General features: G+C 38.4%; 3 protein-coding genes across 4 annotated transcripts; all 3 read right to left on the minus strand.

Moving 5' to 3' along the window:
• Positions 1-35100: 35100 nt before the first annotated feature.
• On the minus strand, positions 35101-38765 carry LOC113286436 (thymocyte nuclear protein 1-like). 2 transcript variants are annotated; one of them, XR_003329302.1, is made up of 2 exons: positions 38359-38635; positions 35101-35381 (listed from the first exon to the last, which is right to left on the minus strand). XR_003329302.1 is itself a non-coding variant. In XM_026535060.1 (2 exons), the coding sequence occupies exon 2, from the start codon at positions 37164-37166 to the stop codon at positions 36504-36506; it is 663 nt and encodes a 220-aa protein (XP_026390845.1). In that variant the 5' UTR covers positions 37167-37450; positions 38359-38765; the 3' UTR covers positions 36247-36503. The 2 variants fall into 2 exon arrangements, 1 of the variants encoding a protein (XP_026390845.1); XM_026535060.1 differs by lacking the exon at positions 35101-35381 and adding an exon at positions 36247-37450 and having other exon boundaries at positions 38359-38765.
• Positions 38766-38931: 166 nt separating this feature from the next.
• On the minus strand, positions 38932-39726 carry LOC113328865 (thymocyte nuclear protein 1-like). Its single transcript, XM_026575863.1, has one exon. It carries the CDS (start codon positions 39674-39676, stop codon positions 39191-39193), a length of 486 nt encoding a protein of 161 aa, XP_026431648.1. The 5' UTR covers positions 39677-39726; the 3' UTR covers positions 38932-39190.
• Positions 39727-40206: 480 nt separating this feature from the next.
• On the minus strand, positions 40207-46618 carry LOC113328876 (DExH-box ATP-dependent RNA helicase DExH9-like). The gene is made up of 12 exons (XM_026575872.1): positions 45586-46618; positions 44924-45484; positions 44631-44735; positions 43955-44065; positions 43098-43348; positions 42769-42892; positions 42412-42673; positions 42169-42323; positions 41847-41984; positions 41535-41767; positions 40816-41080; positions 40207-40520 (listed from the first exon to the last, which is right to left on the minus strand). Exons 1-12 carry the CDS (start codon positions 46048-46050, stop codon positions 40242-40244), a joined length of 2949 nt encoding a protein of 982 aa, XP_026431657.1. The 5' UTR covers positions 46051-46618; the 3' UTR covers positions 40207-40241.
• Positions 46619-72089: the final 25471 nt, after the last annotated feature.

A 72089-nucleotide genomic window follows, 5' to 3' on the forward strand; every position in this document is an offset into this window, starting at 1 on the left:
TACATCAACGTTCTCTTTGGGAGCTGCTTCAACATCTTTTTCAGAAATTTCTTCAGCAGCCTTTTAAGGATATTACTCATGATAGGGCTCATCCTCATCAGAGTCGAAGATTACGACCTCGTCATGAATAGTTTGAGAATCCAACCAACCATACGCCTAATCTACATGGGGACAACCGACATCATGCTAAGGGAACGTTCACCTGGACGCCTCTTGAACGTGACATGCTCCAAGGACAGGACGACCCATCTCTCCTGGTAACATCTAACTTTGTCTCATAAGTTTTATCTTTATTTGTCACCATCTAATGCCTACCCCACAATAATGCAACCATTATGTGCTAGGTAGGGGACTTAAGTTGATGGTGGATTTTAGTTCAGGGCTAAAATTGTAAAACCAATTTTAATGTGTTGACATCCTGCAAAGGGTAAAGTCGTTTGATGAGTGATGAATACTTGTTCGCTTTATTTATTCGAAGCAATTCGATAAATACACAAAATTCACCCAGAATGGTGCATGTAGCAACAATCCCAAATATTTTGTGTATTTATAGCATTATTAATTAATGCATGAGTAGCCTAGTATTTTGTATGTTGTTCCTCGCCGAACTCTCATTATTAGCATGACATGATGACTAAGTGTTCACTCTCAGCAGAGTAGCATGAATCTCCGAGTGCCAAATTCGAGACATGCATGAATTACCCGTACAGGCTACATCACTCTCTAACAAAGAGAATCTCACATCGGCGTGCTTATATTAGCCCGATCGAGCATATTCAATTCCCTAAAGGAAATCTGGACTGTCTGTATCAGTATCAGAAACGATCACGGCAACGTAAGTGACCGCATGATTTAACCAGCCTAGACGAACCCTAACAGGAGAAGGCTATCACCGTGATGACCACCAGCGGGCCTACTTATGCCCTAGCTGGTCGAACATTAAACTTTACTTCCCAGCGTGCCAAAACGCCAGCCCTAAAATAGGGTGGCCGCGCTACTTTGGGAGAAGCTCGAACGAGCAAGACTGTTTAAGACAGTCTCAAAACGATCGTGACCGTCCAACTTCACTATCCTGATTGGACGGCTTAGATCGCACCATGAAATATGGAGGAGGAGCCAACACGCTCATTAGCGGGTCCACTCCTCACCCACCTGATCGGTTTTCTCACGGCCTAGCCGTAGAGCAGAAAACGCTAGCTAGCAATGAGGATGGTGTGATGCTTAAGGGGTCGTGGAAATTCCACTAGCGTCTTAAATCGATCACAACCATCCAACTTCGCCTGCATATTTGGATGGCTTAGATCGCGCCTAGGACCATTGGGCAGGTACACATATGTTCACCGTCGACCCAACATGGGCCCCACGTGGTCGGTTTCTCCAAAGGGGAAGCATGACTTTCCAAACCGATTGGCCAAAGTCATGTATGCATGACTGCTTCAAAACCCTAATTAGGGTTTGCGGCATTGCATAACTGCCGTAGTTCGATCACGACCATCCATCTTCGCAAGTTTGGATGGAGGGTGTGGATATAGACTAAAGAGGTCTAGAGAGCGTCAACATGATCACTGTGGGACCACCTGTACGTGCGACTGTCCGTCCAAGGTTGATGATGGCCAGGCGCCTCGAAACGCGCGCTCAAAGGTGGCATGTCGTGGCCCTCTAAAATCCTTCGCGACAACGGATTTCGGCCCCAAATCGATCACAACCACTCATCTTTGCCTGTCAAATTGAGTGGCTTAGATCGCACTTTCGTGGGACAAAGTGGTATGGACATGTACACCGGCAAGCCGTCTACCCACATGCCCGGTCGGTCCCGCCAAAAATGGTGCCATGCTTGAATTCGGTAAAGCAAAAGAGTGATGCTTGCACACCTCTTAGAAACCCTAAAGTTCCATCAACGGTCGCAAATAAGCGTCATGAACCATCTCGGCCGTCCAACTTTGCTAGCTTGGTCGGAAAGCCTAGGTTAAAAGCTAGACGAAAAATGAAGTATCCCGATGATCACCGTCCGCCACTCTTCCATGGGGAGTAATCGACCAAAGCATGGCTCGCCAATGCATCCTCCAAACGATCACTCGAAGATGGTTGGACGTGATGTTATTTTAAGACGCTTGATCCGCGACTTATTCGGTCAATCTTTAAAACATCGATGCTTCATACATGTTGATTGTTTTCGATGCATAACATGCATCAAACATACACGATATTGCATGAATATCAATTCTTTAAGTAACTTAGCATCGTATGCTATTTCCTGTAGTGGGTCCCACGATCCACTCATTCGAGACATCAAGCATGTCACAAACTGGGGGATACTTACTGGGGTATTGGTCTGGCGGTTTACAACGTGCAGGGTGCAACGCGCCATTACAAGAACGTGTCAGGAGGCATGAACAGTTAGCCGTGATGGAAGAAATGGGTAAAGACGTGATCGTGTAACAATCACCACTTCTACATGACCCCACTACTCCATCACTCCACTTCCTCCACTTCCTACGAGATGAGGGTTGCGATCAATGATTTGTATAAATAGGTCCTTCGCCTATTTTCCAAACAACACGAAAAAGACACAGAAAAACCAAGTGTTGTCACAGTATCCAGAAAACATCCGAACTGATTGCTTTCATTGTGCAATCCAGTTCATCATTCTGATAGAAGTCATAAATAGCCAACACCTTCACAATCTCAAAACCTTCTTCGCTTCCCTCCCTAAGATCAACCCCATCTCCTTCACTTTGTGACCGAAGCAAGTATGGAACGGCCATTTCTTGGTTTAGGCCATAATTGTATAGATTGATCTCTTGAATCAAAAGCACTCCTGTGCAGTGCATTTGTTTAGGGTTTAGATTCATTTCTCATCCACACACACCCAAAATTAGCAGAAATAGTTTTCACCCATAAACAATGTGCAGGGAAGGAGATATGAATGAGCTTAGACTTAGACAACAGTAGAATATTTCAGTCAAAAGCGAAATGAAAACAAGTTTTCTTTAAATGTTCTGAGTGAGGTTCTTAAACCAAATTTCACTTAAAGTTTTTAGGATGTTGTTACAGCATTGCTCGGTTGAACCCACAAGTTTTGTTATCTCAAGATTATTGTCATTGTTAAGTGATCAAAACTATATTTTTATTTCTAGTTTACTAAGTTAAGTTTCAGATAGGTAATAATTGTATTTGAGTATTAGGGTTCACCCTTGAAGACTAAAGATCGACGAAGACATTTGGAGAACTTTTGTATCAGGCATGTGAAGACTAAACTATATCTATTGAGACTATGTCTTATGACTTATAATAGATTTACAAAAAAAAAGGTTTCGACTGGTTGTCTTGTGAAAAATATCAAAATATGATTCAGCGATTAGATGTTCAAAGATCCTTTACAACATTAGTTCTATGAATTAATTTGTGGATCATTTGAAAATTGTTAATGCAAATGATTATATTACTTGGGAATGTTTCGAACATTATAAGAGAGAAATATGGACTTACTGAAGTATAAAGAAATACAAGGTTCGCAAACCGCAAGTTCAGTCGGTTATAATTCACGAACCCGTTTCGCACACCACAGTGAAGTGATTTTATAAGTTGGATAAATTAGCTAGCAGTTGGGGGACCTAGTTCACGAACTCTGATCAACTGAGTTTCGGAGTCTAGTATGGTTGGCGAACCTGATTCACGAACCGTAGCACCCTGCCTCGTGAACAAGCCCTGCGGTTAACGAACCGTTGTACCAACTGTCGTAACATGTTTAACAGATGCTCAAAAACTTACTATTTTAGTATGTTTAGGATTGCTCACTTCTAAGACTTCATTGATCACTTAAACACTTATGTGTGTGAAAAATGATTAATTTCTTAGGTGCTTAAATGAACATCAAATAAGTTTTAGTTATTTAGCTAAGTTTCCAAACCGAACATTCATTATACACGGTTCAGTGACCAAACCTATGTGTATAGTCTTCTATTGTAATTTGAAGATCTATTTTGTTTTCTTGATATTCAAGTTATCTTATCTTGAATTACAAGCTATACTTGGTCTTTAAAATATCTAAATAGAGTATCTCTGTCAACTAGAAAATCCAATCCCTGGCACTGTGTCCTAGTTGATTCTAGAGTCACCTATATTGACCTTTTTGGTCTGCAACTAAAAAATGGGGATTCGTGTTGCCAGGTCCGAATATCTTTATCTTGATAGTTTGTGTATCCTGATCTTGATTTCCTGTTATCGAGGTTCTCGTAATCTCTTTCAGGCAAGATAGATATTAATCACAATGTTTTCCTCGTCTCAGACTTTGTGGTCCTCAAGATAGATATCTAAAGACTGATCTTAGTTGTTATTTCGTCGATTTTTCTTGAGAGGTGGTAAGAATCTAGACTGCTTGCCTGGAGTCGTAAGTTCCGTATTTGTGAGGCTTGCTAGCTTGTCTATTGCAAACAGAGTTATTGTCAATAATAGGTGTGTGGTTAGTGAAGTTATTCCTAGCCATAAGTATAATACATTAGTTTACCTCCAGGTTGATGTTATAACTGTTAGAGCAATGTTCGGTTGAACCCACAAGTTTTGTTATCTCAAGCGTGTTGTAATTGTTAGGTGATCAAAACTATATCTCGAAATGTAGTCTACTAAAGTCAAGTCTCTGACTAGGTTAGAATTTAGTTGTTGAGTATCAGACATCACCTTCGAAGATTAAGGACTGAAGATCAAACAAAGAAAATGAGAACATCATCAACAAGAGGTATGTGGCTAGTGATTTCATTTGGACTCTTTTTCAATTTTACCTTTCTAATCCATCGAAAAAAGTGCTCACGTTATGGAACAATTCCTATGACGGTAAAAATGCATTTATGTATGAACTCGAGGATATTTGATCCATGACTTTAGTGATAATGACCTTTGTCCCTGGAAAGGTCCTAATGTAGTAGTGAATGAGCTTACGAATTCAACGAGCCAAGAATCACTCAATTCCTTATAACGAAGAAGTTATGAGTGGTTTATTAAAGAAAGCACTTATTAAGTGTTGCAGTTCGTTAATAGGAAACACTCCATGAACTGTTTGTAACGGTTCACGGACTTGAGCGATGTTTTAAACTCCTTTTTTGGTAAAGTTTGATGTTTCCTTATATATGTAAGATGTGTATTCTTTTACATACAATTGATTACCATATTAAAGTGTGTGTGATGTTTTAAACTCCTTCCTAAGTTAAATTGTAATTTATTTTACAAAAATACAATTTATCGTAAAGTAATTATTTATACTAGAGTTGTAAGACTCTCAAAATAAGGAGAGTCTTTGTAAAAGAAAATATCTCACGAACTTGCTTAGATTTCAAGGAACCGTTCACTATAAATAAAAGGTTCATGTAAGCTACACAATTCATCGATTGGAAAATTGGTGTAAGCTTTATAAGGTTGTTTTCTACTACTTCTGATCTTCGTGGACAAGAGTGAGACAAAAGGGTCTTTGCCTTGGAGATCGCAAAGCCGAGTTGGTAATATATCTTTGATAGTTACACAACTCGTAATCTAGGTTATCAATCATTCTTGTTTATTCTAAGGTCCTTCCCTTCTGATAGAAGGCATTCAAGGATTGTTGATCAAAACCTAGGTTTAATAGATTTCAGTTCACGATCGTATACCAACTCTTGTTGGTCGGAATCTGAACTAGAAAGAAAACTTCAATTAAGGTGTCTCATAAATTTCTTAAGAAGTTTTAACAAGGTATCTCTAGATTTATTCTAGTTGTTCTTGTTGTAGAATAGTTAGGTTTCTCTACCAGTTTTGAAGAGTATAATTACCCTTAATCTACAAGTCTGAACTAGAAAGAAAACTTCAATTAAGGTGTCTCATAAATTTCTTAAGAAGTTTTAACAAGGTATCTCTAGATTTATTCTAGTTGTTCTTGTTGTTGAATAATTAGGTTTCTCTACCAATTTTGATGAGTATAATAATCCCTAATCTACAAGTTATTTTTATATTACTTTTCTCGTAATTGTTCAAAACAAACACAAGATTCTAAAACCTTGATTCACATCTATAAGGAAATCAAAAAGTATTACGGTGTTTTTGCATCTTCTAAAGAGAACTAACGTTTTGTTAAAGAATTTTTCAAGAGTATCTTCGGAAGAGAATTAGTATTCTACCAGAAGATTTTCAGGAGTATCTTCTAAAGAGAATTCGCGTTCTGCTACATGATTTAAGAGAAGAATTCCTAAAGAAAATTGGTGTTCTGCTAGGAGTTTCACAGGTGCGCGGATACAACTGAAGCAGATACAACATCTAGTCCATATATGTAGTAGGTAATTGGTGTAAGAGCTTATAATCAATGCGTTCAATCTGGACTAGGTCCCGGGGTTTTTAAACTGAGAGGACAAGAAAATCCTGGCCAGCATTACAAGCAGTACCGGTTTTTTGATCAAACAAAAACTTTCATAGATAACAAAAGAGTAAAAACAAAACAAAGAAGTGATTACCAAGGATCAACCTCAAACAAGATCATGGCCATGGCAACATCCAAGATTACATATTAGAGCTGCCAAATAAAAGAAGCAAGAGTTTTCAATTAATTAGCACACACTTAGAGCAAGTCTGATGGTGGAAGAGTTCCATCTTCCATCTTCCACGCCACCTCAGCATTTAGAATTGTGGATGGAAGTGCAAGTGTAGTGGTGGAATAGTGAAAACACTATTCTTAATAGCACAAAAAAAAACGCTATTAAGAAAAACACAAAAAAACGCTATTAAGAATAGCACTCAGTGCTATTCTTAATAGCGTTTTTTTCTCAACCGTTAGATTTCAACAACTCATTTTAAATCTACGGATTAAAAAAAAACGCTATTCTTAATAGCACTGAGTGCTATTAAGAATAGCGCTTTTTTTGTGTTGTTCTTAATAGCATTTCTTATCTTCTACTGCGCTATTCTGATTAGCGTTTCCATGGATTCCACGGACCCTTCCATCAATTCATGGAACCCTGCTTGGATTTTCTATGGAAGACCCCAACTTGGAAACCGTTAGACTTGACATTCCATGGTTTTTACACACTTGGAATAGGTTGGATTCCACCATAAGACTTGCTCTTGTAAACAAAAAATGAAGAGAAAAATAAACTGAACATGTTCCAGATTTATTTAATTTTTTCATGAAAGGTTGATCTTTCTTGGACTATCGGCAACTTTCATATTATTTTCAATCAATTTGTTTTCCCTTATGCTTCTAATCTGGACTTTGACACTAGCACTCTTATCCATTTTTATATACAGTTTCCTTGATTTCTTAATTCCACTTACCTTTGTTATGATCGATCGTACAAAATTCTCCAAGCGACTAACCATCCCTCTTCTCTGGAAATAGAGAACAATTGAATTAAGAGAAACAAGTGGTTTGTTTTGAGGATTTTTCTTCCAAACAAACCACAAGTTAACACTGCTTCATAAATTTTGCAGCTAGAAAGACAGAAATGAAAACTGAACCTAAACAAAAGGAATTCACTGTTTAGGGGAAACAATGGGAACCTGATGAAGTTTTCAGAAAATAGTTGGAGAAATAAAAGAATTTTACAGCTCAGAATGTATATGCTCTTCCGGAAGGTTTCAATATTGAAAGAATGATCCTTATAATATCAATTTGGGAGACTTAAAATAAAATACATAACAAAGTCTTGACTTTCATCGACAAACCATAACAAATGATTTTTCTAATGCTAATATTCTCTTTGGGTATCTTTTAAAATTTCTCGTATCTGCGGGTGAAAAAAATGATATTTTCGACGACTCTAAGAGAACAACCACCGGTGTTGCTAACTTGTGCCAGGGCCGGTCCTGCGAAATTGATGCCCCGAAGTTAATCTTCGGGATGTTTCCTCTATGTAAGGCTATATATACATAATAATAAGAGAAAATAGATATTTTTTAGGCCATCTTCTTAACACAACTAAGCAACTATTGATTTTATTAGATCTTGATTAAAAATATAATAGAATAGAAAGATAAAGTCAAAAATATAGCGAAACATATCGACGTAAAACTTTATAAAATAATAAGACTTTCTGGATCACTTTATATTACCACAATATATTTACTATATGCACTAATACTAACTTAATTATAAAAATGCGTTTTTTGTGATAAACACACAGTAAATAAGGGCGATTTTTCTTGAAAAACATGGAAAATTGTGTTATAAGTTGAGTTCCTTCATTTTAAACTCATTATATATTTTGCTACATCAGTTGTGTCCATTTATTTTAAACCCGTTACTTAGCACTTTGTTGTATAATTTGTGTATCTTCATTTTAAACCCATTGTTTACTTTACCACATGGCACTTTAAAGTCTTAAAAAAAATGTAAAACTGAATGTAGTGTTACCAAGTCAAAAAAAATGATCATCCTTTATACGATAAAAACTACTGATTGATTGATTCACTTTATGCCCTAATTTATAATTATAACAAAAAAATTTTAAAAAGTCGACATAAATCAAGATATGATGATAAGTGAATTAATAATTTGTTATAAAAATTAATGAGTTACCTAGTCACCTTGTATTATTTTAAAGGAATATTAATCCCTAATTCTTTATCTCTCCCTTTTTATTCTCTGATCTAAAAGAAAAAAAGAAGACAAAAAGTTAAGAAAAAAAACGCATGGGTTGCAAAGAGTAAATAGGATTTCTTTACCTAGGCAGATTTTATGAAACAATTTTTTTTGCTACCCCTTTCAATAGTTTAATATTACCAGGAATACCAACAAACTATTTAATAGAGGTGTATTCGATCAAGAGTTTTAAGGATAAGTGTGGATTCTTGTTTTACATGAAATATATGGACTTATAAGATTTAATTATATATCCATGAACTTATGTTAAACTATCATGGATTAAAGTGGAATCTTTTAGAGATTTGTATGGAATAATAAAGTTCAAAATCAGGTTGTCTATATGAAACGTGTTTAGCGTTCAATAAAATGTAAGATTGAAATTTATTGTCATGGTCTTCTAATAAATTGTGTTTCTATCTTGCACATAGTTGAAAGAGGTAAAATAAGTTATCGAGTTCAGGGGTTTGCTATCAAAGTGAGTTTCTATTAAGATGAATACTTGTGTACTTTTTTGATTGAAATTTATTATTTAAACCGGAAAATTGAAAAAGTAAAAATTGTTTTGATGATTTACTAAGGAAAACTGATATGACTTGAACTACTATAATAGTATAAAATTATGGGGTACTGACGAAGTGGTAAAACTGAAGTTTATTTGCAGTTGTCTCATTGAATGAGGGAATATGATATCATTCTCGATAGATAGGTTATCTCGAGTGTTATGTTCGTGATAGAAATTTTCTCTCAAGAACCCATAAAATTTTCGTAGCTAGAGATTTGGAGAGGGAAAAAATATATTTTGTTCCATAATTTGATCAGAAAAATTCACAAAAGTCTTGGATCATGAAAACACATAATAAATTGAATACTAAAGACTTTTTAGGAACATTGAAATATCTAATTTGAATACCTCAGATTTTTGTGGAATTAAATATCCATGGTTTTGAATGCCTCGGATTTGTGTAAAACTATATAATTCTAGTTTGTTTGTTTTTTTGATGGGAAAATATCATATATTAACTAGAAAATGTAATACACCAGGGTTACAAGTTCATTTTTATCAAAAGCATTAGTATCTACCCTAGCTTTTTGAACTTTTTGATGCAGTTTGGTCGACATATGCTGAAGATTTTTAATCCTTGATTCCTTGGCAATGTAGTCTGTTGCTGAATTATGCTTCCTTGCAATATATTTCACTTTAGCTTGGGTAGTTCACTGAAAATCATCCTTGCTTCCTGCATAGTGTTTTCCTTTTTCCACGAAAAGTCAGAGCTAGCTTACCTTGTTTATGTTGTCTGCCAGGACTTTACAGTCTGTGACTATTGAAACACTAGACAAAACATTTTCTTTTAGCCAAGTAACTTCCTTTAATAAATTTTTGCATCTGCGTGAAATGCTGACGTTGCCCACTCCAAACCCGCTAATAAGCGCATGAAAGTCTCATGATCCACTGAGTATAGGATAAAGGCATAACCCATCGACCAATCTTCTTTCATAATGGACTCATCTATAAAAATTATCCAATATTAATTTAGGTAGGACGAGGAGTAATTGATTGAGATTTTCTTTTGTATTTTTACTAGAAATAACCCGTGCTGTAACGGCACGGCATGAGTCGGAATAATTATTTTTGTCATAATAATTTAAATAAATACTACAAACTATGATAAGAGTTATTTGACCCATGAGAATTTGTAGATATGAAAATCTAAGATATTTATCATCCAAATAATTATAAATTCAGTTACACTTGTAATTAATTAAAATAATGATTTCTGATAAAAATGTCAGGTATATTATTTTATTTAATTTCTGATAAAACTGTCAGGTAAATTATTTTATTTTTCCCTAAAATAATAAATTTTTTAGTCGATCCCCAAAGATTGGTGGTCTTTGATATTGTTTTGTGTTGTATTCAAACCACCATGCTGAAAAAAACCACTTTCCTTAACGCCACCGCTTACGGCTGATATAATTCTTTTCCAGCCTTTTAATCATTCAATTCTGAGAGAGTTCTCTATTTTTTTAAGCCAAAATAATGTCTACACAAACATAATAAAATTAGCCATATACATCACCAAAATTCTAGAGATAACCCATGCCATAACGACACTTGTTGCAATATTATATGCTAACATTGTGAACCCTGAATGAAACCAAAATCACCTATAATATCTTTTTCTAATAATATTTATCAAAAAAGAGAAAAGGGGTAACGTGGCATTTACCTGTAGCGGTAATATCGTTGGCCTCTAATGTATCTTCTGGTTAAGCCGAGTCCAACATATATTTTTATTAGTTCTTAGTAAAAATTTTAGGATTAATATAGATGCCAGATGGTATATACATGTGTATGATATTATTCGTACATCTGCGTCCCCATCATTCCAAAATTAAAATATGAAAATTTAGCGTGAAAAAAGGTCGGTGTTTGTCCTGCGTAGAAGCTATTAAAATAAATGAACATTCTAACGATATTTCAGTCCAAATTTTGCGTGAGCCTTTATTTCGCCTCCCCAAAAATTACTCATTTCCTCGAAACTAATAATTTCCCTCAAATTGCGTAGATCTCCACCACAGCTTTGATTTTTACTTCACATAAGTTAATGGAACTGTTATATATCAAACAAAATGGGTTTTTAATCCACTCTTGATTTTCCATCTCATGTCAACTGAAAATTTTGGAGTAGGCGATTCAACGATTTTATGTATCAGACATGGCTGAGGAGATATGCACAACTCATTATGTAATTGTGATTCTTTGCACATGTTTATCAATTGAATGGGAAAATTCATAGAAACGAAAATTGCGATTCTTTCACTAAACGTCTTCAGATCAACGATTTTGTGTTTTGATTTATTTCATGTCTGAGCATGCGAAACGATTTTGTTCTTTATAAATGATTTTATTTTATTTTTACTATTTTTTCTTCTTGGTGCATGATTTAAACAAAAAGACAATTGATTATTATGGGTTTTTGACTTTTTTCTATAATTGGTGTTTTCATGTACAATTCTTCAATGACGGTAGAATAACTTAGTTTTCATTCAATTTTGTGGATTTAATTGAAATTTATGACTCTTAATTTTGAAGATTTTTCGGTGTTTTATCAATTAATTTATTAAAATATTTATTTATTTTTGGATGGAGAATATAATGTAAACAATGAGACAACTTAAACTAATGGTTTTCAAAAACAATTCACATTTAATCTTATTTTTATTTATGATCCTAATTATGAAGAGGGAACCCACTCAAAGTATATTCATGATGAAAAGGGGTTACAACTGTTACATCCGTCAGATATTTTTGGCTGAGATGAGACTGGGATAGTCGGATACTACGTTTGTCTCTCAAAATATTATCTGTCCGTCCAAGCTCAAAAACCCATTTTGTTTTGTATTACAGATATCATCTTGAAGGATATTTGAAGGGGTCGATTGTAAAAATCTATTAATTTGGCCTATTATATTGATCGGTTATGGATTTATTTTCTCAAAAACAACCGAGCATCTATATTTCCAGATGAACCAAATGATGGTGGATATTCTTTTCTTTAAATTGACCAAATCAGGTTCCGTAGTCCACCATCTAACCCAAGAAATAATCATGTCTGTATTGCAGTTTAAGATTAAATTTTCGAGGGAGAGACCAAACCAAATTGCTTTTGCGAAAGGATACACTCTGAAGAGATGGTATTCTGTTTCCTGCGTTTGATTATTACACATCTGACAGTTCATGTCAATATCTGGATTGTGAGCTCCCAGTCTAGAAGAAGTTGGAAGAGCTTTTTGAGCTAGTTCCCAAATGAAAAGTGTTTGGATTGCCTGAATTTTCCAAATCTTTTCCCAAGCAAAGTCTAAAATGTCATTATTATCTTGATCCTGCTTGGCTAGAAAATTAGATATTCTTAGCCAAGAATTTTCCGTAGTGATAATGCCTCCATCTAATAATGTCTTGCTCTTGTCTCATTGGATTTATAGCTGAATGTTTTTTTGAACGCGCAATTGGGGGATATGGAAACTAATTGAGGGATATGAATTACTTCCCCCAACCAAAGGTGTCTGCTAAGGGGTGTTTTTTGGGGCGAAAATACTAAAACACCCTTAGATTAATTTAAAAAATTATGAAAAGACTGTTACACCCTTTTTACTAGAACTTAAAATCTAAAAACCAAATCATTTATCCCCCATTTCTCTATCAGTTCCGGCACACTCGGTTAGGGTTAGGTTTCGAATTTTTTTTTCTTCATCGTTCTTCATCGACGATTAATCGTTAATTCAAAAATTTCTTCGTCGATTAAAACCAAACCATAAGAATGCCTCCACGAAAGAAATCAGATGCCCAATCGAAAACAAAATGGATTGCTCCACAAAAACAAGAAAAGAGGATTGCTTTGATTTCTCAAGAGCAAGAACACGAAGAAAAGGAGTTATCGGATGATCAACTACTCAGAAATATGGCTTCTGTGAGAAGGTAAGTCATTTAAAACCGTTTAATTAGTGTTTCAATCGATTTGTAGCTATGGATTTAGGTCAAAATCGCGAAACCCTAACTGAAACAGTTGAGTTTCAGTAATTCCGACATTCAATTTAGTATGAATACCACAGCGGAACAATGTAATGGCATACAATTTAGGATGAAGACCACACCGGAACTGTGTTTCGTCAATCGATTTAGGATGAAGACCACTCCGGAACCCTGTTACGGCGTTAAAATTAGGTTGAATACCATGTCGGTATTGAGATTCTAATAAACAGAGAACCCTTGGATTTTGTTATTGGTACCGGCATACATTTTAGGTTAGATTCCATACCGGAATTCTGTTACGGCATGAGTTTGAATTTTACGTATGTGCCGGCAATGGTGTTTTGGTATCCAGGAACTTCCTAAAGATTACTGTCATCCTCGTCAATAATTTGTCAATGCCGGTATTAGGTCCCAGCATGTGATGGTTTGAAATTACTATGTCGTGTTTTGGTCACGACATGGTCGAAACTTTGTTTTTGTATGCCGGTAGTGATGATTCTATGTCGTTATGTAGTTTATCTATGTCGGTATTAGAAATGAAAGTTAGTTGTCTTATATTTATTTCGTGCTTCTTTTGAAATAGGGCTAAAGCAAAGGAATCTAACAAACGAAAAACTAAAGATGATTGCATTAAGAAAAGAAGGAAGGACAGTCTTTGAACTCCTCAATCTCTGCCTCCTAGAGGAAAAGAACAAGGTCACAACAAGCGTCTGGGGTCATCTACAAGTGGTGAAGTTTGGGAGAGTGGTCGTGACCGTAGTAAACTCTCAATCCATGAACCTACCGGAGCAGTTGAGGAGGAAGATGAGCAAGATGAATAGCAAAGTGAGGAGGAAGATAATGAGATTGATCCAAGTCAATTAGCAACCCAAAGCCAAGTAGTAGTGGAACAAGGTGGGCCAAGTAAACAACCGACACAAGGCAAGGGCACAGGCAAAGTAAAAGTTAAAGGTTCACACCTTCCTCATATTGATGACATGATACCTGACCTTGATCGTGGTAGAATTTGGGATGCAGCTTCTTTTGATCCGGGACATCTATTTAGCTACAAGGATTCTTAGGCTCATACTATCTATCAAACCTATGTAAGAATTTCTATCTCGTGCATATGTATTGCTTTGTATTTATATAAAACCTCTTAATCGTATTATCTCCTAATTGTAGGATCATAAGAAGGTTGTTCGTTGTCGCCGAAACCAAGCCGCGTCTCATTGGGATTTGTCTAAGGAATGTGAAGAGGTCAAAACATTAGTAAAGGATTCTGGTCTATATCATTTGGTTGAAAATTATGTGAAGCCAGATATTGTGACAGTCAATTGCTTCGTCGAAAAGTATCACGGTGAAACAGATACCATGCACTTCCCGTTTGGCGAGATGACCTTGATCCCTGATGATACTCAGAACATTCTAGGCTTGAGTGTTACCGGCAAATCAATTGCATAAGGAGATCATTGTCCGGAGCTAGAATGGTCGAAGTTGCACGCTCTTACTAACAAGCTGTTTGGTTGGGACTACAAAACTTCTGTGGAAAGCTTTTATGTATCTAAGGCTAGTAGGACAAACACAATCAAGCTGAAGTATCTTAAGGAGACATTTGAAGACACGGCGCAGAGAAAAGACAAGGATGGATGGGACCCCGCACATCTTTGTTATACAGTCATTGCGTACCTATTATTCATCTTGGGAACTAGGGTGTTCCCTGACACTAGTGGAAACAAGGTTAGTGCAAACTACCTTCAATACTTGGATCCGTTGGAAGAGGTCTTTAGCTATTCTTGGGGCACCGTGGTAATGACACATTTGATGATGGAGATGAGAAGGGCCTCTAAGGCGGGTACAAACCAATTTGTCGGGAATTTCACTCTACTCCAGGTAATTTTGTTTTTAAACTTATGTTCTTATTTATATTGTTCACATGTGCCCTTATGATGAACTTAAAAACAAAATTTACTGATTTTTATATGTATCATTTCACATTTTTATAGGTGTGGGCTTATGAACATTTCCCAACATTGTTCAAGGTCAACTCCTTCTTGAAGATTATACCCATTGATGACCCCGAGGAGCCTAGAGCCAAGAGATACCAGTTCAACAACCATCCGAAGCCCGATAAAAATCGTCGACTGGTAACTATGAGATTGGCTCTGGACGCGATGACTACCAAAGATGTTGTGTTCGACCCTTATAGGGAACCTAGAGAAAACCGCCAATGTTTGAGGTTCTATAACGTTGCATTTTACATTGGGCATTTGTTCCACCCAAAGGGATACGTTATGGCTGACCGTCGACGTGTGATGCGGCAACTTGGATATAAGCAATTACCCCGCTTCATGACAGCCTCTCATGAAAGGTATCTGCTTGACCTTACTGTGTCTATGTCAAGTTCCACAAGGTTGAGGGTAGAGTATGATCCAATTCCAGGATCAACACATTGGAGGGATAGGGAACCACGTCGTTTGGTAGATGCTATTAATTGGGAGCTTGTGAACAACGGTGATGAAGCCGATCCCGCCTACATTGATAATTACTTGGAATGGTCACATCCTTTTGTCGTGCGCCCGGACGACGTCGAAGTTCCACCCCAGAAAAACCCTCACGTTCCAACTCCTACAGAGGCACCACCTACGATGGCCCAACTTCATAAGACCGTTGGATTGCTAGTTGCTTAGTCGTTTAATTTACACATAATTTTATATCAGCAAATATATACTAATTATGTGTTGTATGTATGAAACTAGCGGTGTCGGATTCGCAAGTTGAGGAAGCAGTTAGGTTGCAAGTACGACGAAGGAGAGGTGCTATCCATTGAATAAGTGAAGAAAGTCGTGGAGAAGCTTGATAAAATTAAAGACCCAAGTGCAAGAGCTTTGTTTGGGGAAACGAGGAAGGCTCCCGTTGCCAAGAAGAAAAATACCAAGTGATGAACTCTATAGTTGTGTTTCGTTATTTGGATGGTGGTTGTTATGTTTTGAACAATTTCTAACTTGTTTTTGGTTGAACTCTATAGTTGTTTGGTTTACTTTTGGTTTATGATACCGTGATGAAGAACATTTAAGCACGATTCAGTTGTTTGGTTTATGTTGAACATGTTTAGATTTCTAGTGAAATGTATTCTTTGCAAGTTTCCTTTACACCAGAGTTGCCGGCATTAAAACATCTAGGTTCTATAGTGATGGGTCAGCTTCCGGCATGTAACAGTAATAATAATTTTATGCCGCCACTAATACCGACATTAAAATATTTTCCTAAAACTATACCGTAACAAGGGGATGAAAGGGTTCAAGTTCCTGTATATAATTTGGACAGCACCGGCATGGAAGTATTTATGAATCTATGCCGGAACTATGTGTTTTTCTAACACTTTGCTAGTTTTTCCATAAAACCGACATTGGAATATTGATTGAATCTATGCCGGAATTCTGATTTTCTTACACTTTGATAGTTATTCCATAAAACCGGCATTGGTTTGGATAAAACTACAATGCCGGTATTGATTATAAATTCGTTCTGAATGCTATTTTATTTCATTCCTAAGTAATCTATTACATTGGATTTGAAACTTTAAATTAAAACATACTAAAAAAACATGGAATGGAGAAACTTTGGTTAAAGATGATCTCATAATCTATTTCATCCTTTTTCAACAATTGCAGATCCTTTGAGCCTTTCGCAAATATCTTCGAAGACATCGTCTGGAATGGAGGTGTCAAGGAAAATCTTCATTGGTTCATCTTCTCTTTCAACACATTACTTTCCCTTCATATAACACCCATCACACCCATCAATAGGCTTGCATTGTCCCTTGTGGTTTTCTCTTGATTGTGCTAGTGCAACAGCTTTGTCAAACCATTGAAACTCATCGCACTTTGGGTAATTCAGCGTCATCAGTTTTTGCAATCCAAAACCGGCGTGTCCAATCACAGCTTCTACACTTTGAATAAATAAAAGGACAGTCAATTGCTAGATGAGAAGGTGACTTGCAAATTTGACAGCCGCAATGATGACTCTATAAGAGAAGATTATATTAGTGATATGTTATAGTAGAGCAGATTTTAACTGTCCACATATAGTTAATAATGTTGAATCTACTTACTTTGCAGTTAGAGCTTGATGATGAATCTCCCATCGGTTGTGAAGCTTTAACCGTGCTAGATTGATCTATTTTTTGGTGCTTGCTTTCTTGAGAGAAGGATTTTTGTTATTTGGTGGGTGCTTTGTGTAAATTTTTCCAAAAGAATGGGGGGGGGGGGTGTATTATATAGAAATGAATCTCCAATGGTCTTATTTTTCAAAAAACTAGCCGTTTTTTGTAAATTCAATACCACCGACATGGTCGCAATTATATGTGCAATGTCGGTGTGAGGTATCGGCGCTGAACCATGTTGTTCCACTATGCCGGTAATAGTTTCATATTTCTCTGTGAAGAAATTCACTTGTACTGGTATAAACATCTAACGGTAAATTATACCTAGATCGGGTGTCGGCATTCTATGTCACATTTATTTCAATGCCGGGGTTTGTGTGATTTCAAAAAAACTAGTCGTTTGAGGTTTTTTCTATATAAAGAGAGCTAATACTTGGAACCAAAGGCCCAAAACTCGTGTGTTCTTACATATCTCCTTGAGCCTCTTAACTTAGAAACCCTAAACCCTATAATAATCATCTATAAATATCTTAGTATAGTACCTAATCCCACATACAACAAATGGCATCGTTCGACTCCGAGGAAGATTTAGCAATCACCCAAGCATGGTACGCCGAAACTCGTCCTTCAACTATAGATAACAACACGCGAGATTCTATGTGGTTGAAGATTTTTAACAAGTTTATTCACGATTACGGTAACCTGAAAGGAAGAACTGCTCAACAAATCGAGCAACGACACGACATCATCCTAAATGCGGTGGTTGAGTATCTAAAAATGAAACACCGGATCGAGCACGCTACCAGCAATAGATTGTCCCCTCAACAACTTATAAGTATCTTTATGATTAATTCGACACAATCCACTCTTTTTAAATTTATAAGTAACAAACTAAGTTTTTGTGTTGTTTTTGTAGCATGAAGCCGTGAAAACGCGTTACTTACAGGAAAAGGGAGAAGCATTCATGTTTGATGCCAACGTGAACCACATTGTAAGCAAAGTCACGGAGTACCACCAGCTGGGTGAATCGGAGACGGATTCTTCCTAAGAAGATTGATAGGTTTGGCGGTATTTGGTTAGGTTTTTAGGGTAGTTTTTGGTAAGGTTTTGTGGGTACATCTCTATGTAAACCCTCACGATACTATAACTCGTCCACTTGGGTCACCAAGTGGTTTAAAGGCTTGATTCACGTGCTAAGTGCATTTGTGCTTCCTGCGACAAGGATTACATTTGAAATAAATTATAGTTCCGGCTTACTTTGTTAACATATTGGTAGGCTTCTAAAAGGTCCTACAAATTATAACCGCAAGTGCACGGTGTCGAAAGTGGCAAATGTGCAAGTACGGGTCGATCCACAGAGATCGGGTGTGTTTCGGAAATGTGTTTTAGCTAATTGGGTTCCTAGATTTGCTTTGGGCTTAGAAGCCCTTTGGAAGTGTTGGGCTTAATGTACTACTGGGTTTGAATACCCTTTGAATGGATTGGGCTTGGTTGGTTTGTTAAACATAAAATGAACTGAGCTTGGGCTCAGTTATATTTAAAGTGCAAATGGGCTTGACTATTTGAACTAGGCCTTTGGTCTTAACTATGGAATGGGCCTTAGTGAATTTGGGCTTTGGTCTTTAACAAATGGGCTTTGGTTAAGCCCACAGATGACTGAATTGGGCTTCAGTTTGAACTTGGGCTCAGTTGGATGGGATCTGAGCTTGGCTGCAGGAACTGGTCTTGGCTTGGCAGGAGAAGTGGAGTGGCAGCACCAGGTAGTAGCTTGGCAGCAGCAACAGCAGGGAAGGCAGCAGCACAAGTGCTGCACAGCAGCTGCAGATGAGTTGCAGCAGCAGCTGCACAAGCAGTGCACAGGAAAGCAATACAGTAGCACTAGAAAGGAATGCAGCAGCAAACAAAGTTGCAGCAGCAGCTGCAGCTGCTCAAGCAGTCAAGAAAATGAAGTAGCAATGCAGCAGCAGAAGCAAGAGCTGCACAGCAAAATGGAGGCAGCAGCAATACTGCACAGCAGAGGCAAGTGCACAGCAAGGCCAAGGAAGGCAGCAGAGGAGCAAATACAACACAGGGCAAGTTCAAACTGAAGCCCAATTCAGTCATCTGCGGGCTTAACCAAAGCCCATTTGTTAAAGACCAAAGCCCAAATTCACTAAGGCCCATTCCATAGTTAAGACCAAAGGCCTAGTTCAAATAGCCAAGCCCATTTGCACTTTAAATATAACTGAGCCCAAGCTCAGTTCATTTTATGTTTAACAAACCAACCAAGCCCAATCCATTCAAAGGGTATTCAAACCCAGTAGTACATTAAGCCCAACACTTCCAAAGGGCTTCTAAGCCCAAAGCAAATCTAGGAACCCAATTAGCTAAAACACATTTCCGAAACACACCCGATCTCTGTGGATCGACCCGTACTTGCACATTTGCCACTTTCGACACCGTGCACTTGCGGTTATAATTTGTAGGACCTTTTAGAAGCCTACCAAGTTTTTGGCGCCGCTGCCGGGGATTGGTGCTGTGTTTTTCTTGTTGTTTTATTAGCTATTTTTGCATTTCACTGCATAGCATTTGCATCTGCATCTGCTTCATTTCATTTGCTGTTGGACCTGCTGATTCTGAACCTGTTTTTCCTCTGCTGGGACGCCACCAAGGAAAAGAACCAAAACCCAACTGGGTTTTTGCAACAATATCAGAGCAGCTGGGCTGTGCTTAAAAGGTAACCCATTTAAGAGAACCCGAATTGTGGGCTTCCAATTTTTTAATTGTGGCATGTAATATTAAAGCCAATTTTTGGGCTTCTCTTATTTTCTGTTGGGTTTGTAATAATTTTTGTGGGCTTGTTTAAATTCTTTCATTGGACTTGTATTTTGGACTCTGGGTTTAAACCCAGCTGAGCTTGTAACCGATTGTGGACTTGAAAAGTGGACCGCGAAACCAAAGTTTTAAAACAAACGTCGGGCCTTAACCAACTGGGCCAAATTAAACTTTCAAAATTAAAACTTGGATTTTCGTAGGCCGCAGCCTTCATTCCATTCCATTAGAGGCTTGCACAGTGGGCGTGCTCCCAATTCAAAAACCAAATTTCATTTTCTTTTTCAAAAAAAAAAAAAAAAAAAAAAAAAATTCTTTTGCTCCCTATTTTTAAAACCAAATTTCTACTTTGCTCCCATTTTTTAAAACCAAATTTTCTTGTAGATAATGTGTTAGTTAAATTTCCTTTTGTATATATTTTGCTAATCCAATATGATCTCGGCTGAAATATGTTAGATTTTTGCCTTGAATAACGGAGTTTTAATTCTGCTTTCGCCGAAATCGGGTATTCTCTCTCCTTTTACTCTACTCAGCATGTCCCTTTCCATATGTTGCATTTTAATTCTTTCCATATTTTGAAACATTGAGGACAATGTTTAGTTTAGGTTTGGGGGTATAGAGTAGATACCACGATAATTTGCCATAATTGAAAACGAACTCCTTCTTTTTTTGAAAAAATTGAAAAAATTCCAAAAAAAATTGAAAAATCAAAATTCAAAAAAAATTAAAAAATTGAAAAAAATCATAAAAATGGAGCTCATTTACCTTGAAATGTTGACTCTTGTGCAAATATGTATTTTTATTAGGAGTCTTAGTCTAGATATTTAGGCACCCTGATTCTAGCACAATTCACATAGTGATAAGAAATTTGCACGCGCACGATCTACCAATACATGTATGGCCTCGATCTTCAAGGTGTTTGATAGGAAGTTACGATTGCCAATCACATTAGAATACTGAACGAAACTGGACTAGCTTGTTCTTTGGTTGGTTGGGATAGAAGGTGGAGGTTACATTAAGAAAGACAACCATCGAATTTAACTGGGTGCATCAAAAAGGGCTACCTCTTGCAAAGTGTCATGTAATCTTTTGTTTCCTTTTGTAATTATATCAAAAGTGTTTCCTTCTTCCAAAAAAAAAAAAAAAAAAAAAAAAAAAAAAAAAAAAAAAAAAAAAAAAAAAAAAAAAAAAAAAAAAAAAAAAAAAAAAAAAAAAAAAAAAAAAAAAAAAAAAAAAAAAAAAAAAAAAAAAAAAAAAAATCAAGTATTTATCAATTCCATCATCTCTTGTTCCAAAAATAAAAAGAGAGTAGTCAATGTAAATAAGAGTCATGTAAATAGTCATCTTTTGTTGTTTCATTGTAATAAGCAAGGAGGGTGTATGCCATTGATGTACAACGCGAGAAATTGTGAAATACCTCCAACTCATTCACAATTCTCGTAAAGTCCGGACAGCTAGCTAGATTTCGACCTCAGTTCTTAGCCTGAGAAACTATCTCTTGGTGATTAGTAGTCATAACTTCAGATCTTTCTTTACACATGTGTAGATACACTTTACACTCTTATCACATGTCCTTATTTGTTATCAGTGCTAGGATTGTGCCTTCGATAGCTAGATTGACATCTCCATTTTGCTGTGAGCTTAACTGTTTTTGCACATGTCACATTTGATGGAATATGAGCTTATATTTTGTCCTTAGGTTTTGTAGGCACACCTCTGGTAAACCTTCACGAGACTTCAACTCGTCCACTAGGGACACTTAGTGGTTTAAAAGGCTTAGTGCATGCGCTAAATGCATTCGAGAGACCAGCGACAGTGGTATAGTTAGGATTTCCTTAGTTTTGTTTTACTTGAGGACAAGTAAAATTCAGGTTTGGGGGTATTCCCCGGCAGCGGCGCCAAAAACTTGGCAGGTCCGGACTAGTGTATAAAAATGATGCGATGAAAACGGGCCTACAGTAATACCGCAAGTGCACGGTCGTCAGTTGTAGCTCGTGCAAGTACGGGTCGATCCACAGAGATCGGGTGTGTTTCGGAAGTGTTTCTTGCTAATTGGGTTCCTAAATTGTTGTTGGGTTTTGAAGCCTTTTGGCTTAAATTGGGCTTTGAGTGCTAATGGGTTTGTTCAAAATAAAAAGAACTGAGCTTGGGCTCAGTTTGGTCTTTGAAATGCAAATGGGCTTTGGCCTTAAACAACTGGGCTTTGGGCCTTAGTGAAATGGGCCTCAGTGAACTAGACCTTGGGCTTTTGGTTTTAAACAAATGGGCTTTGGTTAAACCCACAGGTTGGCTGAATAGGGCTATCAGTTTGAGTTGAGCTTTGGACTTGATAGTGAACCAGATTGGGCTAAGCTGGCTTTGGCAGGCAGCAGGAGCTGGACTTGGCTTGGCAGGTGCAAGTAGTAGCTTGCTTGACAGCAACAGACAAGGCAGCAGCAGTTGCAGAGGCAGCTGCAGTGTAGCAGAAAGGAAGGCAACAGCAGCAGCTGTAGCAAACTGCACAAGCACAGCAGCTGCAGGGAGAGACAGCAGGGGAAAGCAATGTAGCAGTGCAGCAGAGGCAATGCAAGTGCAGCAAAGCAGTGTTGCAAAGCAGTGCAAGTGCACAGCAGGAGAAAACAGCAGTAAAGGCCTAAGCCACCGAAAACAGTGCAAGTAACAGTACAAGCCAAAGGAAAACAACACAGTGCAAAAACAAGGAACAAAGCAAATGAAAACTAAACAGCAACAAAACAATGAACAAAAGCAAAACAAAACAAGATGAACCAAGGCCTAAGGCCAAGGGCAGGGTTGATAAAGAAACTGACAAGAAGCAATACTAAGGCAAGAATACAGGCATTCCTATAGAATGGGTTGAAAACTAGCTTGCTATAAGCACTAGCTTTTCCCAATGCACAATCAACACTGCAACCTAAGCATACACAGGGAATGGCAAGAAAATCAGCTTGCTTTAAGCACTGACTTCTTCCATTACACAATCAGCACAAAGCTTCTAAGAAATCTAGCCTAGCATTCCTTCAAATGACAGTGAATTAAACATGACAGTGCACAAACATTACATGGCAGTGAGCATAAATAACATTACACACTAAACAGGAATTAACAGAACATGAACATTAACTATAAATAACAGGAGACAAGCATAACAGGAATACAACATGAACATGAAACTGAACTTCTAAACACTACAAACATCACAACTGAAATTGACAAGATTTTATAACACTTAAAATTTAACTGTGGACTAAAGTTGAACTAAAATTAACAGGACATGAAAGTCCTGGATGTTGGCTAACCCAAACATGAAAATTACACACAACCCATGGTGCTATTTATAGTCACAGACCCAAATTCCCTAAATTACCTAATTCCCCCAAAATTAGGGTTTGTTCTTCCCCAAATTACAACAGTTAAAATTAGCTCACCTAAAAGTCCAATTGATGCCGACCCATCCCTTCTCTGACTCCCCTGTATCACTCCATGCCTTCAATTTCACTCTAGCTCAACCCAATTTATCAATTTTGCACGCCTAGGGTTTCTGAAAGAGAATGTGCAAAAATTGAGAAATTAGATGGACTAGGGAGATGGGAGTAGAGGGTATTGGTTGTTGGGTGATAGGGTGATGATGGTGGAGGTGTGGTGGTGGCAGTGAGTTGGTGGCAGAGGTGGAGAAGGTGGTGGTGTACGGTGGTTCTGTGGAGAAGATGGTGGAGAGGGTATGGCTCGATAGAATGGGAGAAAGGGAGTGTTTGGGTAGGTGGTATAGGCTCGGTTGCTAGGGTGTTAGGCGGATCCATCGAGTCGGATGAACAGCGAGGATGAGCCGTGGGATATGGAGCTGGTAGGTAGATCGGACGGTGATGCGGAGGCAAGCGATGAGAGACCGTTGGATTATATGATACAACAAAATTAACGGTACTTGATGGAGTTAGGTACTGTAGTGTAAGGCGGAGATATCAAACTTCGATGAACAGCAAGGTAGCGACCGTTGGATTCAACTACCATCTAATCTGAAGGCTTGGAATTTCAGCGCTGTGGTGCTCGGCAGAGACATCAGATTTTGATGCTCAGCAAGGAGCGACCGTCGGATGCTTCTGAGAAATGATCTGATGGCTGAGAACGGAGGCGCTTTTGTGTGTAGAAAATGAGGTTGTGCGCACCATTATTCGCGGTTTCCTTGCGTAATTTCTCCCGGCTTTTCACTACTTTTCTGCTCTTTTCGCTCCGCGACTCATCCGAACTTTATTTACTACCTAAAAATGCAAAATTAATTAATAAAAATATTTATTCTTGAAAACAATGAAAATACAGAATATGGGATAAAATGTAGAATTAACGCATAAAAGATGAGTTAAAATGCCAACAAAAAGGGATAAATATATACAATATTTGGCACTCATCACATATATAACTCAATAGCGTTAGGTTCACGGCATAGATACTATATATTATCCTATGCGGATTTTAGTGTCAAAATTCTGTGTGCAATAAACCATGTTCCGGCTTTAAACTCATATACATTACAGTGTCGGTAACCGCTACCGGCGTAGTCGAACATCTTCCGTACATTGCCGGAATGGAACATTCAATGAATAACGGCTATTTTTTTAAACCATAAACCAATAAAGACCATTTCCGGCGTGGGATCTAAGTTACTGACAATGCCGGAATGATAAAGTGGAAAAGAGTCGTTGTTTCCTCATCTATTTAAAGGAATGGATACACCCATTGCATTTGATACCTCAAAAAAAAAATAGGTGAGCTCCAACACATATCTCTGATGGCAAATCAATCACCAAATATCGACTTCATCATTGCCATGGAAAAATAAAAACTTAAGAAGAACAAATTATCCACTCCGATAGGAAATGAATCATCATCCACCACCAACTCAATTCCAATTATACTAGAAAAACTTAGAAGGAAGGAGAAAACCACCAAGTCACTTTCCGCAAGCGAAGATAGAAGCGGATGTTGAGGAAGAAACCGAATGGATTAAGAATTACTTCATAGTATCGGATTTGCCGGACATTACCGCCCTTCAAACCTATTTTGGGGTCTTATTGCGGATGGTCCTTATATGTCGAGGTTATATGACGGTAAGTGCAAGAAACGCAAAATGTATCACGGAGATGAGTTTGTAGCGAATCGGACAATTTCCCTCATAAAATTATGTCGCAAATACAACGTGTTCCTCGCAAGACACAGAGACAATAGGTGGCAAGCTCAGGAAGCATATACCAAGTGGGGAAAAGAGCCTTTTATACATTTCGAAGCCGCTTTGTTTGTTGAATCTCGAAAAAATGCTAGTTGCAATTAGTTTAAGATCTTTCATTTCATTTGGAATGTTGTTTATGTGTTTAATGTTTTTAAGTTTATTTCCTTAGTATTAATATGGAGAAAAGAGCCTTTTAGGCATATCGAAGCCGCTTTGTTTGTTGAATATCGTTACAAGATAATGCTAGTTGCAATTAACTTAAGACCTTTCATTTTATGTGGAACGTTGTTTATGTGTTTAATGTTTTTTAGTTTATTTCCTTAGTGTTAATATGAAGGCCAATTTGGGTCAGTTTTCTTGCTTAAACCTTTTGGTGGTGCGCTAATAATGAATCAAGAAACACTACCGGCATAGATTGTTAATAACAAATCAACGCCGGCACAGTATAAATAAATTCAGTTAAATTCGTCAGATTTCCGGCATAGATTTTGATAGTAACTGCCGCACCAATTATTCCCCATTGTAACCGTTACAAACTCCCTCATTCCATTTATATGACGGTTACAAACTCCATAATTACATAAAATTGACGGTTATGGAATGGGAACGGTTCCATCTTTCTATTTTTTTGTTTTCACTTTGCAATTCCAAAAGAACTTCCAAAACCACTAAACTTCATCCTCTGAACCAAATTCATTCAATTCTTCAACCCCAAAGAAGAATGGGTCCTCGTAAACCTCCTGAAAAACCAAAACCTATTCCTGGTGGTAAATCGAAATCAGAAGCATCTATTGAACAAGATGATGATGAGGAAAAAACAGAGATGATGAGGTAAGTGATCTCTGTGTTTATTGAAGCATTGTTAGGGTTTATTTCATAATATAAAAAACACAAATTGAAACTTGCATGATTATTGTTTGTACTAGGTAAAAGGAAATTTGAAATTGAATTTAATGAATTTGAAATTGAATTTAGTGGATTGAAATTCCAATTTAGTTTCGGCGTACAATTAAATTACAATACAATGCCGGTTTATATGTCAGGAATCCCCTTTTATTGCATGCAAGTTATTAGAATACCGGCATAGAAACCTTATTTTTGTTAAATATCTGTAGACAATTCCCATACTACCGGCACAGAATTTTATTTTCATACAGTGCCAGTACCCCTAACCGGCATGGAATTTCTTTAGAGTACAATGTCGGTACGTATGCCGGCAGTATCGTTATGTTCAACGGCCATGCCGGTTTTGATTACCTTATTTTGTTAAATCTCTGTAGACAATTCCCACATTACCGGAATAGTATTTTATTTACATAAAATGCCGGTACCGCTGAACCGGCGTAGAATTTCTTTAGACCATAATGCCGGAAACTGTGCCGGCAGAATCTTTATTTTCATCGGCCATGCCGGGTTTGATTTATTTATTTTGTTAAATCTCATTTTGTATGTAGGTCCAAAGCTGCAAAATTGAAGAAAGGAAATGGAAAAGTTGTTGATGAAGGAAAACCTAAGTGCTCTCGGCCTCGACGTGGTCGAGATGATCCGGAACGTGGTAAGGTCATGATTCGGAAGATTCCCCCGGAGGGAGACACAAGCAGCGATGATGAGTGGGAGAAATTTGTACCTCTTGATCCAGCAGGTGGCTCATCCTCACATGGCTTAGGACAACCTGAAGTTGAATCCGGTGAGAAAAAGGAAAATGACTCACCAAAGCACCTCCCAAAACCATATGACATGATTCCAGAACGCACTGATGGCAAACACCGGGGTCAGTCGAGAGATCCGAAACTCTTATTTGACTACAAGGACTCATAGGCTCGTTGGATCTATTAAACTTATGTAAGACATTTGCATCTTGTTGTTATATTGTTTATATATGATCAGGAGAATTGAGGTTTGTTTGGTGTGTCTTTATAGGACCATAAGAAAGTATTCCGTGTTTGCCGCCATCAACAAATGGATACATGGAATTTAAAAGGGGAGTGTCTGGCTGTTCAAGCGGCAGTAAGAGAATCTGGGTTGTATCCCGCGGTAGAAAACTATGTGGCCACTGATCAAGTGACGGCGAATTGCTTCTTGGAGAGATTTTTTGCTTCAAATGATACCATGTATTTTCTTTTTGGCGAGATGACCATTATCCCTGAAGATGTCCAAAGAATATTAGGTCTTGAGATCCTTGGAAAAGCCGTTAAGAAAGAAGCTGACGGTAAGACCCTAGAATGGTCCAAGATCTATGAGCTGACTAAAAAGTTGTTTGGTTGGGACGAGGCAATGACAAAAGAAAATATGTACGTGTAAAAGAATACCATGACAAAGACTATTAAATTCGTCAAGATCAGAGAGTTGTTTGGGGATACGATGGGAAAGGGATTGAATGCCGTACAAATTCAGCAAACTGTCGCTGCTTATCTTTTGTTCCTCTTGGGCATCGCAATATTCTCTGACTCTAATGGTAACAGGGTGCATATGAACCACTAACAATACTTGGATCCCTTGGAGGAGGTTCATGAGTATTCATGGGGCACTGCTTTCTTGGCACATTTTTTGGCGGAGATGCGTAGATCTTCTAAGGCGACTGCATGTTAATTTAATGGGAACTTCACTGTATTACAGGTGACGTGAACTAGTTATTTTGTTTTCCAATTAGTTCTTTTCTTATACATTTCATTGGAACGATATTTCATTTGTATTCGTCAACTCATGGTTTGGACCCACGGGATCCTGTAGCTAAGAAATACTTTTTCGACAATAAACTGAAGCCCAATAACAGAACTCGGTTATTCGCCATGAGAGAGTCTTTGGACTCTATCGCTGTCGAAGATGTTGTGTTTGACTCATATAGGAACGAAAGAGGAGTTCACTTTGCAAGGAATGACAATTTAGCATTTTACAACGGACCATTGTTTCGTCCAAAAGGATTTGTTATGCATAACCCTCGCCGTGTGATGCGCCAACTTGGGTACAAACAGAAAAAACTTACGGGTAAATCTGATGCCAAATTCTCTCATGACTTTCCTCAATGCCTATCATATGAACATCATACGCTGGTAGTTTACAAACCAACTCCTCTACTTTTACATTGGAATGAAAGGGAAGAACAACAACTAGTGTTGGATAGCGTTGGTTGGGAATTGGCGGAAAACGGTTATGAGTTGGAACCAAGCTTCCTCAGAGGTCATTCGAGGTACTCCCATCCTTGTATTGTACCCCCGGCCACCGAAACAGTGCCTCCACAAGCAGAACCTCCCTCCACAACTCCTGAAGAAGTTACTGTACCCGTAGTTCAAAAGACGCTCACGTTGTTGGTACGTAATTCTGATTCACTTCCTATTATTTGAGTGTATATCTATAAACTTATAAAAGTTAACATATTAATGGAAAAATATGACAACATCGTTCGAGGCAAGGAAAATTGGGAACTGGTTTAAATGCAAGAACAAAAAAGGAGAGATGCTGACCCAGACAGAAATGAAGACAGAAGAGGAAAAGATAGACAAAATTGAAGATCCAAATGCAAAGGACTTGTGGAAGGAAACGAAGAAGAGGGTTCATAAGAAGCCAAGGACCGAGTGATCTAAGATGTTTGTTAATGGTTCTTTTATAGTATTAGTTATGTATTTGAACAATCTACTGTCGGTTTATGTTTGTTTGTTTGTCTTGCTAAACTTTGAACATCTTTGTTTCATTTGTTTTCGGTTTGGAACATCTTAACTTTACATATGGTTTGTTAAACAATCTAGTATTTGCTTATGTTATTTTATGTGTCTTGCTAAACTATGGAGATGTTGATTTCATTTTTTTTTTTTGGCTTAGAACATGTTATATTGGTTAATCTATGTCAAACATAGCAATTTTTATGTTTATTTTTCAGAATCGGCATGGCCGAAATCGTAACAACAATGCCGGTATACTGATTTCTTTTTCGGACCAAAGGAATTTAGAATTCCGGCATAGATTCGCTTTTCTAGACAATGCCGGTACTCTTTCTTTTCCTCACACATAAGTGATCTGTGTATAATTCCGGCATTATCAGAAAGTTAATTTCGACGCCGACACTAAACCTGGTATCTCTGTGTACTATGGTGCCTTTCCGGCATAAAAGAAAAGAAACTTTCTAAGCCGGGATCAGTTCCCGGCATTGTAAAGTTTGAACTAAATCATGTCGGCATGTCAATAGCATATGGTTTAATGATTACAATTCAAACTTCCAAAAAAACAAAAGGTTGCGTAGCAGTGAACCATACATTTCCAAATTACTCTTCATCACTATTCTAATTTATGAATAGGAATTTCTCCCTTCTCCGGGTTAATTGATAGCTTCAACGTATCCCACAATTGGTGGTTCTCCTCATACAATTTCATCCATTCTTCCGAGTGATTGGGGACTATATCCTTGTTTTTGGTCAACGGACAAACCGGTGGCAATGGAAAATTTTCCTTTAGCTTCAGAATAATGAAATGATTCTCTTTCACGAACGCCAAAACAACTCTTCTCTTCTTAAGAGATCCTTCGCACTTTTTCCACTTTGGCGTATAAGTTGTTTGTTCGGTGGGGAAAAATAATGAACAACACAGTTAAATGTATCGCCACAAGATGCCCACAAACCGGCATTTTCATCCAATATTCAGTAGGAAGGAACTTCATCTCGTGCTCTGGCCCTAACACCCGAGCATGCAAACTATCAAACCCTTCCTCATCATATACCAATTGTTCATAACAACTCTTCTTTTCATAAGTTGTTTGGCCATCCTCTTTCTAGCATATCAGCATGGTGTCATCCCTTTACTAACCACCGTCTCAAATATTCCTAATTGTTTGGTCACGGCATGATAGCCACAATTTCCATCTCCATCGACATCACATCATTTGCATATACAATATACTCGCGAATAACCTCGGGAAGTTGCAGTACATAGGACTTTATTTTGGTATGGTAATGTCTATGAATCTTACCTATTTGGGAATCCTTAAACATCTTCATGTTACCAACTTTTAGCTTAAGTATATCCAATCCATCCTCTGCAATCTCTACATTTTCAACGTCTTCAGTATGTGATGGGAGTTCGTACTTCCCTGGCCTGCCCCTTCGCCTTTTAAAAGAGACTACATCACCATCATGTTGTTGATGACTAGGCATTGGGTCTCTTACCTTTGCCATCACTTATCTTTGGCGTGGCTTCGCAATTTTCAGCTTGATGTACTTGACTTGACGTAGGTTCCTTATTCGGACTTTCAGTTTTGATATGCAAAACCGCTCCTTCAACTATGGGTGTGACTTCGGAATGCTCCCCCTGTTTAATCATTGTTGGTACCTTCCTAGGCCTACCATTTTTCTTTGTAACCTCGACTGTATGCGTGGCATCCGCTTCCTCGGCTTGTTGTTCTTGTTCCATCGATGCGGGTACCTTCGTCGGCCTACCCCTTTTCTTTGGAACCGGCACTTCATCGACTTGTGGTGTGGATACGGAATTCCCCGTTTGTTGTTGAGTTGATGACGGTTCCTTCCTAGGCCTACCCCTTTTCCTAAGAACTGGCGCTTCCGCGAACCTTACTTCTGAAAGCTCACATCCAGTTGGGTTTCGTTTCTTACTTGCCTCGTCTTCACATTCGCATTGACTCATTGCTTTCAATTTTTTCCTTTGTTTTTTCCTAGTCGTTTTAGTTTGTGGTCTACCGGGCGGATATCCCTTTCTTGGATCTTCACTTTGTGATATCCATGGGCGTGTAATTAGCCTTAGTTGGATCAACAATACTTGTCGGCTAGTTGAGTTGCCACGTGAGTAAGCTTCATAGAATTCCTTAGCCTCCTTTGTTTCCCATGGTAATTGTCCGGGAGCTTCCGAAGGGGGAGGGTCGAAAGATAGTTGCTTCCAAAACGGATCAACAACCTCAATAGGTATAACTTCTTCATACTTCACAAGCATATGACGACACGGAAGCCCCGATGAAGACATGTCGGGAAAAATACACACATCACCAGGTTTGCCGTAGTTTATCTCTTTTTCCATTTCTATAATCATATGTTTTATTTCCCAATGTGAGATGTTGAATTCTATTTCTTAGAGCAAATTACCATATCGAAAATGTGATGTCATCCTTTCCATTGAGCTTTTCTCAAAGGCCTTATTGATCCTATCGATATCAGCCTTAAAGTATTGCTTCATTGCCTCGGTGACCGTAACCAAGTTTCCTTGGCCGGACTGGATGAGACCTTTAAATCTCCCATGAGCGGACTCCGCTATACTAGTTGCTTCATTCCTGTAGTGTCTACACCGATTTGTACATGCACGTACAAATTTTTCCTTGAACTTATCCAACAATTTATCCCGACAATATGAGACGGCACTTGGATACACTTCGTTATATTTGAAAATAAACATGTTCAATCTCTTTTCATATATATTCTCGGTAAGAGACCAATAAACTTTCTCCCAATCCTTTAGAAATTCCAACCACCTTTTATGATTTTCATCGTGTTCTTTGTCCACTCGCTCTTTAATCTTTCCTCTTTCATCTTCTTATTCTTCGGGTGATAGTTTCTTCTTGCGAACATCTTTCTCTAGTTGAGCAACCATTCTCTTCTTAATATCCGCCTTGGAGGGTTCAAACAAAGTATGACAATGTTTTATCACATTTTGACCTATATGATATGTACATAGGAAATTTTGTGCATCTGGAAATACGTCGGATATAACATTCATTAGTGCGTCATCTTGATCGGTTATAATGACCCCCGGAAATTGATTTTCCGGGAACAATAATTTCAATTGTCGTAATGCCCAATGATAATTGTGATCCCTCTCGTTTTCCATTAAACACCAAGACAATGTGAATGATACCTTGTCCGATGTTTGCCCTACGATGTTGTTGAACAACGACATGTTGTATTTGTTTGTCTTGTAGGTGCAATCCATCATAAGAACACCATAACATGTATGAGCCAATTGTGAAAGCAAAGGATGCGCAATGAATATTTGAAGGGGCTTTTCGTCCGACCTTCTTTTAATGATACGCGTGTAGTTGTGATCCCAAACTATCTTCTCAAATTCTTGCATAACGGTCCTCCCTTCCCATTCCACCCTTCTAATGATTGACTGTGCGCTATAAATTGTACTTAGGGAAGAAACGTTCCGATTATCCTTTTCCTTGAAGCCTCTGAGAATCACTCTTGGTTTGGTACATTCTTTGGTCATTATCTTTACATCCTCGAATTTATGAGGTTTTAGCTTCGCAACTAGGGAGTGACCAACAAAATCTTTCGGATCTCGGTGGTTATGACGGCCAAACCACACCGTACAATCCCATTCCTTTTCTTTGTCTCTTAAATAGAATACAAGCTTAAAGGGGAAATTATCCTTCCTCGTACGAGTCTTGTATACCCTATTAGTCTTTTTTGGATATACATAACCCTTTCTCTTATGGCTATCATTCTTCTTGTATTGCCCACTTCTCTCACAAACCATCTCAAAACGATTATCTGAACGTTGGGTATTTCTCACCAACACACACATGTTCTTAAGAGCCGTCTCTTTTTCCCAAGCAATTGCAACCTCTGGAGATTTTATTCCCTACATAAGGACAACAATGAGATATTATAAGGTTAATTACAAGCAATCCCCATATAAAGTTCTATAAACTAGGTGTTTGGTAACATACCAGAGGCATTTTATAGTATTCGGACGTATCCGGACCAAGCTTTGAATTTGTTGGATCAATGTATGGCACAATCTAAGGAATGAATGAAAAGAAAATTTAATTAGTTCCAAATAAAATTAAATTACTATGCCGGGTACTAGTTCCGGCATGCTCGACGACAGTACCGCCAAAACAATCAAAGTCGGAAACATGTGACGGCATTCTCGATTAATGTTCCGGCATTCCGGAATTGCACTTGAAAAAGAGGAGCTAATTTTTTACAATACCGGCATTGTATTTTCTTGAACATTAATGACGGGATTCGCAATGTCGGCATGCTCGATATGTAAGGTTCCAAGCCGGTACTCTGTGCCGGCTTTGTCCATAGTTTACAAACCACGCCGGTACCTGGTGCCGGCGTGATCGATAATTTAATTACCACGCCGGTATTTAAGTTCAAAAATCTTTAACTCCTGGATGTTTTTCTTGTGGTGCCGGCATAGTTAAGTTAGGAGTGAACCATGCCGGTTTGGATATTCCATGGAATATTCGGTGGTAGGTAAAAAGTTAACTGCGTGCCGGCATGGAATTGTTGGGTTGAAGACCACGCCGGCGGTTGATTCAAAATGGGGGATAATTTCCGTCGGCATGAAAATAGTAAGAATACCGTGTCGGTTCTGTTGGTGTCGGCGTGGTATTCATTTTACGAGTATGTCGGCACCAAGCTTTTTCAGAGAAAAAATGGTGGTTTCAAAAAAAAATAATCAAATTTTCGACCTCTTGGCAGCATTACCTGTGTGTTGGGGATGCTTGTATGTTGAACTTGTTCACTTTCTTGGGTTGGTTATTCAAAAAACACTTCATGCTCACGAAAATCATATTCCAAGGGTGTTGGTTCATCATATAATTCCAATTGTGAGTTGTTATCATTAACCGAAGATTGAAGATATGCTTCTTGTTATAGTTGAGCTAAAGATTCAGCAGCAACAATTCTCTCGTCACAATCATCTTCCATTTTCACAAAAAAAATTCAACTCAAAAATATTTTTCCCTCCTTCTACTCTCACATCACACAAATTCAAATAAAAATACACACTAATCTATCCCCCAAATACTTAAGATTTTACTAATTATTATTAACCACTAAACCTGATTAGTGAGGGCTAGATTAGGAATTAAAAAAATAATTACATAAGGGGTGACCCAGATTTGATATTTGGATCCAGTTTTTGTCATGTAGCTATATCCCACAATTAGTTTTGATATCCCTCAATCGCGCGTTCTTTTTTTCTATCCTCTGGGTAAAAATATTTGTTTAGTTTTTTCCGATCCCATTTATTTTGTTCCGTTATTAACTCTTGTACCATTGTTGGTGCCTGATCTTGTAAGTTGAGAATTTTGTGGACAATATCCGCATTAGGAATCCATCATTCCTCCCATATTTTTAATCGATGCTCCATTTTTAACTTGCCAAACAAAATTTCCCTTAATCAGTTCTAAACCTTTTTGGATGCTCGTCCAAATCCTCGACAAATTCGAAGTTCTGAAGGCTTCAAGTGGGTGTGAATTTGGGAAATACTTGGCTTTAAGAAGTTTAACCCATAATTGATTTGTTCAGTGATTAACCTATTGGCAAGTTTTGTGAGGAGAGCTATATTAAATTGATGCGGGTTTTTAATTCCTAAACCTCCTTGAGAGACAGGCTTGCTCATCTACTTGTCCAAGCTCTTATGAAACCTCCTTGTCTTTTTTTCCCTTCTTTTTTCCACCAGAAGTTTCTTTGAATTCGGTCAAGTTGATCTAGAGTTTCTTTTGGCAGAGATAGGACTTGCATTTGATAAGTTGGGTAGGCTTGAAGAATCGATTTAATCAAAACTGTCACACCCGTTTGGGATAGAATTTTGGATTTCCAGCCTTGTAGAGTGAAATAATATTTTTGAAGGAGAGGCTCAAAGTTGACTTTTTGGATTCTTATCAAAGAAAATAGGTGGATTTTTAGAATTTTTGCGATAATTTTCCCATGTTTGGGATGGATACGGGGACTAAAATGAACACTTGATTTTTGTAAATTAACCATCTGGTCAATGATTTCCCAAAAAACAGTAAAGAGTCCATTAAGTTTTTAGCTTCCCCTAGATCCGCTTTGGTGAATTTTTGCTAGTTTGAATACTAAGGATTTTTACAGATTCACAATTATCGATAAATGTATCTTAACAAAAAAACTTATATCATTAATCCAATGTATCTTAACAAAAACAAATAAAAAATGATGCCCCTAGAAATATGTTGCCAACTTTATGTCAGGGCCGGCCCTGACTTGTGCTGGCATCAGTCTCCTTTGAGGTTGTTGTTGCTGCTACTGCTGCCTCTTCCTGAAGCTTCTTTGCCCAGTACTCCTCTAGCGGGGGGCCAAATATCGACTTACCGGAAACAACACCTATCCTGCAGAAATTAACGGTCTGATTCAGAAATTTAATCAATAATTTTTTACATTTTGGATGAACTGATGAACCCTGCAAAATAGTTGAATTGACAGCAAATCTGATTTTGAGAGTGAGCCTGTAAAATATCAACCTCAGGTCATAGGTAGTTTCATTCCCAGTCATTGTTTACCATATGAACTATATCACAGCTCACCAATACATTTTAATCCAGGTGAAGCAGACAAGTTTCTTTGGTGCATGAGATCATCACTGTCAACATTTATTAAGTGAAAATTTATAACTTACTGCTACTTGCACCATCAAAGAAACAGCTGCACAGTTTAAAGATGTTACTTGGTTGTACATAAGTTTTCGTTTGATAGTTGTCAAATTTACTGTAAAACATATAAAATCAGATGGATCACACCACTAGCCTTGCTTGTTCATCACAAAGAAGGAACCTGAACTATGGGATGGAAAGCTACACAGTTTTACAGGAGATATTCATTTCTGTAGTGCAGGCTGTATCTTCTCATAATGCAGTATAAGTAAAATACCAAAAATTACATAAGTAAACTATCACACAAGAGTCCAAGACACGCCTGGATAGACTCAAATTGGGGAGTTAGAGATGTATGAGCTCTTGAATTAGGTGACAACATCACAATACATATTGTTAGTCTAGTCATTAAAAGGATCACTACACTAATGCAACAAAAAGTTAACTCTCTTGGATGAAATTTTGTCTTATAGGAAATTAAAGGTAGAAGTTATTAGCAACCATCCCGGTTCAGGTTTAGCTTCATGGTCAGACAATCATCATTTTTGAACTTCAAGTAAGCCAAAATACTCAGATTCTCACATCGGTTGGTTAGCCATGATAATCTAAGAAGTTGATGAATAAAATAGATCAAAAAATGATTCGATAATCTTACAAAGTAATGCAAAGAAGACATTCTGCTGAATCAAAACAAAATTTTGTCAACACAATGCCAACCTAAAACTAGCACTCTCGGCGAGGTGGGTAACACTAAGTAATGGGAGCAGCAAATATGTTTTCAATATAATCAATCCCTACAATGACAAACAAACAAAAAAGATGATAATTCATCTATCTTATCCACACATTAGTTGCTTCCTCTTATTTTTCTTCTTTAGTGATCCCACCACCAATTTCACAAAGTTTATCCCAAACATTCTTAGGAACAGGAACAACTGACAATCTAGGTTGCTTGAACAACACAAACCCTTCTAAACCTTCTTCCACTTTCATCTCTTTTAGGTCAACAGGTTTATTCATCTCACCAACTTTTTTAACATCTACAGCTCCTTGTTTGTCTTCAACCTTATCTGTAAAATACCATTCTTTGATCACAGATACAACACCCACGATTCTACGAGCTTTATTACCTGAATGATAGAAGAAACAAAGATCACCTACTTTCATTGATTTCATATACTTTTGTGCTTGTTTATTTTTCACTCCATCCCATTTTGATATTCCTCCATTTGCCGATTGATCTTCCCACGACCATTCTCCTGGTTCTGTCTTTAATAACCAGAACTGCTTTTCCCTCTCCTCTTCTTCACCCATCTCTCCCTCTCTTGTTTGATAAGCTGCTGCACAATATTTGACTCTTCCTCTACTCTGAAAATAAGCTTTAGGTCTGTCTTGAGTAATTTTCTCTCCGAGGCGGGAATTTGGGGATTTCACCACCAAATTTAAGTTGGGAATCACCAGAGTCTTATATTGACCTAATGGCATGTTGGTCTTGAAAGTGGGCCTAATAAGAATTGGTGTCATACAACAAGAAGATCAACAATTCCGCTAAAAATTTATCAAAAATAGGTAATTGGTAGGAAAAGCAAAGGTTTTCCATCCACTGTCTTCGGGATAACCGTTCCGCAAATGTGTTTTCCAAACTGAAGTGTGTATGATTAATATTCTCAAACTGCGCATTTATGGTCTATGTTCTTGTAAATACTGTGAGGCTCGACTTAAATTGCAAGCCTTGCAATCTTCCTAATCAGTTCCATTTAACCAAAACTCAACTCTCTAGTGTATCCCCCTAAAAGAAACTTTTGACCCTGCAAAATGAGGAAACGAGCACCAACTTTTATGTATAAGCTTGACTGGTTTGTTGTTTGCATAACAAGAATTAACAAAACTCTAGATCCCATAATCTGCCAAATCCAAGTAAACATATGTCGGTATAACACATCTAAATATCAGCATCCCTTAACATACCTCAAACAACTGACCTAGAACTCTTTAACAGAACGCCATAGAAATTTTCTAACAACATTAGTACATAAGACGCGAGACATTTCAATTTGCTAACCCATTCCTCGACATTATCACCTAAATCTCAAAGAGTCAGCTGTAATTGGCAACTATTGGACATTCCAAGTATAGCCTATTTGCTGTAGTACTACACAAATCTTTGAAAATTAATCCATTAGAGATTAGGGATTACTGGATTAGAGACTATGCATTTCCCTTAATGACGCTGCTAGCATTAATCGAGTTGAGATTATCGTAATACTACAACAAAATGGTTGTAGAGAGTTCCTTAGCAATCAAAAACTTATGTCAGCAGTAGTCTAGTGCCGCAAACTGTAGAATAAACTCAGTACTTGCAGTGTACCGTAACCATTCAGCTAGGGAAACACATTGTTCTTCTTGTTTTTATATTACTTGAGATCAACAGAAAGGGCATATCATTTTGATTGTACACTAACCTAGTTAAGATCTACCATCATAGCATCATTCTTAGAATAAGCTCTCCCAGTAAAACAAGAAAACATTAACAGTCAAATTCCTCCAAACTAACTTGGCAAACATATCGACATCTAGTTCTCAATCAATAGATGCCTTAAGTTTTAACCTAAAGTGTGAGGATTTGATATCAAAGCAGCTCAATCAAACAAGAAAAACTTTAATATGTTTAACAGAATAGAAAAAATAGAAAATAGAGAGAGGAGGAGTAACTCACACAACAGCTCCTGCTATGAGTGGTAGCGAACGAAGATTTCTTCTGCCAAACATTTTCACAAATCGTCTTTCTTTCTCTGGAGTTTAGCTTACACCACCAAGCAGCACCGACCGAACAAACAGAAATCTTGCACCGAGAGGATGATTGAGTGACCAATTTTGGTTAATTAATTATCAGTCGGAGATCCTTTTTCTGGATTTGCAGAACAAGAGATCGATTGTCGTACTCCAAATTAGAAGAATCAACTGAACTTTCTCTTGTAAGACGTGGCGGTCATAACTTTATGGGCCAAAACCTATAAGTCTTCCCTTTCGGCCCGTAATCGGAACAATATGGTATGTAGCCGGCCCTCCTTTTTTGTCATGGAAAATCCTCTTTTTTCGATAGAGTGTACTGTAGACCTTACACCATGAAAATATGGCTGTCAAACCAAGTCATTCATCACTAGCATATGAGTCCAGTGCCTTAAAATTGACAAAAAAGAAGAAAAAAGATGCCATAGAATTAGAATTTGGCGAAATTTTGCGCAAATGACAGCAATAACACCTTGCATTTTACTATAATTTGCGTTTTTGCTTTTGGCCTCCGTAATGGAGCTTACACTTTGGAACAGGTGCTGCTTTTGTTTTCTTGAATCAATTGCGAGTGTTTATCCAGACCCTATGTCCAAACAAACCTTACTAACAACCAGGAATTAGTACTAGTTGTAAATTAAGAAATAACAATCAAGAAATTGGGAGAAATCGGATATGTTTTCAAGATAATCAGATCCCCAAATATGACATAAAATAAAACCCAAAATATCCAAAGATTATCTAATCATCTTACTTATCTACACAGAAGCTTCTTTTGAATCTTCTCCCTCTTCATCTTCTTCCTCTTCCTTGTTGAACCCACCCCCAATTTCACAAAGTTTATCCCAAATATTATCAGGAACAGGAACAACAGATAACCTGGGTTGCTTAAACAACACAAACCCTTTCAATCCATCTTCACCTTTCATCTCTTTTAAATCAACAGGTCTATTCATCTCACCAACTTCTTTAACATCTACAGCTCCTTCCTTTTCATCATCATCAGTAAAATACCATTCTTTGATTACAGATACAACACCAACGATTCTACGGGATTTATTACCTGAATGATAAAAGAAACATAAATCACCTAGTTTCATCGATTTCATATACTTTTGTGCTTGTTTATTTTTCACTCCATCCCATTTTGATCTTCCTTCGTTTGCTCTTTGATCTTCCCATGACCATTCTCCTGGTTCTGTTTTCAGCAACCAGTACTGCTTTTCTTCTTCTCCTTCACTCATCTCTGGTTTGGTATTTGGGTATATTGATTTAATTTTTAAGCTGCTCAGGATTTATCTCTTCCTCTTCTCAGCTGTATATACACCTTTTAGCCTTAGCCCTAAAGGTCTCTCTTTAGTACTTTTCAAGCGGGAACTTGGGGATTTCCCCGCCAAATTTTAGTTGGACCTTGACCTTTGACTAAATAGGTCTTGAAAGTGTGGACCTAGGGTCCTAAATCTTCTAGCTGGAGATGAATGAGTTGTTGATATGAATCACTTCTCCTGCCATATAAATGTTTGATAAGCTTTAGGCTGAGGGTTATGTTGTGTTAGGCACTAGGCGAGGCGAGCGCCCCCAGGAAAAAAACTTTCTTCGCAGTTTCTGCGCCTAGGACGTCTCTAGGCGCTCGCCTTTCACAACATAGCTTGAGGGTGCTTCATTCAAGACTAGACATTTACTAGCATTGTGAGACTGCATAAATATTTTCTTCTGATTCTTTTTTTTTTTGCCAAGAATATTTTCTTTTTTTTTGCATAAATATTTTCTTCTGATTCACAAAGTAATTTATGGCATTTTTCAGGAAATTTACAAATACAAAGACGCTGCAAAGACAATATCCCTTTTAATCTTAGTAACAGCTTCTTGAAACTTGGCTTCAAGTTGGGTATCACCTACAGATTTTGCTGCCTCTGTTAGCTGCTGAAGAACTTCCTCCAGTCTCCTGATTGCCCTGATCAAACTACCCTCAAAAACCTGTGCGATTTCCATTATTTCATAGAATTTGGACCCTTTTGCCCATGCATATACGACCTCCATAATATCGGGTCTGAAGGAATTTACAAAACCTTCTATGTCAATTGGGACCTGTTGTAAAAAGAGAACGATACAGCAACATTTATCAGATACTCTTCTACAAAGTGAAAAATGCAAGTGCACAAACTTCATAGTCATAAAGCTAAGTAAATGATCTTTCACATAGACAAGAAAGCTTAAACTCAACAAACTATTGGCTCAACTCAGCCCCTTGCAAGTTACAAGAGAGAGACATGTGATATAAGCTGACGATTAGAAGGCTCCTTTGTTAGAAATTTTCATTAATTACCACTTGATTTAAGGTATATGATCAAAAGAAAATGAGGGGTATCAGTTCCATGCGTACCTTGCAATTAAGCTGAGCGTTGGCAACAGTTCTTGCTGTCTCTTGCAGCTCAGTGAACAACAGGCCAAGCCCTTCCCTGGGTTTCTGGGCATCCTGAAGTTTCTCCTTCCACACAAAACACGACAGCAAAGAAATCATCTCCTCGACAGTAGCTCTGTTGAACACACCCTTAAACATGAGCTCTGTCAGTGTCAGCTCATCAGCACTGGTAATCTCAAAAGCAACCTTCCCCTTCAACTCCACAACACCAGCTCGTGTAACATACCTGCAAAAAGGGTATCATCTTAAATATCTCTTGCGGAGAATTTAAGCTAGAAAGCCTAGAATAGATATTAAATGCTCTACGGATACTTCAGCAGTTCCGAATACTTTAATGATTAAGAAAAACGTACTCGATCAGCAAGGATTATAAGCTGAAAGTTAAGAAGCTTACAAAAGTACTGAGACACTTTTTACATCAATATTGTATTAAGGTGAAAGATATGAGTCCGGCTGATAAAATAAAGTATAAAAGCTCCAATAACCATCAGGATAATCACTTCCCTCTGCCAAGTATGAAACAGTTGGAACAAGTTCAACACTGAACTAGTAGGTTTATGCTATATAATACCCGTGGACATGGCTCGTTAAAAAGCCTCAATGGCAGTAAACGGTAAACCTGCCTAAATAAACTTTCCTTAATGTTCACATGCTAGTAGAAGGTACAGAAGTATCCTTACTTTAGACTCCGAAGAACTCGCATTCGTGCCTTGAGTTCATCTTTAAAAGCCAATGCTTTAGAGAAACTCACATTATTCCTGATCAGCGTGATCTTTGCTTCCAATTCTTTCTTCAACTGAAAGACCTTTAGCTTTTCTTCACTAGGCAGAGACATTGCAACTTCATGCTTGCCGAATTGGCTCTCTAGATTCTCCATCCGGGAAACAAACTTGTTGTAATATTTATGCCGGACCTGCAGAATACCCAAGAAGTTGCGATGATGACTAAATTAGAAGAAAAATGATCGTAAATGCAAATAAGGATGTTTTTACCTTCATGTTCTCCATGGGATCCAGGAGGAGAGGTCCTCCAGAAACATATTCACAAACCATTTTCAAAGCATCTTCTCGAGCTGCCAACGGCAACAGATCTTTTGGTATGGGCAAACAATGACTGCTAAGTGCATTAATCTGCAAGATGAAACGAACAAAATAAGAATTTATAATTGGAAATTTAATAATTATCCCTGTGCATAAGCAAATCTTCTGACATTTAATATTGAGACAATCCTGTTACTGAGTATATTCTTTTTTACAGAAAATGGCTGGATAACACTAAACGAGAAAAAGGTAAATATGTGAAAGGGAACTTTGCCTGGGATAGAGGCACAGAAACCACAACTGGCTCTCCCCGCTGTTTCAATGGGACGATCTTTATTGATTTTTTCCCATCTCCATCCTTGGTAACAACACCATTCGTAAGAACATGTACTTCGTAGTTTGCATCCTCGGGCTTCCTCCTAGAATCATCTGGAAGGCCAAATCAAGAAATTCACTTATTAGCATGTAATATACACAGTTTAAATTGGAGGCACAAAGCGTATGACCTCTTTCTCACCTTCAAAGTTGATTATCACTCCCCAGGTATCTTGGTCCTCATTGGAGAAAGATGGGATCTTATTATCACCTCTTGTACATTGGATACAAACAGGCCTGTCAGGCTTTAAAAAGGGTAAACAGTATTTTGGACAGAAAACGATATCATTAATATCCTTCTTCAGCTTTTGGTACTGCTCTAAAAGATTGCAGTAATTCAACAAACTCTCTTCTTCTTCGATGATAATTGAATCTTTCTCTCCTTTTAGTTTTTTCGCTTGGTTCTGCAAAAAGAAGAACCTCAACAATATTAATACAAAGCCTAGCAAAAAAAAAAAAAAAAGATAACCACTTACAAAACTAGACCAAAGTCACTGACCTTAAGATCAGGAATGGCGCGGTCAGACTGAAATTGATAAAATGAATTTTTAAGCAGATCCACAGGATTGGCATCTTCACGCCGCATTTGATTCAAGAGCATATTGTAACTGAGATGGAAGGCACTGTACAATACGAAATATGTGAAGATGTGAAACAAAAGTAGTTCCAAATTATGATAAACGAAGTCACAGCCTGATAACTGTGAGCCACTAGAAGGCAGTAACAACCTTTTCTGGAGGTGGAAGTAGAACTATAAAACCAAGAAAGTAATATTGACAACAACAGTTCAGTATAGATTCAACAGACTTTCCTTGTTTGATGATATACCTGTTCAAACAATCTGCACTTCCCTTCAGCATCATTTTTGCTGTAGATGGTTCCAGTTTCTCATCAATCATGAGAATACATATCCCGCGCTCATCAATTCCTCGACGGCCAGCACGACCACTCATCTGTATATACTCTCCACCGGATATCCATCTGAACTTATCCCCATCAAACTTCCGCACATTTGTGAATACCACAGTTTTTGCAGGCATGTTTAGCCCTATGCTGAATGTCTCTGTAGCAAACAAACACTACAAACAAAAAATATTCCAACCATCAGCAACAGAAGTATACATGGTTAAATAAAAACAACCTAGAGAAAACATACGTGATAGGTAAATTGCCGAACTGTAACCCTTAGGCATCACTACCTGTATCTATCAAGTATGAATGATCCTAATGATAAGGGAATTTTCAAGAAGTTAAATCATGTTGTGCTTGACAAGTGAACGGAAGCTTGCCTCAAAAATACTTTACATCCAACCATAAAATAGAGTAATATAGAGTCCAAATTTGCAAAAACCAGAGTTGTGGAAGTAAATTTAGAAACATAATAAACCTACTCGGGTCAAGCTACCTTCATGAGTAATATTCAGACAAGAAGAACATATTCAGATGAATGACGAAAAACAGTAACATGTCTTAGAGAAGGGAAACTGAAGCCATCCTTTTGGGGACAAATGTTGAAGGTATATATACCAGGCATTTCTGTTGAATGGTTTAACATTTTTATGTGCCTTTTATAGTTTAATCAGACATAGTGATAGTAGATACTACAATATAAATTATGGACTACTAGTAGGCCCCTATAGAATACAGTTTACATTATACAATGGTTATGACTACATGCTCCCAACCTTGATCAGACCTTCTTGAAAGAGTATCTCTATTACTTCTTTCAATATAGGTAGCAAGCCAGAATGATGCACACCTATTCCCCGCTTCAACAAAGGTAACATGTTTGAGACCTGTAAATAGCCAGAAAAACGGAGATCATTGACGCGTAAAGGTTTTAAAAAGTGGATAGAATATGGTAATCATATAATCATTATCTCACTCATTTGCTATTGCAATCACATTTAACAGATTACGGGAACACAAATTTTGAAAAGTTTTACCATATATAAAAAAGAAAAAGGACCATCATATTGAAGTCCTCTTTCCTAATAAGCTAAGCACTGCTACTCAGTAGATTTCCCATTAAATGACATCATATTTAAAAATATCTCTTATCAACCACAATAGCCAGTAAATTCTTGAGTCATTAACAACCATTAGCTCCATAAACTTTAGTTTGATAGCATGGCATCCACTAGAGCCACTGGTTCAGCTCTTAAAAGGTGACAATAATTTGGAACAGACGCATATATATGTGAATTGTGAGCTATGATAAAGAGAAAACACAATGAGTAACATTTGATGCCAACTCAAGCAAGAGAGGCCTTTCAAAGTGTAGATCCAAAAACTATACATTGAGAAGACTGTATTTCAATTCAGAATAAGAGATATAACGGAGATGAAAAAGTGCCTTGCCTGAGGAAGCTTTTTATCGTCGTCCGAGAGTAAGTCCATGGCATTCCAAAAAATCTCTTCTATATTCGCTTTCTCAACATCGGTACTTAGGTCCATCTTTGACATCTAAAGTACCCAACAGAAACACAAAAACAAAAGATCCCATGAAAACATAAACAGAAAATAAAAAACTAAACAAAAATGGCCAAGAGTAAGTAGCACAAGCACAACTAGACTGAACAAGTAATGTTGCTGCTGGAAGCACCGAGTAAGTACATTAATATGAGAGGTATGAAAACAAAAAGCAAAGTTACCATCATAGCGAGGGACTCACACTCCCTTTTGCTAAAACTGAAAATTATAGCAGGATCATACTGGCGTTGTTTTATCATCTTCACCAACTTGAAGATATCACTCTCTGCTCCTGATTTACATGCCACTAACTCTTTCTGCCATATCCCATTCCTCTTCTTTCTATTATCTCCTTCACCATCAGGACTAATTGCATTCAAGGCTTTCTGAAAGCTATCTTCCCGAAATTTACCCTTGTCATCCACAACCAAGTATAAACCCTCCCCTCCAGAAGGAAACACATAATGCTGAAGTGGTGTAGGACGATAATCCGTGTAAACAACATGGCATGGTTGTCGATGAACCTTTGCAACCCAATCCGCAAACTCCTTGGCATTAGGCACAGTTGCAGAGAGAAACCCAAAGCGCGAGTTCTTGGGTGCCATTACAACACTCTCTTCCCAAACAACACCCCTTTCTCTATCTCTCATATAATGTACTTCGTCAAATATCACCCATGCCACTTCCCTCGTAATTTCAGATCCCTTATATTGCATACTACGCCAAATTTCAGTTGTCATAACCTAGGAAATTCCAATAAAAATAGAAAATTCAGTTTTTAACACCCTAACTTTGAACAATAAAATAAAAAATAATATGTTATAGGAAGGAAAAAAAAACTCACCAAACAAGAAGCATTAGGATCAATAGTGACATCTCCAGTCATTAAGCCAACATCAGAGAATTCTTGTTTGAATTCTCTATACTTTTGATTGCTAAGTGCTTTAATTGGAGAAGTATAGATAACACGCTGTTTATCTCTCAAAGACATAGCAATTGCATACAGAGCTACAACAGTTTTACCAGCTGAAGTATGAGCTGATACCATCACTGATTCTCCATGTTCTAAACATTGTATTGCTTCTGATTGAAATGGATCAAGACTAAACGGGTATTTCTTTGCTGGTTTATTATCATATGAAGGACGAGGAAGAGGAGAAGGCGTATATCCTTCTGGATACGATACCTCGTGAATACAAGCTGCTACTTCTGAATTATCTTCTTCGCCAATTCGAGATTTCTGTTTCTTTTGTTCGTCACTGACTACTTCTTCTCCACCTTCTGGTTTTCTCTTCAAAGACCCATTCATGCAGCGGCGAGAATTCAATTCAAAGTTCTTGTTTTCCTTATGAATAAGCAAAAACCCCAATTTTTGATTTCTAATCCCAGTTGGGGTTTTCGTCAGCTTGGGGTTTTGGGTTTTGGGTAGTGTTATGAGCCCATGGATAATTCATCTCATCTCATCCACCGGTGAGGATGTTAAACGTTACCATCCAAACAACGCCCAGAAAGGAATATTTAGCTGACAATTAAGAAAAAAGAAACTGGGAGAAATCAAATATGCTTTTGAATTTAATCAAATCTCTGGAATACCAAACAAAAACCAAAATATAATCAAAAGTCGCAAGATGATCTAAATTGTCTACACAACAGCTTCCTCTGAATCTTCTCCGTCTTCCTCTTCTTCTTCTTCCTTAGTGAATCCACCCCAATTTCACAAATTTTATCCCAAATATTCTCAGGAACAGGAACAACAGATAACCTAGGTTGTTTAAATAATACAAACCCTTTCAATCCATCTTCACCTTTCATCTCTTTTAAATCGACAGGTCTATTCATCTCACCAACTTCTTTAACATCTATGCTCCTTCTTTCTCTTCTTCATCAGTAAAATACCATTCTTTGATTACAGATACAACACCAACGATTCTTCGAGATTTGTTACCTGAATGATAAAAGAAACAAAGATCACCTAGTTTCATTGATTGCATATACTTTTGTGCTTGTTTATTTTTAACTCCATCCCATTTTGATATTCCTTCGTTTGCTGATTGATCTTCCCATGACCATTCTCCTGGTTCTGTCTTTAGTAACCAGTACTGCTTTTCCTTCTCTTCTCCTTCACTATCTCTTCCTCACTGGTTTGGTGTTCGGGTATGGAGCTGCGCAGGATTTATCTCTTCCTCTTCTGAGTCTTCTCGTTATGTTTAAGCTTTAGGTGCTTTTTGTTCGAGGAGGGAATTTGGGAATTTCCCCGCCAAACTTTACATTGGACCATGACCATTGACTAAATGGGTCTTAAAGTGGGTGGATACTATTAAAATCGGTAAAACTGGCTTTTTCGATTGCATATTATGGAATTTGCCTAAAATTTAAACATCATTTCCCATCAAAATAGATTCCTTCTTAGTTTTTTTATTATTTCCGGGTCATTGGTTTCAAACAGGATATTTTCCAGGTGTATATGAACTACTCTTGAAAGCGTTCTGGAACTAGAAAACGACCTTTAAGTGTTGATAAACCTTAAAATCTTGGTTGAAAACTGAGGACCATGTGACATACTGACATCGTTGGCCCTTTTCCCATCCAAATACTCTCCTCTTAAGTTGTTTACGAAACTTAAAGTGCTGTAACGCCCAATATTTGCCATAATTACTATTAAAATCGGTAAAAATGGCTTTTCGATTGCATATATTATGGAATTTGCCTAAAATATATACACCATTTCCTATCAAAATAGACCGCTCCTTAGTTTTTTTACTAATGTCGGGTCATTGGTTTCGAAAAGGATATTTTCTTAGTATATATGAACTACCCTTGAAAGCGCCCTGGAACTAGAAAACGATCTTTAAGAGCTGATAAACCTTAAAATCTTGGTTGAAAAGTGAGTACCATGTGACGTTCTGAGATCGTTGGCCCTTTTCCCATCAAAATACTCTCCTCTTGAGTTTTTTACGAAACTCAAAATGTTGTAACGCTCAATATTTGGCGTAGTTACTATTAAAATCGGTAAAACTGTCTTTTCGATTGCATATATTATGGAATTTGCCTAAAATCTAAACACCATTTCCCATCAAAATAGACCCCTCCTTAGTTTTTTTACTAATCCCTGGTCATTGGTTTCAACACAAAAATAAATTTGGAGGAAGCAAAAAATCTTCTAGATATTTTATTAAGATTCGAAAATATTACTGGGCAGATGGTTAAATTTCAAAAATCTGGGATCTATTTAGCCCACGCATTCATCCTAAACACGGAAAAATCGGAGCAAAAATCTTTAAAGTACCGTTAATGACAAAAAATGATAGATATATGGGCATACCTCTTTTCTTCAATAAGAACAGGAAAGAGAATTTTGAACCTCTCCTCCAAAAATAATATGTTAGGCTTCAAGGATGGAAATCTAAACTCCTTTCTCAGGCAGGTAGTAGAACATTGCTAATAAAAAAAAATTCTCCAAGCTTACCCCTACATATAAACTGCAAATCCTTACATTACCAAAGAATATTCTTGATCAAATGGATAGAATCCAAAGAGGCTTCTGGTGAAATAAGGACAAGGCCAAGAGCATAGGAGGATAGATTAGAGCTTGGACCAATATGTACAAACCTATTTTTCAAGGCGGACTAGGAATTAAAAATCCACACCAGTTCAATATAGCTCTCCTCACAAAAATTGCCAATAGGCTAATCACAGACCGTGATCAACTTTAGGTCCAACTTCTAGCAGCTAAATACTTCTCAAACTCCCACCCTCTAGATTTTTCAAGAACATCTTATCTTTCCTGGATTTGGACGAGTATACAAAAAGGTCTAAGCCTAATTAAGGGTAATTTTGCATGGCAAGTAAAAAACGCAGCTTCTACAAAAATTTGGGAGGACCAATGGATACCTAATGCTGACATAATTACCCAACCAACCAATATTTAAGAACCGACACCAAAAATGGTGTAGGAGCTGATAACATAAGAAAATACATGGGATTAAGAAAAACTGAACAAATACTTTCATCCAGATGTTAGAGCAAAAATTCAAGCAATAACGTCGAAGATACAAGAACAAGACTAAATCAGATGGAAGCATCATCAGTCAGAAAATTTCACTGCAAATAATATCTACAACTTTCTAGTAAAACCAAGATCAAGAATGATTTGAAGAATTTTCCTTGGAAAAAATATGAAAAATACAAGCAATCCCAAGAATAATATTATTTATTTGTAAATTATCGTAAAAAGCATTCCCCACTTCTTCCAGGCTTGGAGCCCATAATTCATCTATAGACCCTTATTGTCAGATGTGCAATTCTCAGGAACAGGAAACTGAACAACATATTTTAAGATATTGTACTTTTGCTAGAGCTATATGGTTCGGTTTTTTCAAGGATTTGCAGCAAAATAACTTCCTTGATTGGCGACTCAAAATATTATCATCGCTTTAATATCAAATAGGGATACAATTGAAGAGGTGAAAGATCTCAGACCTATAAGTTTAATCCATGAGGTGTATAAAATCATTTCTAAAGTCCTCACATAAATATTTAAAACTGTTTAATCTTCCATCAATTAACCTCATCAAACATCATTCATAAAGAAGAGATACATACTCGACGGGGTTTTAATAGCAAATGAACTGATTGACTCTAGAATTGGAAATGAAAAACCGGGTCTGCTTGTAAAGGTGGATTTTGAAAAGGCAATTGGGATTTTATTGATGAAATGTTCCTTCAAATGGGTTTTGGTCATAATTGGAGATGGGTTAGATGTTGCATGGAATTCGTCAAATTTTTCGTTTTTATTAATGACTCCGCAACTGTTTTTTTTTTACCAGCAAGAAAGGTATTAGCCAAGGTGATCCATTATCTCATTTTCTTTTTATTCTTGTTGGTGAAGCTCTTTCTTACGTGATAACTCGAGCTCAAGAGCAAGGTTTAATTTCTGATTTTTAAACTGCTCCTGGAGGGAGGAAGATTAGTCATCTGCAATTTACATATGACACCTTGTTATTCATTGATGTCGATCTCGAACAAGTGAAGCAACTAAGATTAATTTTTTTTTCTTTTGATCTACTTACTGGTATGAAGGTTAATTTTTCAAAAAGTTGCATTTACAGTGTTGGTTATGAAGGTGACATATATAAATCAGTTATTTTCTCTTCTTGGTTGTTGCTACGGATATTTGTCAACTACTTATTTGGGTTTGCTACTAGGAGATAAGAGCAGTTGAGTAGCTAAATGGGATAGAGTAATTAAAAAATTTATTGACAAACTCGCAGGATGGAAAAAGCCATTACTCTCAAGAGCAGGCTAGTAAGGTTACGCTTGTAGACAATATTCTCAACAGTCTCCCAACTTATTATATGTCTCTGTTAGTAATGCCTATCTCAGTGTCAAAGAATTGGAAAAGTTAATGTGTGATATTCTCTGGGATGATAAAAATCAGGGCCGACCTTGTCCTAAAGTGGCCGAAGTCCAACTTTGGGCAACACAAAAAATGGGGCGGCAAAATTGTTTTAGAATGATTTTTTAGGGACCATGGTTTTTTTGAGGGACCATGGTCTTATTAGGTCACCTTCCCTATAGTTATAAGAGGTGTCCTAGAACATTGAAATGACTAACCTATCCTTAACCTAATTTAATTTAAAACCAACACAATAACCACCTCTCTCTCTCTCTCTCTATATATATATATATATAACCACCACCTCCTCTCACCACCGCCGATTACCACCACCACCAACAACCACCGGTTACCACTACCACTACCACCACCCACCACCGCCGATTACCACCACCACCACCTCCAATTATCACCACCGATTACCACCACCACCTCCGATTACCACCACCACCACTATATATATAGCTTAATTTAAAACATTAACAAAGATTTTCTCACAAACCCATTACTTGTCATTCGTTTTTGGAACTAATCATCAAAATGAGTTGAAAATGGAAGTTCCAGAGAGGTTTAATGGAGTTTTTTTTTCAGTAAAAAGTTCGGTTATCACAAATTATTTTTTCTTAACCGAACTCAAAGTTCGGTTATTCGCAAAAAAATACTTTTAACCGAACTCCTTGTATTAGAACAATACAAGTCCATAAATTCGGTTTGTTCGCAAAATTATTAAGTTTTCTTTGTAACCGAACTCTACCTATAAGCCCAGTTCGGTTGATTCGCAAAATATGTTGAAGTTTACGAACCAATCGAACTTCTAACACTAGGTTACTTTTAACCTGAAGTTCGGTTGGGAACTTGGTTGCGTTGAAGTTTGCGAACTAACCGAACACACAAGATGTACTCAAATAAATTGTCAAGTTCAAAGTTCGGTTACCTACCATTTTATCCTAGGTAACCGAACATTGCACTGTACGACCAAAACCTCCATTAACAAGCGAGTTCGGTAACCTGCGTGTTTGGAAAACGTAACCGAACTACACTTTCAGGTGTGTTCGGTTACATGTTCTTGACATATGGTAACCGAACTACACTTTCAGATGTGTTCGGTTACATGTTGTTGACATATGGTTAACCGAACTGGCCCAAATTTACATAAAAAAATTCATTTTTTTGAAAGTTTGGAGCAATTCAACCAACATTATCTAAGTTTGAAGCATACCTGGGTACCCAAATACCCTTCCTCCAGTTGTGGTTGGCAAAATCCATCGTTTTTCATGTTTTCCTTCTTCATCTTCATCTTCTCTAACTTTACTCTCTCAATAATTCTACTTCTTTAAAAAAAAAAACTCATCTGATTTTTTAATCTCACTAATTATCTTTAACTTAATCATCTCACTAATCATTACACTAACTATTATTAACACTAGCTAATCATCACCCAAAATTAATCAAGAGGGTAATTTAGGTATTAATATAAATATCTAAATAAGGGGTGACCTAGATTTACTTCTAATGTCTTTACCCAAAATAAAACCATGGTCCCCCAAAAGAAACCATGGTCCCCAAAAAATCGTTCTTGTTTTACTTGTAGTTTTGTTACATAAGCGATTGGACGAAATTACCATTTTTTTGTGGATGTGATTTGAAATAATTAAATCATTAGCGGGGGCAACAAAATGAAAACTTTATTAATTAAAGGGGTGGGAAACAAAAAACATAAAAGATTGCTTTTCCGTAGAAGGTCGGAAGGCTGATTTGTGACCAATGGAAGGGGCATTAATTTGATTAGAAAATACTAGAAGAATTTGTAGTCCATCTGTTATTCCCATTTTGCATGCGACTTTGGATTTGCTATAATCTCCGTTATTGACCAGAGATTTTGATACAATAAAATGAAAATTTGAGCTATATCCATATATATTAGACTTTTTTCCTTCTTTTTCTTGAGCCAATATATATTAGACATTTTTCTCTAATTGTCTGCTGATGAAACTTCGATGATTTTCTACCATTTAGCCGTTGAAAAGTGTCCGTTCTGGTCAAAGTTGACTTAATCAAATATTCAAAAGGGCAATATTTTTTTATTTGCTTTGGGCAGTAATAATGCTAGGGCCAGCCCTGGTAAAGATGGAGGTCCGAAGCTAAATTTGTTGAACTATGTAGGAAGAAAAATAATGGTGGTCTTGGTATAAAAAATTTGAAGAGCATGAATAATGCGTTGTCAACTAAGTGGCTATGGAGATTTCCGACTGAGAAAAATGCACTTTGGAAAGATGTTACTTCCTTCGTTTCAAAATAATAGGCTTGTTATGTGTAAATGTACACACAAACCTGCCTATTATTTTGAAACGGATGAAGTATTATTATGAAATATGGAGTGGATACAATATAATGGCTCTCAAAATATCCTAAGTCTACTTATTGGAAATCTGTATGGTAAGGTATAATAAATTGCAAAGAAATATTAAAGAAACATATGAGATTTAAGGTAAATAACGAAGAGCAGGTACGGTTTTGGTTTGATATTTGGCTATTTAACACCACACTACATCAAGGTTCCTTACTTTGTTTTCTGCTGCCAGATCAAAGGATAAATATGTAGCCGAAGTTTGTAAATAAGAGGGTGGTATCTTAGTTTGGGATTTATTGCTTCCTAGAAGATTAAATGCAACAGCCAGAAAAGAATTAACATCTTTGCGGACATAGTTGAATGCTTTTAGTTCTAATACAACAATTGGCGATGTTATGGAATGGACTTTTTCTTCAAAGAAGAACTTCACAATGAAGTCAACTTATGATAGTCTGGTATCAGAATCTTCAGCAACTAATGTCAGTATCATTTGGCATCAAAAACTTCCACCAAAAATCCCATTCTTCTTATGGACGTTATGCCATTACAGACTGTCTACCAGATGATGCTTCACAGAAGAGGTGGATGTCCCTTTAACCTGTACTTTTTGTCATGAGGCTGAATCAACCTGCCATCTTCTACTGCATTGTTCTTTCGCAAAATAACTTTGGGCTCTTTTTCAAGAAAAGCTTAATTGGACTTTCATTATGACTAGTGATATAATTTCCACTCTTCACTCCTGGCATCGAAAACTTTCTGATAAGATGAGTGTCACATAATGGAACTTCATCCCTTCTGTTATCACGTGGAGCATTTGGCAAAAGAGGAATTCTCGAGTTTTCAATGCTAAAAATAACACCCTACCTACAATTTTTGCGAAAGCTAAATACTACTTGTTCACCTGGTCTTTGATGATTAAGAATTTTGAAAATGTAGATTATCAGACGATTATAGTGAACTGGCCTAGTCAGTTTTTTCTTTCTTCATAGTTTTCATTGGTCTAGTAGCATGTTACTAGATCTCTGCTTTTTTTTTCCTACTCTTGTAGGGTGGTTCAACCATTTTGAACCCTCTTTTTTTTTATCAATAATTCTCTATTTGTTGATAAAAAAACAATAATTAAGGGGATTATAATAGGATATACTATCGTCCATAACTAAAATGCATTCAAAAAGCATCAACTAATTAACCAAAAAAGAAATGTCAGAGGATCACATAGCGTCGCATTTGTGTATTCCAAAGAGAAAACCGATAAAATCTGAGAAGTAATGATTTTAAAATAAGTCAACTCCACTATTTTAATTGTGATTCTTCTTGAGAAATTATGTGCTCCCAAGGGACCTGAATGATATGCGCGAATACTAATTAAAGATACCATCTTTGAACATTCTGGATCTTGTTCTTCTAGGGCACCCAGAATTTCGGGGCACCCAGAATTCCGAAATTCTTCAAAAGAAAAAAAAAATTATAAATCTCCTTTGAGAAAGATATCACTAATCTTAAAACCACTTTAATAAACTCCAAAATCACAAAGAGAGGCGTGTAGCACGCAAAAAAGAGCGCAACAAGAAATAAAAATAACCCTCAAAAAGACAATATACATGAAACAACTTCTAACTATTGGCACTGCCTTCATCAATGACGTTTGTGCCGACAGTGAAAAACGGAGGTTTAACAACCACACCCAATATTTCACTTAACAATCTGTATGGACTAACTCCAATATACTTTTAAGAGAATCAACTAGACAGTCAGACTCAATCTTAAGAAAAGTATATCAAAGAGTTAAATCTCAATTTCTCAATTCAATTCGCAATCAAACAAATAGGAATTTGCGAGCCCGATTGAATATAAGAAATAACTTGGACGGTATGAAAAATTAATATCCAAGTGTCAATCAATTTAATCAACAACCAAAGGTTGGATTCACAATTGATTGAAGTTACGCACAACCTGTGATATTTTTATTATATACAAATATAATGCGGAAAAGAAATATACTTTTAAGAGAATCAACTAGACAGTCAGACTCAATCTTAAGAAAAGTATATCAAAGAGTTAAATCTCAATTTCTCAATTCAATTCGCAATCAAACAAATGGGAATTTGCGATCCCGATTGAATATAAGAAATAACTTGGACGGTATCAAAAATCAATATCCAAGTGTCAATCAATTTAATCAACTACCAAAGGTTGGATTCACAATTGATTGAACTTACGCACAACCTGTGATATTTCTATTATATAAACAAACATAATGCGGAAAATAAATAACACAGACACCAGAATTTTTGTTAACGAGGAAACCACAAATGCGGAAAAACCCCGGGACCTAGTCCAGATTTGAACACCACACTGTATTAATCCACTACAGACACTAGCCTACTCCGAGTTAACTTAGGACTGGAATGTAGTTGAGCCCTAACCAATCTCACACTGATCAAGGTACAATTGCGCTCCTTATGTATCTGAATCCCAGTAGGACTCTACGCACTTGATTCCCTTAGCTGATCTCACTCACAACTATTAGCATCAAAGCAATTTTCAAGCGATCGAATGATCAATACGAATCGTTCCGAGTCTATATCAAATGACTGTCTCATACAAATCATGTAAGATGTTACCATGTGATTTTCACATGATCATCGTCAAGAATAAAAGTTGAACTTGGTTAAAGCGAAATCTTACCAACACATATTTTGATAAATATGTAAGCGAATTAAACTCGGCTCGAAATATCGAATGTGTATAATTGAAGTCTATATAGCTATACAACTGTTGTCTCAAATAGGAGATAGAGTAGATAGACTTTTGAGTGATAGATGAGTTGAAGTCTCCACATACCTTTTGTTGATGAATTTCCGCAAGCTCCCCTTAGTAGTTCTTCGTCTTTGATTGATGAACGCCGTGAAGTCCAAAGCTCAACTACACTTTCTATCCTAATCCGAGACTTAGTTATAAGTAGACTAGAAATCAAGACTTATAGTTTTGACAACTAAACTTGACAACAAGCTTGAGATAGCAACGCTTGCGAGTTCGATCGAGCAATGCTCTAACAGTCTCCCCCTTTGTCAATTTTAGTGACAAAACTATCAATACATATGAAATACAAAATAAATAAACTTTGTAGATCTCAATACAAATGCTTGATTTCCTTGGTTGTTCAACATTACTCGAAATCTTCGTCACTTCCAAGTAATCCAGTGATTTTGAATGTGTTCTACTCAGCACCATAGTTGTTGAAGACCCGTAGCTAAAACAATGAGAAAACAGTATCTCTCAATCATTGTTATACAGTGTCATAATATTATTACACGGCATCAAAGTCCAATTGTATCACAACTTTGACAACAATACTATGGTGATATGTATCACTCCCCCTTAGTCAATAGTTCATCTCACATGAAAATCACTCCCCCTTATATAATGATCCGTAAACCATATGTATTTGTAGTGTGAACTATACATTAATTCTCCCACTTTTTGTCAATATAAATTGGCAAAGGTACGAAAACTAGTGGGATCTTAATGAAATTTCCATAGAGATATTTCATGACCAAAAGAGAATATATCAACTTTGTTTCGATGATTTCACATAGTCGAAACTAGTGTGTTCATCAAGAAGTTTATAAAGATACAAGAAAACTCCTACAATATTCCACAGCCGCACTCCCCACAAAGATTTGGCAATTAAACACAAGTTCAATTAAGAACTCTCCCCCATAAAATTTCATTCCCGAAAGAACAACAAGAGCGACCTTACTTTCACAAGAAAAGAAGGATTTATTTGGACATTAACAAATTACATGAAACATGAATTTGTATCCAAAATACTCAATTAAATTAACCACAAGAGAACCCATGATTAATTTAATCGGAAATGCTCAACATAAGAAAACTTACGGAGCCACACAATACTTTCACATAGAAGTGGATCAGGAAAAGACCAATACTGCGGAATATTTAAAGATTCATTCTATGTTTCATCAATATTTGCATAAATACATATAATTAACTTAATCTTTGCAATTAGAAGTTCATCCTATCTTCATGCATATTTGCATAAAGACATAATAGGCTTAACTTTTGACACATATAGGACAATCATAGTTCACGGACGCAAACACATTGTTTGTACCATGAGTAAAAATGCCACATAATTGGCCAAATTGCTACTTTAATCACCTTTTGGCTTTCATCCAAGCCTGCCATCCAGCCAACCGACGTAGTTACCAGCTAGTCCAAGCGTTTCGTAAAGTCAACGACCTGTCAGTGGAAAAAGTCAACATCCGGTCAATGGTAAAAGTCAACCTTCAGTCAACTATCAAAGCCAAATTTCCTGTCGCGCTTCTAGCCAGTTTTCGTCCATGTTGCAAGCGATGCTGCCAACCAGTTCCCGTCCATGTCCCCCGGCCATGTCCCTCATGTCCCCCGGCCATGTCCCCCAACCATGTCCCCCGATGATGCTCTCCGGCCATGTCCCCCGTCCAATTCCGCCAGCCATGTTGTCGAGCCTTGTGCACAGGCGAAGTCCTCCATCCAGGTTGCTAGTCGCGCTTCTAACCAGTTTCCAGATAAGTACTCAGCCGCACTGCCAGCCAACCTCCATCCAGTTTCCATCCATGTCAACCAGTCAAGGCTGTCTGCCAGCAGGTCACACCATGCAAAGCTTGACAGTCACAGTCAACAACAGAAAGGAGACATGCAGGGAAGATTAATGCAGGAGGCATGCGGGGCAGGTTAATGCCAGGAGGCATGCATGGCATATTAATGCCAGGAGACATGCATGGCATGCCCAGGAGGCATGCAGGGAAATTTAATACAATTTATGCCTACCATGAAATTAGAGGAAAAACCTGATTCACAACTGTATAAATAAGGGGAATCATCACCCTTTAGGGGGGGATGAGAAAAAATATACATCATAAAGGGATTGTAACACATTTATAAATAAAATATCTCTTCTTACGGGGATTCGTCCGTGGATGTAGGTAAACCATGCCGAACCACGTTAAATCCGTGTGTATCATCTTTAAGCTTGTTTTGTGTATAACCCTAGTTCTGATCAACATCATCAAAAGCATCGTGTTTAGTGCCTGGAAATATTTCTGAGTACAAACATTAGCACTGACTAAGGGGATCTACGAGAAAAGGAATCGTGTTTTCCCGTTGAGAAAAGTAGTACATAAAGCTCCAAAACCCTGTTCGTGAGAAAGCAATTTGGAAGCCGCCAAAAATAACTGTTGCAGTCCAGTTCTGATCGCGATTAGTACAGTCCAACTGATCACATCTGCTGCGGTTCAGTCAGCCGCTATTATTGTAGTACAGTTGATCGCAACTGCTACACTCCAGATTCGCTGTTCGACATCTGCTGAAACTATTTCCTTTGCAAACCACTGAAATTGCATCGCTACAAACCATGACGTTCGGTCCACGGTAAAAGAAACTATTGCAGGATGTTCGATCCCCAACGTGATAAGGTCCAGAAATTTTCACTTTGGATGCCTTCAACCCTTTACTGCTGCAGTCCAGTTGACCTTAATTGCTGCAGTCCTGTTTTGATCGCATGCAGTCCAGTTGATCGCAACTGCTGCATTCCATCTTCGCAGTTTGAGATTTGCTGGAACTATCACATTTATAAGCCACCAGAATTGAACCGCCACAAAGATCGTTAAAATTGTTGGATGGATGTTCGATCCGCAACATGTTTAAGTCCAATGTTTGAAGAATTTGCTTCCCAGATAATGCAGAGCCAACATATTCAAGCTCGTAGTTTTTCAAAATCACTACTACCATATTCGCAAGGTTGTCTAGCTACCTGCATCTCTATCCACTTGCATCGTCTATCAACATCACTAACACCAACTGCATCCACGACAGATATGGGAGGGGAAAACCCTAAGGAAGATCCCCAAAAAAGCGTCTCAAAAAGGCTCCTGAAAAGGTCAACAAAACCACTCCGAATAGCCTTTACAGAAAATTGTTGCAGAGAAGTTCTAAAGAAACGACAACAGTCCACAGAAAATCGTTGCTGAAAATTCAAGGATAAAGCTGTTGCAAAAGGGCAGATAGAAAGACAACAGTTTGTAGGGACTGTTACAAAAAGTTAAGAAGCAAAGACCATAGTTTCTGAAAAGCGTTGCGAAAAGTTTCAAATGTAAAAAAAAAAGAAGAGTCGGCTGGCCCGTTCACCCACGTCAGTTGTGTTCATCACCCATATTATCTTTCTGTCACCCACGACGGAGATTTTGTTCACCCACGCTAAAATAACTTGCCCAGTAAACTGCCACGTCATCTAAGTTTCTTGCCATGTAAGCAAAAGCAATGCCACGTTGCCAGCCACGTCAATATAACGTGACAGCCATTCGATGCCACGTCAGCAAGAGGACAGTCAGCAGGTGACACATCAGCAGTTTGATCTAGTCCGTAAGTGCTACGTCAGCAATTCGACCATGTCAGCATCCACGTCATCGAAACTTTCAATATAGCCACGTCAGCAATAACAACCACATCATCATGAAGTCAGCAGTGTTGCTCACCCACATTAGTGGTTTATTTCACCCACGTCTGGATTCGTTCACCCACGTCAAAGTTTGTTCACACTCGTCAGGCTGCAGTTCACCGGTTCCGACAAGGCCGACGGCAAAGTCCGGCGGTCTAACCCTGCGTTGCCGACGGCGGACTTTTCCGTCCGTCGATAGTTGGTCTTGGTCCTGTGCTTCGCGACATAACTTAGTTCAGTGGTCTTCAGATATTTCCGCCCCACAACTTTGTATTGCTGGATGTTCACGCCCTAGGCGAGTCAACTCTGCCGAGTCAACTCACCAGTTGAGCCAACTCAACCCTGCTAGATGTTTCAGCCCCGTTTGCTTTGACTTGAGGATATTTCTACCCCACTTCGTGGGCTTAGCCAACTACTATCATTTTTTGGGCTTGGTGATCGATCTTGTTTCTGTGATATCTCCTTCATATGACGTCCGAATTGGATGATTTTTGGCTCGTTGCGATCGTATTTCAATATCCTACATCATAAAGATGATCACCCAGCAAATCCGTTAAAAATGGTTCACGTCATCAACATCTTGACGCCACAATATCAACCGGGTACCAAGTCAGCTATCCTGTTGCGTCGATTTATATCCACAACATGCCTGTGTGCAAATTTATTAAGTGTTTGTTCTATTCTTAAACCTCAACCTGCTCATGTTCGATGTTGGTAAGAAATGCTACAATCCAGTTGATCAAACTGATGTAGTCCAGTTTCTCAGCAACTGTTACAGTCCATTTGATCGAACTGTTGTAGTCCAGTTCCTTAGCAATGCCGCAGTCCAGTTGATCGAACTGCTGCAGTCCTTTTCCTCAGAACTGCTACAGTCCAGTTGTTCGAACTGCTGTAGTCTAGTTATCCTCAGATGTTGCAGTCCAATTGATTGTAACTGCTGCTGCTGTCCAGTTTTCGTCACAACTGCAGTAGTCCATTTCTGCAGTAACAGTTGCAGTCCAGTTCCAATATAACTGCAACAGTCCAGTTTTGATTCAACTGTTGCAATCCAGTATGGCATAAAATCTAGTGACTAAGTCAAGCCAAGACGAGACACCAAGCTAACCGCATCAGACATAGCCGCTGCTACAGATCCAAGATGATTGAGCCATCTTCTTCAACATGATGTCGTCGTGAAGCTACCCCTTTGTTTATGGGTGAAAACTATTTCTGCTGGTTTTGGTAATTTTGGGGTGTGTGTGGAGAAATGAATCTAAACCCTAAACAAATGCACTGCACGGGAGTGCTTTCTGTTTCGAGAGATCAATCTGTACAATTCTGGCCTAAACCAAGAAATGGCCGTTCCAGACTTGCTTTGGTCACAAAGTGAAGGAGATGGGGTTGATCTTAGGGAGGGAAGCGAAGAAGGTGTTGAGATTGTGAAGGTGTTGGCTATTTATGACTTGTATCAGAATACCAAACTGGCTTGCAAGATGAAAGCAATCAGCTCTGTGTGTTTGAATACGAATTGTATCAACACTTGGTTTCTGTCTTGTCTGTCTTGGAAATAGGGAGGAGAACCTATTTATACAAGTCATTGAGCCTAACCCACGTCTCTCATGGGAAGTGGAGGAAGTGGAGTAATGGAGTAGTGGAGTCGTGTTAGTGATTTTCACACGATCAGGTATGAGCCCACTCATCCCATCATCACTAACCGTCCATGTCTTCCTGACACGTTCTTGTGATGGCGCGTTGCATGTTGTAAACCGCCAGACCAATATCCCAGTATGTATCCCCCAATTTGTGACATGCTTGATATCTCGATTGTGTGGATCGTGGGACCCACAGAAGGTAGCATACGGTGCTAGGTTAAATTACTAAGTTATTTAGAAAGTCGATATTCATGAAATATCGTGTGTATTCTATACATGTGACGCATCGAATATAATCAATTTGTATGAAGCATCATTGTTTTCAGGCTTAATGGAGTAAGTCGCGGATTAAGCGTCTTGCAACAGATGCATGCTTAGCTATCTTCGAATGATAGTTTGGAGGTTGCACAGGAAATCCCTTCCTTGGCCGATCACATGATGTGGTAGGGTGACGGATGGTGATCAGCACGACACCTTATTGGCCATTTAACTCCTAGCTTGGGCTGCCTAACCAAGCTGGTAGAGTTGGACGAATGAGATGATATATGACGCTCATCTGCGACCGTTGAAGTTTTAGGGTTTTGAAGAGGTGCAAGCATCACTCTTCAGCTTGGTCGAAACCAATCATGGGAGGTGTTCTTGGAAGGACCGACCGGGAAGGCGTGTGGACGGCTTGTCGGTGTGCATGTCTATACCTCACTGCCCCATAAAGACGCGATCTAGGCCACTCAAGTTTACCGGTAAAGAGGAGTGGCTGAGATCGATTTGCGACAGGAATCCTGTGCCGCAAAGGATTTCCAAAGGGGCGCGACATGCCATCTTCAGGGCGCACGAACCGAGGCGTCTGGTCATGCATTGCTCTGGTCGGTCGGACATAGAGGTAGACGATCCCACGGTGATCATGCAAATACTCTCTGGACCTCCTTAGTTTATTCCTGCACCCTTCATCCAGGCTGGCGAAGATGGACGCTCGTGATCGACTTACGACACATGTAATATTCCGCAAACCCTAATTAGGGTTGAATTTGCATGCTATGATCTTCGTTTGGATTGGCCGACCACGTGGGACCCACATTGGGCCGGTGGTGAACATGGTGATACCTGACTGATGGTCATGGGCCTGATCTAAGCCATCCAAACATGCTGGTGAAGTTGGATGGTCGTGATCAATCTGAGACCCTTAGTGGAATTTCCTGCGACCCTTTAAGCCTCACGTCGGCCCAACTTCAGGCAACTGCACGTCATTCCGTGACTAAGTCTGGAGAGGATCGATTATGAAGGTAGGAAGAGGGCCCGTTGGTTTACACCACGGTACTTGTCCGACCGGACATGAAACAATCTACGTCGTCCAACCGTGCCGGCGAAGTTGGACGGCCATGACTGTTTTTAAGTCTGGTTTGGTCGGCCCTTGTCGTGCGATCCTTTTTAGCTGCTCCACACCATCCTGGACATCCAACTCTGGGCTGGCGTTCGTTGGCCATTTGAAGGGCATGGTATGTATTCGACCATCCAGGGAATAACCGGGCCCGCTGGTGGTCATTGTGGTGATAGCCTGCTCCTATTGAGGATCGTCTAGGCTATCGAATCATGCGGCCAACCTGCGTGGCCATGATTATTTCTGAGACTGGCACGGGCAGTCCAGATTATTCTCAATCGGGCTAGTATAACACACCGAGAGGAATGCTCAATCGGGCTAGTATAACACACCGAGAAACTTTACTCAATCGGGCTAGTATAACACACCGAGAGAGATAGCCTGTACAGGCATTTTGTGCATGCCTCACTATTGACACTCGGAGATTCGTGTTACCCTGTTAGGAGCAACACTCAGTCCTCATGCTGCATCAACAGTGAGGGTTCCTGGGAACAACATAGGAAATACAAGGCTAATAAAGCATTAATTAATAATGCTATAAATCCACAGAAAATCGGTATTGTTGCTACGTGCTCCGTTTTGGGTGTATTTAATTCACAGGGATTGTTGCCACATGCTCCATTCTGGGTGAATTAATAAAATGAAGAAGTATTCATCACTCAAATGGCTTTATCCTTTACAGAATGTCAGCCTATTAAAATTCAGCTTTTACAATTTTAGCCTTAAACAAAAATCCACCATCAACATTAAGTCCCCTACCTAGCACACAATGGTTACACTATTGCGGGGTAGGCATGAGAAGGTGACAATTTACATATCGAAATGACCAAGCTAAAGTGAATATATTTTTACCGCATGAGACAAGACTGTCATATGCCCCACGCATCCCGGAGCTGGTTGAGCCGCTCCTCCTCAACAGTCTTTTCCGATCTTAATTAGGGTTTGGAAGAGAGTACGACTTGGTTAGTCGAGCCGCTTTGACTTTCTTTGACTCCCTCCGCATATCTGGTGGGCCCGGAGATGTGTGAAAATTAAGCGCAATAAAAACGGGCCTACAGTAATACCGCAAGTGCACGGTCGTCAGTTGTAGCTCGTGCAAGTACGGGTCGATCCACAGAGACTGGGAGTGTTTTGGAGTTTTCTAGCTATTTTGGGCTCCTAAACTGTTGTTGGTTAACTATGAAGCCTTTTGGGCTTTGGGCTTAGGGTACCTTTGGATTATAGGCTTGTTTGACAATGAAGTGAACTGAGCTTGGGCTCAGTTGGTCTTGAAGTGCAATAGGCTTGGCCTTTGAAGTGCACTGGGCTTTGAGTATCAATGGGCTTCTAGATTAACCCAAGACTGAATGAACTGAACTGAGTTGGGCCTTAGGTTTCTAAGCAGATACAGTGGGCTTTTGTAATGACTGGACTTGTAGCCCAGAATTGAACTGGACCTGGAGCAGCAGCAGTGGTGGCTTCAGCAGCAGCAAAAGCAGTGCACAGCAGCAGCAACAGCAACAGCAAGTAGTAGCAGCTGGGGGAGAACTGGCAGCAAGGCCAGGGAAGGAAAAGGGCAGAAAAGCCAAAAAGACCTAGTGCAGCTGGAGCTAAACAAGGCAGCAGAGCACTAGGCCAAGGTAAAACATGGATATTTACAATGGCAAAAGCAAACAGCAAACAACAATGATGATGGTGAAGGTGACAATGGCATATACATGGAAGCAACACAGGGAAAAAGGATGCGAATTTACAATGGCATGGCAGTGATAAATCAAAGGCAATGGCCAAGGGCCAAAGGCAAAGGCAAAGGAAGAACAGGGCACAAAACAGTTATAAAAACAGCTATAAAAACAGTGATAAGAAACCACAAAAACAGATAGATAACAAAGAAGAACAGGAAAGATGCTAGGCAATGGCTGTTTTTGGTTAAATCCTTGTCCCTAATGGATCTAGGTGGAGGCTCTAGCCTGCCTATGTTCCAGGGCATACATAAATGGAATGAAAGGAGAAGAAGCTTGTCCAACTGTTTTACTCCTAGCATTGACTGTCTTTTAACAGCACAATCAATCACAAGCAACAGTGGACACTAAATTCCTCCATTTCTCAATCAGCTCAATTTACATGAATTCTAACCTAAACTTCCACCACTAACAGTGAACAAACTTAACATTTGAGGAACTAAACATTAAACACTAAACATAACAGTAAACTAACAGTGAACTATTGAGAAAACAGCAATGAAGGGAGACAGTAAACAAGAGTGATGAAAGAACACTAGGATGTTGAATCCACCATTAACCTAAGGGATATTCTACTCACAGCTAAGATAATTACCAAAGTGCTAATTGTCTGATTAAAGCACAACTAGTCTAAGGGCTTAGCAACACTGAACATGAGCTGCACATGATGAAGACTATCTCAGCTGGTTCATAATTTCATCTAGTCCTAGCATTTGAGGTTCAGAACATGATAGACATGAAGATAAACATACATTAACAGTTGACAGTGAAACAAAACATGAATTTAAACACAATAACATAACATGGGACGCACATAACAGTGGATAAACTTAGAACAATTGAGGAACTAAACATTAACATCACATAGTATTAAACATAAAACATCACAGTGAACATAAATGGAACAGCACAAAAATTGGAGAGACTGGCTAATCCAGTTCTCCCAAAATCAAACCAAATGACACTGGCTATTCCAGCATGCGTTATACAACAACCCAAGGTCTCAATTTATAGTTGCACACGTCTAACCCTAGAATCCCCAAAATATCAGAATTAGGGTTTCAAAGAAATCAAAATTAAATCATACCTACTTTCTGAAAACACTCAATAACGTCGACCCATTCTTCTATTGCGTCTTCTGTGTCTTCCCATGCCTTCAATTGCCTTTCTAGCTCACTAATTTCATCAACCCCTAAAACTAGGGTTTCAGTGGGAAGAATAGGTTGAGGGGTTGATGTAATGAGTGGCTAGGGGATATGAGAATGATGGGGTGTAGTTTTTGGCTGATATGAGAGCTCGGTGGTGGTTGGGGTGGTGGTTGAGCGGGGCAGTGAAGGTGATGGTGGTGGCAGAGTTTTTCTCTGCAGACGGAATGGAGAAGATGGAGTCGATGGAAAGAAGGAGGGGAGTGTTTGGCGATGGGTATAGGGTTAGGTTGTTCGAGTGTGAGGCGGGCTCATCAGATTTCGATGTTAGGCGAGTGATAGGCGTTTGATCGATACATCTGAAATGCATCCAACGATAAGATGGAACATAGCCTTCATCGACCGTCGGATGAAGAGATACAACGAAACTAACGGCGTGAGATGGAGTTAGGTGCTGTAGTGTTGGTCAGGAATTTCAGACTTTGATGCACGAATAGGAGGCGACCGTTGGATGATGATATGGATCCAATCTGACGGCTACATGAGAAGTGGGTTATGGATTTGGGTTTTGGTTTGGGAGATAAGTTGGGCTTGGGATAATTCTGAGCCCATTTCTTCTTTAAGAACAATTTCTTCCTCTTCAAGCCCACTTCTAGCCTTTTGGTCTTGTGCACAACATTCTTCGCGGCTTCCTTGTGTAATTCCTCCCGGCTTTTCACCACTTTTCTGCTCCGCAACTCATCTAGTCTTTATTTACAACCTAGAAATACAAAATTAATTAATAAAAATATTTATTCTTGAAAACAATGAAAATACAGAATATGGGATAAAATGTAGAATTAATGCACAAAAGATGAGTTAAATGCCAAGAAAAATATATAGAAATATGCACTTTTTAGCACTCATCAAATACCCCCAAACCTGAATTTTACTTGTCCTCAAGTAAAACAAAACTAAGGAAATCCTACCTATACCACTGTCGTTGGTCTCTCGAATGCATTTAGCATATGCACTAAGCCTTTTAAACCACTAAGTGTCCCTAGTGGACGAGTGAAGTCTCGTGAAGGTTTGCTTAGAACGTACCTACAAAGTTCTAGGTCAAAATATAAGCTCAGATTCAAATGTGACATGTGCAAGTCAGTTTAAGCTCACAGCAAAATGGAGATGTCAATCTAGCTATCAAAGGCACAATCCTAGCACTGATAACAAATAAAGACATGTGATAAGAGTGTAAAGTGTATCTACACATGTTTCTAGAATGACCTGAAGTTATGACTACTAATCACCAAGAGATAGTTTTTAGGCTAAGAACCGAATTCTAAGCCAAGCTAGCTGTCCGGCTTTACGAGAATTGTGAATGTTCACCCAATGAGTTGGTGATATTTCAGTTTACCCGCGTTATACATCGATGGCTGCACCCTCCTTGCTTATTACAAGACTATTTACAACAAAAAGATGACTCTTTACATGACTCTTATTTACATTGATTACTCTCTTTTATTTTTGGAACAAGAGAGAATATTGTCTTTAACATGACAAAACATGGAATAAATAAATACTTGATTGAATATTTTTTTTATTTTTATTTTTGATTTTTTTTGATTTTTTTTTATTTTTTTTTTGTAAGAAATAACTTTGATCTTTACCACATAGTGACACTTTTGATACATGAACAAAAATAAAAACATAATTACATGACTCTTAGCAAGAGGTGGCCCTTATCGAATGCATCCGGTCAAATTCTATGGTTGCTTTTCTTAACGTATCCTCCAACTTCTATCCCAGCCAACCAAAGAACAAGCTAGTCAAGTCTCATTCAGTATTCTAAAGTGATTGACAATCTAACTTCCTATCAAACACCTTGAAGATCGAGGCTATACATGTATTGGTAGATCGTGCGCGTGCAAGTTTCTTATCACTATGTGAATTGTGCTAGAATCAGGGTGCCTAAATATCTATACTAAGACTCCTAAAAATTACATATATGCACAAGAGTCAACATTTCAAGGTAAATGAGCTCCATTTTTATGATTTTTTTTATTTTTTCGGAATTTTTAAATTTTTTCAAAAAGAGGGAGTTCTGTTTTCAATTATAACATGTTATCGTGGTATCTACTCTATACCCCAAACCTAAACTAAACATTGTCCTCAATGTTTCAAAAGATGTAAAGAATTATAATACAACATATGGAGAGGATTATGCTGAGTAGAGAAAAAGGAAAGAGAATACCCGATTTCGGCGAAAGCAAAATTAGAACTCCATTATTCAAGGCAAAAATCCAACATATGTCAGCCGAGATCATATTGGATTAGCAAAATATATACAAAAGGAACAAAAGGGTTTTAAGAAATTTTATCTACTGGATTATGTACAAGAAAATTTGGTTTTTAATGGGATTGGACTTTTTGGGGAAAATTTGGTTTTGTCGGGAGACATTTGGTTTTGGCGGGAGACATTTGGAAACTTTTGTTTTTTTTAAAGGGAGCAAAGAGCTTTGTGTTTCTTGGGAATTTTGGAAAAGAAATTTGGTTTTTTATGGGATGAGGAAAAATTTTGGTTTCTAAAGGGAGCAAAGCCTTTTGGTTTTTAATGGGTTAAAGAAAAAACTTTTGGTTTAAATGGGATAAAAGGCCAAGCCCACTGTTGGGTTTTGCGAAGCCCAGCTACGTTTTTTTTTTTTTTTTTTTTTTTTTTTTTTTTTTTTTTTAAAACAGGCCCACTGCTGGTGACTGGTGAGTAAAGCTCACTGTTGGTTTTTGGAATTTTGAAATTTTGGCCCACTTGAACTTTGGTTCAGGCCCACAGTTCAGAAACAAGCCCAGGTACCAATTTGAAATTTGGGCTCTTAAATAGCCAAAGGTCGAGGCCCAACTAGGCTTTGAAAACGTTTGCTGTCTTTGGGTCAAGCCCACAGTGTAAATGTTTTGTTTTCAAATGGATGTTAAGCCCACAGTCCCAGAAATTTAGTTGGGCTTTGGCTAGCTACTAACTAAAATATGAGGCCCAACTGGGCTTTCAAAAGTTCAGTTTTCTTTAATTTAAACAACAGGCCCAAATCAATCTAAAACCATGCCCACAAGAAATTAAACAAACAAGCCCACAAGAAATTAATTACAAACCCAACAGAAAAATGGAAAAAATTATTACAAGCCCACAAATTAAAAATGGAAGCCCACAGGTTGGGTTCTCTTAATGGGTTTAGGCTTACTTGCTTAAGCACAGCCCAGCTGCTCAGTTTGGTTGCAAAAGCCCAGTTGGGCTTTGGATCATCCTAAGCTTTGGCTTCAATACTCAAGGCCCAGTTGGGCTTGGCTTATGAATGGCAGCAGCACCACTTCAGGCCTAGCAGCAGGAGCAGATCAGCAGCAGCAGCAACAGCACAACAGCCGGCTTTGCAGGTTCATAGGGCCACAACAGAGCAACAGGTGCAGAAGGCAGCAGCAGTTAGCAGCAACAGGCAGCAACATGGGCCACAGCAGCTCAGCAGCAGTCTTGGCCTGGCACAAGCAGGAGCACCACAGCAGCACAAGCACAGCAGCTCAGCAGGAGAGCAGGAGTACAGCAAGCACAGGAGCAGCAGCAGCAGCAGCTCCACAACAAAAGCAGCAGGATAGGCAGGTACCTGCTGGCTCAAAGCAGAAAGTGAGTAAAGATGCAAGCTATGATGCAGGAATGTAAGTGAACAATATGCAAATGAGTATGCAATGCAGGGAAAGATGCAAATGCAATGAACTATGATGCAAATATGAAGATGAAAGTGAATGCAACAAAACAGCAAAGAACAAATCTACACACAGCGCCAAGTCCCCGGCAGCGGCGCCAAAAACTTGGTGGGCCCGGAGGTGTGTGAAAATTAAGCGCAATAAAAACGGGCCTACAGTAATACCGCAAGTGCACGGTCGTCAGTTGTAGCTCGTGCAAGTACGGGTCGATCCACAGAGACTGGGAGTGTTTTGGAGTTTTCTAGCTATTTTGGGCTCCTAAACTGTTGTTGGTTAACTATGAGGCCTTTTGGGCTTTGGGATTAGGGTACCTTTGGATTATAGGCTTGTTTGAAAATGAAGTGAACTGAGCTTGGGCTCAGTTGGTCTTGAAGTGCATTAGGCTTGGCCTTTGAAGTGCACTGGGCTTTGAGTGTCAATGGGCTTCTAGATTAACCCAAGACTGAATGAACTGAACTGAGTTGGGCCTTAGGTTTCTAAGCAGATACAGTGGGCTTTTGTAATGACTGGACTTGTAGCCCAGAATTGAACTGGACCTGGAGCAGCAGCAGTGGTGGCTTCAGCAGCAGCAGAAGCAGTGCACAGCAGCAGCAACAGCAACAGCAAGTAGTAGCAGCTGGGGGAGAACTGGCAGCAAGGCCAGGGAAGGAAAAGGGCAGAAAAGCCAAAAAGACCTAGTGCAGCTGGAGATAAACAAGGCAGCAAAGCACTAGGCCAAGGTAAAACATGGATATTTACAATGGCAAAAGCAAACATCAAACAACAATGATGATGGTGAAGGTGACAATGGCATATACATGGAAGCAACACAGGGAAAAAGGATGCGAATTTACAATGGCATGGAAGTGATAAATCAAAGGCAATGGCCAAGGGCCAAAGGCAAAGGCAAAGGAAGAACATGGCACAAAACAGTTATAAAAACAGCTATAAAAACAGTGATAAGAAACCACAAAAACAGATAGATAACAAAGAAGAACAGGAAAGATGTTAGGCAATGGCTGTTTTTGGTTAAATCCTTGTCCCTAATGGATCTAGGTGGAGGTTCTAGCCTGCCTATGTTCCAGGGCATACATAAATGGAATGAAAGGAGAAGAAGCTTGTCCAACTGTTTTACTCCTAGCATTGACTGTCTTTTAACAGCACAATCAATCACAAGCAACAGTGGACACTAAATTCCTCCATTTCTCAATCAGCTCAATTTACATGAATTCTAACCTAAACTTCCACCACTAACAGTGAACAAACTTAACATTTGAGGAACTAAACATTAAACACTAAACATAACAGTAAACTAACAGTGAACTATTGAGAAAACAGCAATGAAGGGAGACAGTAAACAAGAGTGATGAAAGAACACTAGGATGTTGAATCCACCATTAACCTAAGGGATATTCTACTCACAGCTAAGATAATTACCAAAGTGCTAATTGTCTGATTAAAGCACAACTAGTCTAAGGGCTTAGCAACACTGAACATGAGCTGCACATGATGAAGACTATCTCAGCTGGTTCATAATTTCATCTAGTCCTAGCATTTGAGGTTCAGAACATGATAGACATGAAGATAAACATACATTAACAGTTGACAGTGAAACTTTCTTCCTCTTCAAGCCCACTTCTAGCCTTTTGGTCTTGTGCACAACATTCTTCGCGGCTTCCTTGTGTAATTCCTCCCGGCTTTTCACCACTTTTCTGCTCCGCAACTCATCTAGTCTTTATTTACAACCTAGAAATACAAAATTAATTAATAAAAATATTTATTCTTGAAAACAATGAAAATACAGAATATGGGATAAAATGTAGAATTAATGCACAAAAGATGAGTTAAATGCCAAGAAAAATATATAGAAATATGCACTTTTTAGCACTCATCAATATCCTTGGACGGAACTCGGCCCGCTTCTTGGACTGGGTGTGCTTACTCTCATTATACGGCAGCTTCTCCCAAACACGTCCGACAAGCATTGTATATCTGATAAGTATTGTTGATCACTATCCCGGATCAGTAGCCTTTATAGGTGGGAAGCAAAGACTCATTTTTCTCCTGGGATCTTGTTGGATCGTGAAATATAAAGAAGACTCCAAGGACCTTCTTCCTATCAAGTAATCGCTTTCTTCGATATCTCAGGTACTGCTCCATGTCTATCTGATCCTCTGATTGACCACGATGATTTTTTTTTGACATGCAACTGTAACCTCTTTTTTGCAGTACATCATGGAAGCAGTTGGTGATGACCACTCTGTAACTTCTCCATAAAAAAGTTTCGAAGTCAACAAGCCTGAGGCTAATGCGCACGAGGAGGTGATGGCTAAAATCGACATCCCACTTCGTGAAGTTGGTCGTGCTATACAGGGGATGTCCATTCTGAATCTGCGTATTGCCAGGGGACGTATTTGTTCCCTTTCAGCTGCAATCGATATGGAGGAGCAATGGAGGCATGATGAAGCGTCACGAGTACCAGTGAGCGCGAGAGATGAGAGGTTTGTAGCACGGTTAAAGAGGCATAGGGTTGAACACAAACGGCCTCCAGGTGATGCAAAGTGTGATTATCCAATCCACGACGGTGTGATACTCCTTGATTCCGACACAGATGAGCCCGAACGTCTGAAGTGATTGGCACAATATCCAATGTTGCAGTGAGTTCTGAGGAAGGTACAGAGGATGTCCCTGCTGAGGATGTTGAAGCGGAGAATGTTGCTGAAGAAATATCCGAAAAGAAGAGAGAAGCATCTCCGAAGGAAGTGACCCACAGTGATGGTGTTGAAGCGGGTTCTAATAGCGGTGAAAACACAATCAATATTCTTGATGACTAGATCTCCCTGTTCTTTCTTCTTATTTTTTTCGAATATATTCCCGTAACTTGCGAACATTTTCCTTGCACTCAGTGGTGGCTGAGTTTAAGGTCCTTTTTTGCTTTCTTGCTTGAATAAGCATTTCAAACTATTTATTGATGTAAATCTTCCAAATGGCCATATCAGGTGCGATCATATGTTGTTCTTGCAATGAAAAAGATAATTCCATAATGAAATACCACAGACCTGTATATGCTCCTGATGCGAGATCTCCCTGGTTTTGCTGGGGTAAACGTCCCAAAACGCCTTCCTTCTTCTGCACATGTCCTGTTTCCCGGATATCTTCCAGAGAATGCAAAATGTTTGTTTAGGGTTTCCTTCCAGGCCTGCTCTAGTGGGTAATGATGATTTAGGTTGACTCAGAATTCTGTTTCTTCTTTTAGGGGTAAAGAAATTCTTGAGCTCGGAACCTTTTAATGTATGTTTATGGGCTCTCTCCGGGAAGTTGCGTCACACCGGTAAGCTGCAGATACGGCAACAAACAGTCTTCTTCAGGTTCATACGGCCTTTTGGAGATTATTTCGGGTATCGAAACTGGTAAAGGACGCGTCCCCAGCACTGCTTTGTTGTCGTGTATCCATGGGCGTCCCAGGACCATGTCGTAATTCAAACATTCCTTGACTATGTAAAATTTGGCCTGTGTTGGAACATCAC

The sequence above is a fragment of the Papaver somniferum genome, chromosome 1, assembly GCF_003573695.1.
Source record: "Papaver somniferum cultivar HN1 chromosome 1, ASM357369v1, whole genome shotgun sequence".
NCBI classification, from domain to species: domain Eukaryota; kingdom Viridiplantae; phylum Streptophyta; class Magnoliopsida; order Ranunculales; family Papaveraceae; genus Papaver; species Papaver somniferum.

What these genes read in the sequence shown, in the direction of transcription:
- LOC113286436 (XM_026535060.1), bottom strand. Translation starts at nt 37,166, where the DNA reads ATGACACCAATTCTTATTAGGCCCACTTTCAAGACCAACATGCCATTA.
- LOC113328876 (XM_026575872.1), bottom strand. Translation starts at nt 46,050, where the DNA reads ATGAATGGGTCTTTGAAGAGAAAACCAGAAGGTGGAGAAGAAGTAGTC. An exon ending in ATCCTAATGCTTCTTGTTTG is followed by an intron (nt 45,485 to 45,585) that starts GTGAGTTTTTTT and finishes GGAATTTCCTAG; the next exon opens with GTTATGACAACTGAAATTTG. An exon ending in ATCCCATGGAGAACATGAAG is followed by an intron (nt 41,768 to 41,846) that starts GTAAAAACATCC and finishes GGTATTCTGCAG; the next exon opens with GTCCGGCATAAATATTACAA.
- LOC113328865 (XM_026575863.1), bottom strand. Translation starts at nt 39,676, where the DNA reads ATGAGTGAAGGAGAAGAAGAAAAGCAGTACTGGTTGCTGAAAACAGAA.